The following is a 72,089-nucleotide window of genomic DNA, read 5'->3' as shown; positions in this document are numbered from 1 at the left end:
GTCCCCAGCTGATGACCCGTTTATGCCCACAGAGGTGTTCGGTGAGGTGTCACAGCACACCTGTCAAAAGGCACTGGAGGAGGTGCGTCAGGCAGCAATGCCCAGCAGGAATTCCGTCACCTGTATCTTGATATGTTGTTTAAAAATATATCGATACATCTTACAAACTCGATATATCGCCCAGCCCTATGTGTAAGTGAATACTTCTTCTTTGCTGTGATAATCCATTCACCTCATGTCAAGTGTGGCATATCAAGCGCTGGATTAGACAGCGTTTTAATGCCACACCAAAATGTGCAGTTGTAACAGCATAATGCCACATATTTTGCAGACGTTGAGGGAGTGTTTAATAGGACTGCTGACTGCAGCAATGTCCACTAGAGCTGTTGCCCCTGAATTGAATGTCCAGAGGTGTTTTTAGAGAATTTGGCAGTACATACAGTACATACAACTGCAGAGCATGTTTAACCACACCATCCTAGTACCTCAGCATCCAGCATCTTCACCTTCAAGATCGTCTGAGACAAGTCCCCCAGACAGCGGCCGAAACGATCACTTAACTTTTAAAGAAGTTCTGCACAAATTGTCAGAAATCGTCTCAGGGAAGGTCATCTGCATCATCTGCTAATTGGTCTTAAATTGACTGCAGTTGGTCGTCGTAACCAATGTGACTCTGCAAATACCCACATTCAGTGATGTCTGGCACGTTGGAAAGGTGTTCTATTCATGGATGAATCCCGGTTTTTAATGTTTAGTGGAAATGGCAGACATTCATGTACGATATTGGGAAGTCTGAAGTCAGGGTGGATGAAGTGGTCAATGGTTTGATGGAATGTGCAGGCACATTTTGTGGAGAACCAACACCGATGGATTTTATTGATAGCATTTTGAATGCACAGATTGTGACGAGACCCCCGAGCTCCATTGCTGTGCCGTTCATCTATGACAACCAGCTCATGATAATGCACGGCCCCCGCTCCTGGAAGCTGAAATATCCCATCATCCCAGCATACTCATCAGACATGTTACCCGTTGGGTCTGTTTGGGATGCTGTGAGTCGCCGCATAAGAAAGGGTGTTCCACTTCACACAGCTATTGAAGCTAAGATGCACCCCCCTTATGACTATCTGTTGGTTTTTCGAATAGACTGGACTCACACTTTATCTATCATCTACCCACTTGACATCCATTGCAGCTTGTCACCATGGAAGTGAGGGCCCTACATCTGCGATTCCTTCTCAAGGTTTTTGTTTAGTTTTTCCTTGCCCTGGATTTGTGTTTGGATCAGGAATGTCGTTGTGAGTTTGTGAAGCTCTGTGAAGGCTGTATGAATACAATTTGATTCTTTGATTGGGTGATTGAAAGAGGAGTGGACCAACATTCCACAATCAACAACATTAGATGTGTTGCATTTCTTGAGACAAATCAATCAATCGATCAATGTTTATTTATATAGCCCTAAATCACAAGTGTCTCAAAGGGCTGCACAAGCCACGACGACATCCTCGGTTCAGAGACTTTAAAAGGGCAAGGAAAAACTCACAACCCAGTGGGATGTCAATGTGAATGACTATGAGAAACCTTGGAGAGGACCGTAGATGTGGGTTACCACCCCCCTCTCGGGGAGACCGGATGCAATGGACATCAAGTGGGTCTAGCATAATATTGTGAAAGTCTAGTCCATAGTGGATCTAACATAATAGTGAGAGTCCAGTCCATTGTGGGGCCAGCAGGAGACCATCCCGAGCGGAGACTGCAGAGATGTCCCCAACCGATGCACAGGCGAGTGGTCCACCCCGAGTCCCGACTCTGGACAGCCAGCACTTCATCCATGGCTACCGGACCTGTGCCCCCCCTCCACAAGGGAGAGGGGGGCAGAGGAGAAAAGAAAAGAAACGGCAGATCAACTGGTCTAAAAAGGGGGTCTATTTAAAGGCTAGAGTATACAAATGAGTTTTAAGATGGGACTTAAATGCCTCTACTGAGGTAGCATCTCTAACTGTTACCGGGAGGGCATTCCATAGTACTGGAGCCCGAATAGAATAGAAATGGTGGTTACATCAGCCACCGACTGGTTTTCTGACGTATCCCCCGTCCCCAGCAGTGCCAATACAGTAACACTGCACATCTTATTTGATATAGGCCATTTTATAGTGGCCAACCTAAAGCATGCATGTGCAATATTCATGCTGTTTATTCAGCATCTTGATGTGCTAAATATTTGAAGTGAATGGATATATAAACACAGTTTTGTCAACAATATTTGAGACGAACAGATTTTTTGTGTGCATAGAATATGTTATGTCCAGCTCTTGATAGATGGAATTAAAAACAAATGGGCTGCGTTTATATTTTTGTTGAGTATATTTAATTGCTTAGCATATCTTGGCCAACATTGGATTGATATTAGCATGTTTAGTAAATTAATCCTTTCATTTTCCTTTATGCTGCCCACAGTGGAAAACATTTGGACGCGGTCAAGGGAAAAATAATAACCCTCAAGGAAACACAAGACAGATCAAGCATTTAAAAAAAACCCAATACTATTTAAAAAATGTTTTACAGCAACTTACAACCTAATGGCACTTCTAAGAAGTGTCTAAATCAGGGGTGTCGAACTCATTTTAGATCGGGGGCCACAAGGAGAAAAATCTACCCCCAAGTGGGCCGGACTGGTAAAATCACGGCACGATAACTTAAAAATAAAGACGACTTCAGATTGTTTTCTTTGTTTAAAAATAAAATAAGCACATGCTGAAAATGTACAAATCATAATTATGTTTGTTTTTTTACACTTACATTATGCAGTTAATAATATTCTATCTTTATTTGTTGTTATTTATACTTTAAATAAATTATATGATCATTTTCATCAGTCAACTCACTGGTATTCATTTTTAATCTATCAAGATAAAAACAAAAATCTCAAAATCAAAGTACAGGATGTTATTTATGTAGTTTGCTCATTTTCCTCGACTGGTGCAGTAACATCATGTGGTTTATTTTTTTTATTTTATTTTTTTACATATGTAGCATAATGTACAAAGATACAAATAAGTGCTATTGGGACATCTCGTGGACACATTTAGAACAGCAGTTTCTTTCATTCAAAAATTTCGGCTCCTTTTCATACTTGGCAAACTCAGCCCGCGGGTCGGAACTTTGACACCCCTGGTCTAAATAGTCATCAGAATGCATGGTTGATATAGCTCATGAAAGGACAAGAAGGTTGGACCTGTAACTTTCCACTCTGACATTTGTGCTAGTTCCAGACCCACCCACCCACACACACACACGGCTTTAACAGATTTTAAGAAGGAACAAGCAATTTTTAGTACAACAAATAATATTTTTGCAATGACACTCTTTGATTAATGAGTAACTTTAGAATCTTGGAGACACCAGGACAATGTCTCCATAATTGTCCTTAAGGACAGGTTTGCACTTTTGTTTCTTGTTATTGATGACGATAGAGCTGAACGGGTGTGTTGGATTCGTGCGTCTGTGTCGATGAATAATGTTTCAGTGTTAAACACAAACACATTCGTGCTCATTATACATCAGGGTCAATTATAAATATGTACATAGTATATTCACACTTAATACGATAGGAGATCATTTCAGCCTATTCAAGATGTAATGCACTATTACATATTACATTGTTTTAAATAAGTGCCTGATTCACTTTGAATATTGTCACTGATAAACATGCTGGTGTTGGTCTAATCCATGAAAGGCAGGAAAAGAACACGTCTCCAAAAGGTTATGAAGGCAAATGTTAAGTGACATCGCCGAGCGTCTCTAAAAGTCCAAACCCACATGGGTCTTTTGGGTTGGGGGACTCGATGTACATCTTCTTTCTGATGCTTGTGTTTGCAGTGTGTTACAGAACTGTTGACTTCTTTCTAGATGTTCTGTATAGGAAGAGTTTTATTTTCTAGACTAGCATTGCGGCTTTTAGATTTTAGGCAGGGTAAATGAAGAAAAAGCAACATGATTTCTTTTTTTTTTTTTCTTTTTTTTTGCCAGACATCCCATGTGGGTGTTTATTCTTTTCCTGTTCCTAGCATTAATTCCTGCCTGTTTCTCACCAGTTTCCCGTGGAGCTTTCACGTCACCAATGTTCAACAACACACTCACCTGCCAGAACATTAGGTACACCTGTTCAATCCAACGATGTCCTATCAAAAAGAATAATGACCAGCTTTGATTGACGCTGTAATTAGCTTTATTTGGAATTCAAATATCACAAACAGGCAGTGCATTTGTAAACCAGTGCAATTCCAATTCACAATATATAAAGATATTGATAGATTATTACCTTTTTGAAAGTATTTAACTCTTGTATTGTGTGTATTACTTTAAGATTTTGCAGGTGTACCTCAAAAAGAAAAAGAAAAAAAAAAGCAACAGAAGATGGTTTGCTTTTAAACTGTACTTTAAGATGGCACATATTTGCATTTTTAAAATGTACCTCTTACACTAACAGTTGTGCAGGAAATGAAAATATTGATATTTGTAGCTTGATAAATATCTACAAAATAAGTATTTGATCCCCTGCTGAATTTTGACGTTTACCCCTTTGCAAAAATATGAACAGTCCACACATTTTATTGTAATTTTATTTCAACACAGAGAGACAGAATATACCAAAAATCCAGAAAGATAACATTGAATAATGGTGATTCATTTATTTACATTTGATTGAGGTAAACTCAAGTTTCAACTCATCGGGTGTATACACACATTATTTGTTTGCATTGAATCCCCTACACCACCTTGAGCAAGACCACAGAGCTGACCATAAGGACACGATTGTGGACTTGCTCAAGACTGCAATGGACCACACGTTTGACCATCAACACCTGAATGAGTCGCACAAGGCAAGAAGGAGAACGTGATGAGGTCACGTGACTACAAAATGGAGACGTTTGGCATCAAGTGGACCGGAATGTTTGTTTGCAGAAAAATGTTGAATATGAATCCAACAACACTATCCCTACTGTTAAACATGGAGGTGCAAACAATCGGTTTTGTAATGTATTTCTCGCCAAAATTCCTCCTGACATGTTTGCAACCTTGCTAAACGACTACAAGAATCATTGGATTTCTGTGCTTGCCAACAATACTTTCTACATCAATTACTAACTAACCCCTTGTATTGGGGTAACATACTTATTTCAGTGATATACTGTTCCTATTTTTGTAAGGGGGTGAATGTACTAAATCAGCAGGGTATCGAGTACTTATTACCTCCACCATCTATCCAGAGGTGATTGTAGAGTATCCACTATCCATGTATCCATGTATCTACCAATCTGTAGACCCACATGGCTACCACCCCAACAGAGACCACACGGTTCCGTTCTCCAGCACTTTCCATCAAAAAAAGACACAACGTTTGTCTCTAAACAGAGCTCATTTTCATAAATGTTTGCGAGCCCCTTTTCCAACCTTTAATAAAGGATTGCACATTGACTTTGTAGCCCACTTTTATGAGGGCCTTGATAACACACACTCAAAGAATTGTCTTAGGAGAGTTTAAAAATTAGACTTGCAATGATGGAAGAAACGCATCTTCCGTAATTGTTCTTATTTTGTTCTACGTGTGTGGATGAAGAGATTTATGGCTTTAAAATAACGTGCCTTAAATGCTTTCAGAGAAAACCTGTTAGTAGGTACAAGCCCTGCTTTTAATCTACTCGTATGTGTGTCTTTGAATTCAAGTTTCTGTTTAAGAGCATGTTGATGTAAATGTTCATTTACCTCAGATGTTTAAAAAAGTGTTCTCAATAAACTTATTTTGTACCGTAGCCATTTTCTCTTGCTTCATGCTTTACAGTTGGGGGGTTTCCAAAGTGTTTTTTTGTCTCTTAGCATATTGACAAAATAAAAGGAATTAAAAATGTACTTAAGTTTTCGATTTTGGAAGAAAATAATTGCCCAAATTTTGCCACTGTTTTAGTTTTTGCACGACCAAACTTTGAGCAAATTGTCTATGGCGTGGCCAATACATAGAATACCGCACGTTGGTGACTCAATCTTTGTACTTTTTTACAGAGTATTACTGCAAAGTAATCCGCCATGAGTTCAAAGAAAGACAGTGGCAGCGAAACACAATTGAATTTAATTTAATAATTAGTTTAATCAAACTTGCAAACCACCCGCTCTCTGTGTCACCTCCCCTCTCTCGGCTAACTAACTGCTAAACTAACTAAGCTAAGCTTGGCGTGGCGTTCTGAGGGCATCTGCTCCCTCACGTTGTGACTACTTCTCCGAAGACAGCAAGAAATCGACTCGGTGAATGAAACAACGTGAGTATGGCTCCCTGCTCTTCATGCACCGTTCTCCCTACTAGAGGACCGTGTCCGCAAATTAGAGCAGAGTCATTTCGTAACTTTGGACACTGCGGACACATTTGCTAGCGTTAACTGTAGTGAGCTGACAGGCCAAGTTTGTTGCAGCCCGAAGCGGCCTACAAGCCACGGTGAATTGTTTGAGACGCATAATAGATTTAGTCCTTTAGCTAGTCCTACACCCCAGTCTACCGGGCACCACACCTTAGTCATAGGGGACTCCATCACCCTGAAACATATAACTTAGTAAACCAGCCATAATTAATTGTATTCCTGGGGCCAGAGCGCCTGACATTGAAGCTAATCCTAGGGAGCTAACTCGCAACAGGCCGAGTAAACACGTACGACAGGATAATCGCACCACTAGCTACGCGAACATAGTTGTACACGTTGCCTCCAATGACACTAGGATGAGACAGTCAGAGATTACAATGAGAAACATAGCTAGGACTTACAATCTCGCTAGAAAGATGTCCAGGCATCGAGTACTTATCTCTGGCCCCCTGCTTGCGAGAGGCAATGATGAGAGGTATAGCAGATTAGTCTTGCTTAACAAGTGGCTGGCTAGTTTTTGTAGAGAACAGGGACTAACGTTTATTGATAATTGGCCCTATTTCTGGGGCAAACTTGGCTTCTTGAGGACGGACGGCCTTCACCCTAACCGGGAAGGCGCCATAACTCCCCCTAGGAACATAGATTACTGGTTGAGTCACACTTAACTAACTACACTAGAGCAAGCTCGGACAGAGGCAATTACAGTGTCTGTTAGTCCGGGTGAGGAGTCAGTTAAACTAGAACTAACTAGCTCCAGGCTGGAAAATTCCTGCACATATAGAATAATACATCTATATCTCAATATATCTTGTAGAATAATACACAACTCACATAATGTTTTTTTCTGTAGTGACTGTGCCAGAGGTGAACATGCATTCTACTGAGGTGGCAAATTATTACAGGTTCAATTTATTGCAGCACCAAGCAAATAATCTCAACATCACCATCATATCAAATCCGAGATGTGATCAAAATTATTTAAGGCGCATTACACAAAATATATGTAACGTTATTAATATCAGTACTACGGTTACCATTAACACAAATTCCTCAAACCAGCCCACTACCTATAATATGTTTTTTTTTAACATCAGATCATTGTCTCCCAAAACGCTATTAGTTAATGAGGTCATTAGAGACAACAATCTTAACGTCATTGGTCTCAGCGAAACCTGGCTAAAACCAGATGAATTTTCCCGCTTAACGAGGCGTCTCCTCCTAACTATACTAATACACATATTGCCTGTCCCCAAAAGGGGTGGAGGGGTCGCACTAATATACAATGAAAGCCTTTACCTTACCCCTAACCTAAGTAATAGATATAAATCATTTGAGGTGCTTACTATGAGGTGTCACACCGCTACTTCTCCATCTGGCTGTTATCTACCGCCCCCCTGAGCCCTATTTGGACGTTATCAGTGAATTTTCAGAGTTTGTAGCTGATCTAGTGATGCATGCAGATAATATAATTATAATTTTAATATATTTATCTTAACATAAATATATTTAATATCCATATGAATACCTCGTCAGACCCTCCGTGCGTGGCGCTCCAGACTATAATTGATAGCTGTGGTCTTACACAAATATCAAATGAACCCACGCATTGCAATGTTAATACAATAGATCTTGTCCTTGTCCAGGGTGTCACCACCTCCAAAGTTATGGTACTCCTGTACACTAAAGTAATGTTTGATCATTATCTTACAAAATTTGAATTTCTGACTCCTTGTCAACATGCTACTAATAACCAATGCTTTAGCAGCTGCAACATTACCGCTGTCACAACTATGACTCTTGCTGGCCTACTGACTTCAGTAATGGCACCATTCTCAAATTATGTGGGCTCTATCGATAATCTTACTATTAACTTTAATGATGCCCTGCGCAACACCATTGATAGTATAGGACCGCTTAAGATAAAAAAGGCCCCTAAAAGACGTACCGCCTGGTTTAAAAAATAAACAATAGCTCTTAAACTATCATGTAGAAAGCTGGAATGCAAATGGCGTGCGACTAAACTTGAGGTTTTCTATCAAGCATGGAGGGATAGTTTAATAACTTACTTAGCTAAAACGAATTACTACTCTAATCTCATCCGCCATAATAAAAATGATCCTAAATATTTGTTCAGTACAGTAGCATCGCTAACCCAACAAGGGACTCCCCCAGTAGTTCCACCCAGTCGGCTGATGCCTTTATGAATTTCTTTAATAAGAAAATTGAACTCATGAGAAAGGAGACAACTTGTCCCAGCTAAACTGGGTTCTATTAACACAGATACAAATCTTTATACGACGGATATTGCCCTCCAAAATAATCTCTCTCTTTTTGATGTAATATTATTAGAGGAACTCCGGCGACCTGTAAATGGTACAAAACAAACAACATGTTTACTTGACTCACTTCCTGGGAAATGTATCAAGGAGATGTTTGTAATATTAGGACCATCAGTGCTAAATATTATTAATTCATCACTTTCCTCTGCCACTGTTCCCCTAACATTCAAAAAAGCGGTTATTTATCCTCTGCTCAAAAGACCTAACCTTGATCTTGACCTCATGGTAAACTACCGGCCGGTGTCCCACCTTCCCTTTATCTCAAAAATCCTCCCAAAAATTGTTGCAAAGCAGCTAAATGAACACTTAGCATCTAACACTCTCTGTGAACCCTTTCAGTCCGGTTTCAGGGCAAATCACTCTACTGAGACTGCCCTTGCAAAAGTGACTAATGATCTATTGCTAACAATGGATGCTGATGTGTCATCTATGTTGCTGCTTCTTGATCTTAGCGCTGCTTTCGATACCGTCCATTATAACATTCTATTAGAGCGTATCAAAACACGTATTGGTATGTCAGATCTAGCCTTGTCTTGGTTTAACTCTTATCTTACTGACAGGATTCAGTGTGTTAACAATGTGACCTCGGAGTATGTTAATGTAACGTGCGGAGTTCCACAGGGTTCGGTTCTTGCCCCTGCCATGCTGCCGCTCGGTGACGTCATACGCAAATACGGTTTTAGCTTTCACTGTTATGCTGATGACACCCAACTCTACATGCCCCTAAAGCTGACCAATACGCCAGATTGTAGTCACTTGGAGGTATGTCTAAATGAAATCAAACAATGGATGTCCGCTAACTTTTTGCAACTCAACGCTAAGAAAACGGAAATGCTGATTTTCGGTCCTGCTAAACACCGACACCTATTTAATAATACCACCTTAACATTTGACAACCAAACAATTACACAAAGTGACTCGGTAAAGAACTCGGTATTTTCACCGAACCAACTCTCTCATTTGAGTCACACATTAAGAGTGTTACTAAAACAGTCTTTTTCATCTCCGTAATATCGCTAAAACTCGTCCCATTTCGTCCACCACCGATGCTGAGATCATTATTCATGTGTTCGTTACGTCTCGTCTCGATTACTGTAACGTATTATTTTCGGGTCTCCCTATGTCTAGCATTAAAAGATTGCAGTTGGTAAAAAATGCGGCTGCTCGACTTTTGACAAGAACAAGAAAGTTTGATCATATTATGCCTATACTGGCTCACCTGCACTGGATTCCTGTGCACTTAGTATGTGACTTTAAGATTTTACTACTTATGTATAAAATACTAAACGGTCTAGCTATTGTACCATATGTCCGGGCCAGAAATCTGCATTCTAAGAACTCCGGCTTATTAGTGATTCCCAGAGCCCCCAAAAAGTCTGCAGGCTATAGAGCGTTTTCTATTTGGGCTCCATCCAGTACTCTGGAATGCCCTACCAGTAACAGTTAGAGATACTATCTTAGTAGAAGTATTTAAGTCCCATCTTGAAACTCATTTATACACCCTAGCCTTTAAATAGGCCCCTTTTCTGACCAGTTGATCTGCCGTTTTTTTTTTTTACTCTGCCCCCCTATCCTGCGTGGAGAAGATATCTGGTGACCACGGATGACGGGCTAGCTGTTCAAATTCGGGACCCGGGATTGACCACTCCTTATGCATCAGTTGGTGACGTCTCTGCACCGTGAGATGTCTACATGTAAGAGGTTCCCCTGCTGGCCCCACTATGGACTGAACTCTCACATTATTAACCGTATCCATTCGGCATCCATTGCACCGGTCACCACACATGCGGTCCCCTCCAAGGTTTCTCACTGCGCCCAATGGGTTGAGTTTTTTGTTGCTCTGATGTGGGATCTGAGTCGAGAATGTCATTGTGGCTTGTGCAGCCATTTGAGACACTCGTGATTAAGGGCTATATAAATAAACTTTCATTGATTGACTCTGAAGAAAGAATTGTAAAAATTTATCAACATCACATAGAAGAATCTTCAATAATGTAAATGTAATGTCAAATATTCCTTTATTCATTTCATTATCATTGGTATGAATTTTCCATTGTTTTCTGCATATAACTAATTCATATTTTTGTGTCTGGAACAGATTTATTAGATTTACATTATTCCTCATGGGGAAGATGTTTTCGTACAATCTTCACATTAAATGAAACGAGCTGTGTTTGTGTGTGTGTGTTTGCGTGTGTGTGTGTGTGTGTGTGTGTGTGTGTGTGTGTGTGTGTGTGTCAAACTGTGCTGAGGCTAGCACTCCCTTTTATTGTTTGTGAAAGTCACAGGGATTTTAATTGAACAAAAAGTGTGGAGGGAGTGAACGTGCCTTGAATGCTTGCTAATTCCAACCTGACCTCTGCAGTCTTGCAGGCTGTTTTATACTGACTGTTAAACTCAATATCAGCTTGAAGCAATACAACAATCTCAGGTTGGTTTTATATTTCACGATTATGGAGGAGAACAAAAACAAAGGCTAAAAATCCTATGAGGTCAGAGAAGTTGTAATATTTCAAACAAAATGCTGGCACGCTTTAATGCACTCCTGAAAGGATTCTTCCAGGATTCTCCACAGCTCTGTAGTCTTTGCTATCTCGATGTGTTCTACGTCTTCAGAACATGTTCCTATGACGACCCCTCAAAGCACCCATACCGCCCAGATGACCGAAATTTCACAAACAAGTACTCTTGATGTATTTGCCTTTTTTCCATCACTTGACTCGATATGCCGCCCCCTCTTGGTGTGACCTCATCTGCAGAACTGGAGCCCATTTCCCCGCATAGACAGTGTGGATAAAGAAATGTAAAACTAATATTTTGATCACCTAATTCCATTTTTTTGTCACCCTGGTCCAAGATTACTTAAAAACCGATATACCTTACCATACCAACTTTATTTATAAAGCCCTTTAAAAACAACCAGAGTACGGTTAACGTTATGAGCAACAAATACATATGAAATAATCTCCAGACTTCCCTGGTCTTCCAACTCCTCTTCCATAGACACCATGGTCTCATGCTCTTTCAGCATTTCCTCAAGCATCTTGATGAAAACATCAGCAGAAGAGGACGTAAAATAGAATACTTACCTTAGGCCAGGTGTCAAACTCATTTTAGCTCAGGGGGCCGCATGGACAAAAATCTGTGCATTCAAATCTGACTATTAAAATCAAGGCATTAAAACTAAAAAATAAAGACGACTTCATATTGTTTTCTTTGTCTTACTTTGGCCAAAAATGGAACAAACACATTCTAACAATATTACAATAAATATATAGAAAAAAAATACCGGCAGTGGTAAAGTTTAGACCCATGAAGGAAAGAAGAAAGTGAATGAATGTTTAGAACTGATATACCAGGGTAATGCATACATTTATAATTTGTTTTCATAACGGTTACAAAAAAGTGGGACCCCAAAAATTTACTGTGGGACCCCATTTTTAAGACTTGATGGGGTCCCTGGTACCCCATTTTGAAAATTCCTAGCGCCAACACTGATGGAGTATTGGTGCGTGCAAAACTGCAGCAGGCGGCTGTGGCCTGCGGGCCGGTTCTAATACTAATCAAATATCATCCTGGGGGCCATAGGTTTGGCCCGCGGGCCTTGACTTTGACTTTGAGTTGGTATGCCTTAGGCTTATCTTTTTTTTATTTTGTTTTTGAACGCCGGGTCTGCTCTTATTTCTCCCTCTTTCCGCGGGTTCTGACTCAGTCTGTCCCCCCAAGAGAGTGCTCCCAATTTTCGCGGTCGCATTTAGCTTGAGTCTTTTAAATGTTTTCCATTCAAACTCCAACCTAAACCCATCTTCGTCAAAGTCCGAATCATTTAAATTGATATTTTTAATAATTATTTTCAAAAAATAACCCCGGCCAAAAAACATAACAAACAGAGGAAAAACAACATACACGATACAAAGCAAATAAAACCAAACAAATCTAAACAATCCGTCCCCCCACTCACACACACATTCACACATCCATTGAGAGAAGCTTACATGAACTAGAGAAAATCCAAAATGAAAATAAATTACAATTATCCATCCATCCATCCATTTTCTACCGCTTATTCCCTTTGGGGTCGCGGGGGGCGCTGGAGCCTATCTCAGCTACAATCGGGCGGAAGGCGGGGTACACCCTGGACAAGTCGCCACCTCATCGCAGGGCCAACACAGATAGACAGACAACATTCACACTCACATTCACACACGAGGGCCAATTTTAGTGTTGCCAATCAACTTATCCCCAGGTGCATGTCTTTGGAGGTGGGAGGAAGCCGGAGTACCCGGAGGGAACCCACGCAGTCACGGGGAGGACATGCAAACTCCACACAGAAAGATCCCGAGCCCGGGATTGAACCCAAGACTACTCAGGACCTTCGTATTGTGAGGCAGATGCACTAACCCCTCTGCCACCGTGAAGCCCCACATAATTACAATTATAATAACAAAAAATAAATAATAATAAAAAAATAGATAATAATTATAACAATAATTCATACATTAACCATCTGACGAAACCAGTCTATTGACTTCTGCAGTCAAGATATTTCATCACAGGGCCCCAGGAGTCTTCCCATTTTCTTTTAGTGGATTGTCCGCTGTATCGCAGTTTCTCCATATGTATAATTGAAACAAGTTCATGCAGCCAATTTTGAAAGAATGGAGGAGTTGGTGTCCTCCATTCTGCCAGTATGAGTTTCTTGGCCAGCACTGTACCCATTAAGAGTGCAGATTGGGTGTAGAAGGGAAGAGTTAATGAGTCCACAGAACATCCAAACAGGGCTAAGTCTCTATCAGGTTTAGAATGGGCTTTGGAAAACTTCAGAAAAGAAAAGAGAAAATTCTTGACCAAAATGTACCGATGACTGAACAGTTCTGAAAATAAATGCAACAACGAACCATTATCTACTTTGCATTTGTCACAGGTTGGGGACACAGCAGGATAGAATTTGTGTAACATAACCTTAGAATAATGAAACCTATGTATAACTTTGAACTGAATTAACCAGTGTCTGCTGTTTATTGAACATTTATGAATGTATGAAAGTGCTTTTTTTCCAGACCGCTCGCTAAACATGCATTGCTTGGCTTCGTCTGTCCACAGCGGATTACTAGGTGTAAGACAAACATTTTATCTTCGTGGTTATTGTACCGGTGAGTTTTCTGTGGTTTTCTATGACTCGTATGGTTACAGTGCCACCACCTTTTTTCGCAACTATAACAGCGTTAGGCCAGCGAGAAGGCCTTACTGACAACAACTCTGGTCTGATTGCAATTGTCTATCAACTCTGTGTGTCCTTCACTTACAGTGCATTGATGCCAGCATTGTTGAGTCTGAAGACCTCGGGTAGATTTGGCACAGCATGGCAACATAAGCTAGCTGAATTCTGATTGGATACAAACTCTAAACTAAAAACAACAGCACTGGAAGGAGCATAATATGACATGAAGAGAATATGAATACTTTTACATATTTAGGGAAAGTAAATAAAACAATACTTTTATCTTTAATTATGTTCATGATTTCTGGTTATGTTTAGGCCAGCAGAGAAGGTCTTGCTGGCCCTGACGGCCCACCAGTTGTCCTGCCACAACTCTCGCCGCTTCTCACACACTGAACGAAGCAAAGGTCAACTTAACAATGATAGAGGGATTTCAAGTGCTAGCTTCTCCTTGGCACTATAGCTAGCCATCAGACTCCAGCAAGCCAAAGACTGAACTATACTGTATTTGTTTACCAAGTAGACGTCTGAAACCCTTTCTGTCCCTCAATTCAAAAGCGATTCGGGAACGAGGCAAACTGATTTCCTAGTATCCATTCTGAAAAATCTGATTTCGAATACATCTACCGCTACGCTCTTAAATGTATTTGTAAGGTGCACTGTGATCATGCTGGCTGGGTAAAGCGAGTGCTAACTATGTTTAGCCCCTTTTATATTAGATTGAGGTCAGTTAGTATTTGATTCCAATTCAAACGCTAATTTAGTATTTGGGGTAGAAAATATTGTCGGCAAGCACAGAGATCAAACCTTTGCGTGACGAGCACCTTAATTTTCTATTTCTTTTGTCTCATCACCACATTCCACACTAAGAGCCTCAGAGGCCAGCTTAGTGGCTCTTATTGGGAAAAGTAAGACTACATGGGGTCCTGTATGACGCTTTGTGGTTACGACATAAATGAGTAATATTGTACAAAAAGGAAAACAGAACTAAAGTTATGTGTGAACGGTTGATGAATATGTACGTGGAAAAAAAAAACATAGTATACACTAAGGAAGTCCATCACTTTTGTTCTTTTTAGTTAACTTTTTTCCTTTAATGATGTATCCCAAGTCTTGGGCAGACTCTTATGATGGCAGTGAGTCAGAGAAAAGGAAAGTTAAGATAATTTACACATGGTAAAATCTTCAGAAAGTGAACTTTTTGCAACATGCAAAATGATCTTCTCCTTTGAAAACGACAGTATTAACTAAGAAGAGTAGTGGTTTTATCATTGACATTTCTTACGCCCAATAAGCCTGTCCCTCCCTTCCTCTTTATTACTGTTTTATTTAATTCTCGTATTTAAAATGTGTTTTACTGTGTTCTATGTGAACTTCATGTGTTCTGTGTACAGTGTAACTCACTTAGGTGCTGATTGGACTGTCAACCTTACAGTCAAATTGTCAGACTTAGAACACCTGAGTTGAGATGAGCACCTGCAATGTTTGTACATTCCGTGCACACTCTTTGTAGACATGGAAGGCAACACACAAGTTAATTGGTGAAGTGAATTCTTATGTTAGAAATATATTTTGATCTTATATGCAATTAAAGTGAATGAAGACTATCAATAAAGATACAATTACTGGTGTCTTACATTTATTTGCTTATGCTTTCTTTTGTTTTTATGTGCTGCTTGGATCCTTGCAGTAACCGTCACGTCGTTATTGACGTAAAAAACCTTTGTGGAAAGTCTTGCTGTTGGTAGCGTAACGTAGTAACACAAATCCTGACACATTTTTTAAACATTATTGACAACCTTAATGCGCCAACAGCACCGCTCATAACCCCGCTAGCTAGTCACCACAACAACAACAACACAACACTGCCTCATTATGCACTAATGACGGTTACGGCAACCAAGGTTGCATTCACAGACCCCTGGAATTATAAGCATCAATATTACAACACAAACGTTGCTATTTGCTCGTTTTCCATGATCTGTATTGCTGCAATAATTATGGTAATTTGTTGCAGATTTTATTACTATTATTATTACTAATATTGCATTAGTTAGTTTTCATAATTCAAAGTATTTCATTTACCATATTTCTCGGACCATAAGGCGCACCGGATTATAAGGCACACTGCCAATGAGCGGGTCTATTCAGGTCTTTTTTTTAATACAAAAGGGGCACCAGATTATAAGGCTGTCATGTGTGGGTCGCATCTTACTGCGGGGTTCGTTCTCTCGGGATGCAGACGGACCACTCTGGACAAAGCGTGCAGGTAGGAACATGATTTAATCTTCGTAAATCATAACACATACCAAAAACAGAAATCAAGCAAAAGGAAAACGTTCGATCGCACGGGAAGCTAAGGTAACCACTTAGCACAGGAATCATAAACTAGGAGGAAAGAAATATCGACATGTTGCATACAGCAAACAATGAAGCCAGACAGTGTGGCGGGCAACGTGAATAAATAGCTCTCTGATTAGTGCTCGACAGCAGGTGAGCATACCGACCACTAACCAGAGGCAGGTGAACCCAATTAATACCCATGGAAACCAAAACAAACCCAGAAGTGCACAAAACTGGAACTATGGGAGTCCAAAACTATCCATCCATCCATCCATCCATCTTCTTCCGCTTATCCGAGGTCGGGTCGCGGGGGCAGCAGCCTAAGCAGGGAAGCCCAGACTTCCCTCTCCCCAGCCACTTCGTCCAGCTCTTCCTGTAGGACCCCGAGGCGTTCCCAGGCCAGCCGGGAGACATAGTCTTCCCAACGTGTCCTGGGTCTTCCCCGCGGCCTCCTACCGGTCGGACGTGCCCTAAACACCTCCCTAGGGAGGCGTTCGGGTGGCATCCTGACTAGATGCCCGAACCACCTCATCTGGCTCCTCTCGATGTGGAGGAGCAGCGGCTTTACTTTGAGCTCCTCCCGGATGGCAGAGCTTCTCACCCTATCTCTAAGGGAGAGCCCCGCCACCCGGCGGAGGAAACTAATTTCGGCCGCTTGTACCCGTGATCTTGTCCTTTCGGTCATAACCCAAAGCTCATGACCATAGGTGAGGATGGAAACGTAGATCGACCGGTAAATTGAGAGCTTTGCCTTCCGGCTTAGCTCCTTCTTCACCACAACGGATCGATACAGCGTCCGCATTACTGAAGACGCCGCACCGATCCGCCTGTCGATCTCACGATCCACTCTTCCCTCACTCGTGAACAAGACTCCGAGGTACTTGAACTCCTCCACTTGGGGCAAGATCTCCTCCCCAACCCGGAGATGGCACTCCACCCTTTTCCGGGCGAGAACCATGGACTCGGACTTGGAGTTGCTGATTCTCATCCCAGTCGCTTCACACTCAGCTGCGAACCGATCCAGTGAGAGCTGAAGATCCTGGCCAGATGAAGCCATCAGGACCACATCATCTGCAAAAAGCAGAGACCTAATCCTGCAGCCACCAAACCAGATCCCCTCAACGCCATGACTGCGCCTAGAAATTCTGTCCATAAAAGTTATGAACAGAATCGGTGACAAAGGGCAGCCTTGGCGGAGTCCAACCCTCACTGGAAACGTGTCCGACTTACTACCGGCAATGCGGACCAAGCTCTGGCACTGATCATACAGGGAGCGGACTGCCACAATCAGACAGTCCGATACCCCGTACTCTCTGAGCACTCCCCACAGGACTTCCCGAGGGACACGGTCGAATGCCTTCTCCAAGTCCACAAAACACATGTAGACTGGTTGGGCAAACTCCCATGCACCCTCAAGGACCCTGCCGAGAGTATAGAGCTGGTCCACAGTTCCACGACCAGGACGAAAACCACACTGTTCCTCCTGAATCCGAGGTTCGACTATCCGGCGTAGCCTCCTCTCCAGTACACCTGAATAGACCTTTCCGGGAAGGCTGAGGAGTGTGATCCCACGATAGTTAGAACACACCCTCCGGTTCCCCTTCTTAAAGAGAGGAACCACCACCCCGGTCTGCCAATCCAGTGGTACCGCCCCCGATGTCCACGCGATGCTGCAGAGTCTTGTCAACCAAGACAGCCCCACAGCATCCAGAGCCTTAAGGAACTCCGGGCGGATCTCATCTACCCCCGGGGCCTTGCCACCGAGGAGCTTTTTAACTACCTCAGCAACCTCAGCCCCAGAAATAGGAGAGCCCACCACAGATTCCCCAGGCACTGCTTCCTCATAGGAAGACGTTTCGGTGGGATTGAGGAGGTCTTCGAAGTATTCCCTCCACCGATCCACAACATCCGCAGTCGAGGTCAGCAGAACACCATCCCCGCCATACACGGTGTTGATAGTGCACTGCTTTCCCTTCCTGAGGCGGCGGATGGTGGTCCAGAATTGCTTCGAAGCCGTCCGGAAGTCGTTTTCCATGGCCTCACCGAACTCCTCCCATGTCCGAGTTTTTGCCTCTGCGACCGCTGAAGCCGCACACCGCTTGGCCTGTCGGTACTTGTCCGCTGCCTCAGGAGTCCTATGAGCCAAAAGAACCCGATAGGACTCCTTCTTCAGCTTGACGGCATCCCTCACCGCCGGTGTCCACCAACGGGTTCTAGGATTACCGCCACGACAAGCACCAACTACCTTGCGGCCACAGCTCCAATCAGTCGCCTCGACAATAGAGGCGCGGAACATGGTCCATTCGGACTCAATGTCCAGCACCTCCCTCGTGACATGTTCAAAGTTCTTCCGGAGGTGGGAATTGAAACTCTCTCTGACAGGAGACTCTGCCAGACGTTCCCAGCAAACCCTCACAATGCGTTTGGGCCTGCCAGGTCTGTCCGGCATCCTCCCCCACCATCGCAGCCAACTCACCACCAGGTGGTGATCGGTAGAAAGCTCCGCCCCTCTCTTCACCCGAGTGTCCAAAACATGAGGCCGCAAATCCGATGACACAACTACAAAGTCGATCATGGAACTGCGGCCTAGGGTGTCCTGGTGCCAAGTGCACATATGGACACCCTTATGTTTGAACATGGTGTTCGTTATGGACAATCTGTGACGGGCACAAAAGTCCAATAACATAACACCGCTCGGGTTCAGATCCGGGCAGCCATTCTTCCCAATCACGCCTCTCCAGGTTTCACTGTCGCTGCCAACATGAGCATTGAAGTCCCCCAGTAGAACGAGGGAATCACCCGGGGGAGCACTCTCAAGTACTCCCTCGAGTGAATCCAAAAAGGGTGGGTACTCTGAGCTGCGGTTTGGCGCGTAAGCGCAAACCACAGTCAGGACCCTTTCCCCCACCCGAAGGCGGAGGGAAGCTACCCTCTCGTCCACCGGGTTGAACTCCAACGTACAGGCTCTGAGCCGGGGGGAAACAAGAATTGCCACCCCAGCCCGTCGCCTCTCACTGCCGGCAACGCCAGAGTGGAAGAGAGTCCAGCCCCTCTCGAGAGAACTGGTTCCAGAGCCCTTGCTGTGCGTCGAAGTGAGTCCGACTATATCTAGCCGGAACTTCTCCACCTCGCGCACTAGCTCAGGCTCCTTCCCCCCCAGCGAGGTGACGTTCCACGTCCCAAGAGCTAGCTTCTGTAGCCGAGGATCGGACCGCCAAATGCCCTGCCCTCGGCTGCCGCCCAGCTCACATCGCACCCGACCTCTATGACCCCTACTATGGGTGGTGAGCCCATTGGAGGGGGGACCCACGTTGCCTCTTCGGGCTGTGCCCGGCCGGGCCCCATGGGGACAGGCCTGGCCACCAGGCGCTCGCCATCGTGCCCCACCTCCGGGCCTGGCTCCAGAGGGGGGCCCCGGTGACCCGCGTCCGGGCAAGGGAAATCTGGGTTCCTTGCTTGTTTTCTTCATAGAGGTCTTCGAGCTGCTCTTTGTCTGATCCCTCACCTAGGACCAGTTTGTCTTGGGAGACCCTACCAGGGGGCATAAAGCCCCCGGACAACATAGCTCCTAGGATCATTGGGACACGCAAACTCCTCTACCACGTTAAGGTGGCAGCTCAGAGAGGAAAGTCCAAAACTAACAGAACATAACTAAACAAAACATGATCCGAGCCACGGATCATGACAAAGGCGCATTAAAGCGGTCATATTATGATTTTTTTCTAAATTGAAAACCCTTCCTTGTGGTCTACATAACATGTAATGGTGGTTCTTTGGTCAAAATGTTGCATAGATTATGTTTTACAGATCATCTTCAAGCCGCTTTCTGAGAGTCGCTTCAGGATGCGCCGTTTTGTGGGCGGTCTTATTTAAGTGGCTCACCTTCGACAGCGTCTTCTCCCCGTCATCTTTGTTGTAGCGGTGTAGCGTGCAAGGACGGGTGTGGAAGAAGTGTCAAAAGATGGAGCTAACTGTTTTAATGACATTCAGACTTTACTTCAATCAATAACGGAGCTACATCTCCTCATCCGTGGCTCACTAGTGCAACATCAACGGAAATGTGTCCCGTGAAAAAACGTCTGACCGGAACTCTCTAATAACTAAAGTTCCGTGGGTGAATTATGTAAACCCACTACAGTTGTTAACGCTTTGATAGCTAGTCTACTGACAAATATAAGTAAGAACTTTAGGCTACTTTATATCAGAAATGGCAACTGTCATGTACTGTTTTGTCATGTCAGAGCCACCGTAGCCGGTGTTGAGTGTGTGACGTCACGAGAGCGGGGGAGATGTTTTACTCTCGAGGTTGGTAATAAACGGCAGCGATCCTAGGCATTGAGTTGAAACGTGTTGCCTGACTATTGTTAAATAAAGACACCTAAATAAGTATATAGGTGAAACAGAGGACATTACAGCAACAGCAGAGGATGAATGCCACATAAGAAGGTCGAGAAAAAGAAGAAGTTTATGACTACGGTGTCGGCACGGACTACGATTGCGGACCCGCACACATCTTTAGGACTTATGCAGATCCCAAAGACACATCAGCAGGTACCAGAAGGTAAGAAAAGTTGGTTTTGCATAATATTGCGAAACAAAACGCCAGATGATATGTCTGCTAATGGGTGTCATTTTGCGGTCCTTATACACACACCATAATAATACTGGTATGTTTAATGCGCCGACAATCCATCAAGCAGTGTGGCTTCGTAGCTTACTTAAGTCGTACTAAAAACATTTTGACAGATTTTTGAGCGCCGTGTGTAATGTTCTATATTCTCAATGGAACATTTAAAGTTTTGATGTTGTTTACTGCCATCATATTGCAGTCTACACATATCTCTTATGTGTGACTTGTCACACTTATCATTACACCATGTACCAAATACAATTGCTTTGAGGTCAGTAAACTCAAGCAGAATGATGCCGTACATTAGGCACACCGAGTTATAAGGCGCACTGTGGATTTTTGAGAAAATGAAAGGATTTTAAGTGCGCCTTATAGTCGTAAAAATACGGAACATTTATTGAGTGTCTTATTAACATTTTAGCTATTGCGACAACTGCAATTAAATCACGTCAGACTTGTCATAACAATTTTAAGATTAAAATCCTGATAGTGATCTTTCCCTTGTTTTCAATTAAAAGTATTACAAATAGGGGGTGGGGGGTGGATCGATCTAAATATAATGTAGGTAGGTGATATCCATACTAGCGTGGTGGGATCGATACTTTAGTTGCAGTTTCTTGTCTCTACGTCCGACAAATTACTTACCCCACAAATAACTGCCTGCTGGAATAGAAGTTATTTTTGTTGTTTTGTTGACATTTTCCATCCCCGTTTCCATATGAGTTGGGAAATTGTGTTAGATGTAAATATAAACGGAATACAATGATTTGCAAATCCTTTTCAACCCATATTCAATTGAATGCACTACAAAGACAACATATTTGATGTTCAAACTCATAAACTTTATATTTTTTTTGCAAATAATAATTAACTTAGAATTTCATGGCCAAAGTAGTTGGGAAAAGGCATGTTCACCACTGTGTTACATGGCCTTTCCTTTTAACAACACTCAGTAAACGTTTGGGAACTGAGGAGACACATTTTTTAAGCTTTTCAGGTGGAATTCTTTCCCATTCTTGCTTGATGTACAGCTTAAGTTGTTCAACAGTCCGGGGGTCTCAGTTATGGTATTTTAGGCTTCATAATGCGCCACACATTTTCAATGGGACACAGGTCTGGACTACAGGCAGGCCAATCTAGTACCCGCACTCTTTTACTACCACGTTGATATAACACGTGGCTTGGCATTGTCTTGCTGAAATAAGCAGGGGCATCCATGGTAACGTTTCTTGGATGGCAACATATGTTGCTCCAAAACCTGTATGTACCTTTCAGCATTAATGGCACCTTCACAGATGTGTAAGTTACCCATGTCTTGGGCACTAATACACCCCCATACCATCACAGATGCTGGCTTTTACACTTTGCGCCTATAACAATCCGGATGTTTCTTTTCCTCTTTGGTCCGGAGGACACGACGTCCACAGTTTCCAAAAACAATTTGAAATGTGGACTCGTCAGACCACAGAACACTTTTCCACTTTGTATCAGTCCATCTTAGATGAGCTCAGGCCCAGCGAAGCCGACGGCGTTTCTGGGTGTTGATAAACGGTTTTCGCCTTGCTTGCATAGGAGAGTTTTAACTTGCACTTACAGATGTAGCGACCAACTGTAGTTACTGACAGTGGGTTTCTGAAGTGTTCCTGAGCCCATGTGGTGATATCCTTTACACACTGATGTCGCTTGTTGATGCAGTACAGCCTGAGGGATCAAAGGTCACGGGCTTAGCTGCTTACGTGCAGTGATTTCTCCAGATTCTCTGAACCCTTTAATGATATTACGGACCGTAGATGGTGAAATCCCTAAATTCCTTGCAATAGCTGGTTGAGAAAGGTTTTTCTTAAACTGTTCAACAATTTGCTCACGCATTTGTTGACAAAGTAGTGACCCTCGCCCCATCCTTGTTTATGAATGACTGAGCATTTCATGGAATCTACTTTTATACCCAATCATGGCACCCACCTGTTCCCAATTTGCCTGTTCACCTGTGGGATGTTCCAAATAAGTGTTTGATGAGCATTCCTCAACTTTATCAGTATTTCTTGCCACCTTTCCCAACTACTTTGGCACGTGTTGCCGGCATCAAATTCTAAAGTTAATGATTATTTGCAAAAAAAAAAATGTTTATCAGTTTGAACATCAAACATGTTGTCTTTGTAGCATATTCAACTGAATATGGGTTGAAAATGATTTGCACATCATTGTATTCCGTTTATATTTACATCCAACACAATTTCCCAACTCATATGGAAACGTGGTTTGTATATTACTTTATGCATTTGGTTATATTGCACTAGTTTTGTGTCTCTGGAACGGATTAATTAGATGCACGTTATTTCTTATGGGAAAGACGTGTTCGGTTTTCGTACAGTTTGTACGTTTGAATTGCTTTCAACATTTTTGATTTCGAAAATAAGTTTGAACACTTCTGTTTTACACAGTTGTCTGTGTTTTACATCACATGCACATTAAAAGAAAAGGGCTGTGTGTGGGCGTGTTAATGTGTCAAGTTGTGCTAGTAATTCAATGCAGTTAAATGTAGAGGGAATTATTTTAATGTTTTTTGTACTAACACATTGTTATACATGTACATATATATATATATATATACCTGCCATCATGGAAAGAAAATAAATGTAAAAAGATAAAACATTAATTAAATTGTTATATGTATCCAGTGATTATACTATAAAGTTATTTTCCATTTAACTTCACCAGTTTTAGATTATTTTTATTCAAAATCGCTGAATTTTCACATTTGCCATTCAAATACTGAGAAGAAACGGTGCGGTGAACAGCAGCCAGTTGAGGCACGTCACGCAGTGCCTCAACATGGATTCCGGACTCGGCTAACTGTGGCCTGCTGTGCAGTGAGACCGTATTGCTATATGAATTATATTATACATTTCCATAGTTTAGTTAGCTGAGGTATATAATGTACAGTGTATTTTGTCAACAACTGTATGTGTGTCACGTATTTCTTGTGCTGAGCAATCATAAAACTGCTGTGAAGACGCACTGTGTGAGGCTCGCAGTAATCCGGCTTCCTGGTGCCGGTTAATGCACCTCCGCCGCAGAGTGCACCCCCCGACGGGAGCGCCACACCAACCAAAGCCCACACCCAAACCCTCCACGTGCAAGACCGAATCCACCCAATAAAAGTCACTTAACAAGAAGCCAAAAAGTGCAAAAACAACAATGCTCGCGCCGGAGGAGCCGTGAACGACTGCAGGGACACAACATTAGGTACACCTGCAGACTGCAGCACGGATTTCATATTTCATTCATTCACAACTCCTCCAACACGGACACCACTGTTCCCGCACTTATAAGTAAAGGTAAGACCATAATAACTTTTTTTTTTATTAAATGTGCTTTTTTGTGTGCTACAGTTTGTATGTGTAAAGTTAAAGTTAAGTTAAAGTACCAATGATTGTCACACACACTAGGTGTGGTGAAATTTGTCCTCTGCATTTGACCCATCCCTAGCAGGGAAGAATGCTGGTATGAGCTTTAAAACATAACCCGTTAACTGCTGCCAATCAAATGGTGAATAAGATACTCTTTAGGGTTCATATGTTTGTAAAACTTTAAATATGCATATATATATATATATATATATATATATATATATATATATATATATATATATATATATATATATATATATATATATATATGTATATGTATATATATATATATATATATATATATATATATATATATATATATATATATATATATATAAATATATATATATATATATATATATATATATATATATATATATATATATATATTTAAAGTTATAGAACCATTTGTATTTGAATGAAATATTGTTTCTGTCTTATCAGAGTTATAATTAACTAGAGGCAAATTCACAACATTATTCAATGATTATGACATTTAGAGGTCAAGTATCAGTATTGGCGATACTATCCCTGCATTTACATGGTATCAGATCCATACCAAAATTCCGAGTATCGCTAATTACAGTTAGTAAATAGATTTAAAATACACGTTCATGGTTAAAAAAGGAATACATTTTTGGAAATTAGCTATCCTACCTGACACACTGACATATTGGGTAAGTCATGTCCTGGGATAGTCACATGACTGTCACATGGCAACCACTCATAAATGTTTCCTGTACGTCACTTGGGAACTTAATGAGTTTAAATACAAAACAGTACAGTAAATATTTCAAATAACACAATTAAAGTCTTCCAGTAGGTTCAAATGTTGAATTAATTGTCGGTATTAGCACATTGGATGCTAGATGATTATATGCACGACAACGTGGTGTATTTATCGCATCTATGCACTCACACAAGAATGTACAGACACACACAGTCATCACCCGGGCAACAGTGACAGTACAACTCTCTAAATATAATCAAGCACAGTTTACTCATCCCAACAGAACACACACTTACCTCAGTTACCATGGAGACCTCCAGGAGGAATGTCCTGCTGGTAATGCTATGGTGAGACTCTGTAGAGTCACACCACAAATACAGTAATTTTGTACTTTTGTTGAATCTCTGGCTTTGAATTCCATTAGCTTCATCGTCAAAAAAGTATTTTATTTTAACCATTTGAAATGCCATGACAAATCATTTCAATGATTTTCATTCACAAACCACATTTCTACCTCTGACATCATTTTTGTAGATTGGTATTTGTGAAAGCACAATTTTACCAATCGTCATAAATAAAATATTAAATACATGGAAAGAACTGTAGAAGGAAAATCGGTGTAAAAAATTGTGTGTGAATGGTGATGAGCTGGTGGAGAGAATGTAGAATTAGGGGAAAAAGTGGGATTCTTTTGTTTGCCAGAATGTTTTGATGTTGGAATGTTTGAATGGGTGCATGTGGAAAAATGACATTTCTTACAAAGGGAATTGTTGGGTCAGAAATGGACAATGGGCATCCTGAATGTTTTGAAGGATGTTTTCATTTTTAAATAGTTTAAATTGGTTCCAAAATGTGAGAGCATGCACTGAGAGTTCTCGTGTTCAAAGGGAAAAGGTCTTTGAAAAATGCAAGTTTTTGTTAGTGTGAATGTTTTGAAGGAGTTTAATGGGTTGAATAGGTTGAGAAATAGAGGGTATGTTTTGAAAACTTTAGGAACATTGGGGATAGTTGGGATGTGGACAATAGATTGCAAGAATTTCATGTAAACATTCTTAGGATCCCAAAAAATTCATGTCGTGAAAAAATTGGAATTTGGAGGACAGTGGACATTTTTTGAAGTGTGTACTTGTTGGTGGGGATATCCTTAATCAGCCAAATTTGTTCATGTTGCTTAAATTGTTTAAAGAAAAAGAAACTTTGTAAAAAAATGTCTATTCATTTCTGTGTGGAACATTTTTATGTGTGCAACAAATCAAATCAAATCAACTTTATTTATAAAGCGCATTTAAAATGTACCACAGGGGTAGCCAAGTGTTACTGCTGTGTGTGGGACATGAATGGACATTTGGTTCGACAGCAAATGTAACAGGTTAACACTGAGTTATTTTTGAGTTACTGTGTGAAACATTTATGGGAAATATAGCATTTCACACGTGTTGCTTCATCTGTGTCTGAATGAACAGTACAATACTCTTGGCTTCTGTAACGTTAGCAAAAACAAAAACTCAACATTGTAGTCACCAGTGTTGGGTTAGTTACTGAAAACCAGTAACTAGTTACAGTTACTAGTTACTTTATTTCAAAAGTAACTCAGTTACTAACTCAGTTACTTAAACCAAAAAGTAATGCGTTACTGTGAAAAGTAACTATTTAGTTACTTATATATATTTTTTAATTTTTTTAAGGCCCCATTTAATGCCCTTTTAGCCTTCATTTCAGTACTGTTATTGCAGTGGAGAATAATACAATGTGTTGATCAACTTGACATGCATTTACATCACTGAACTCTGCTAAGCGATGTGGTCTACATACAACACACAAAGACAAAGATATGTTTCAAAGGGCCAATTTGTTTCAGGCCAGAACAAATTGACAAAACTATTTTAAATAGCTGCAACATAACATACATACGTAACAAACAGCATAATAACAACATAGCTGTAAACCAAGGAAGGCACACACTACATACACAAAGCCTAACCAGGCGTTTTTTTTTATCACAAGGAATTGTGAAATAAAATCATGTCTTCAGGAGATCAACACTGTACTTGAGCCAGAACACTCTACACATTTCCCCACTTTTAGTTTAGAGAAAAGGAAAGATTGGCCTGGCCCACTGGGATCCCTCTTTATGTTTGTGAACTTTATAGTCTAAACATTTAGAGTGATGTGATAATCAAACACTCTAGAAGTCTAGAATGAAAGAGCATATAAGAGAATTGACAGTGTGTGTACCTTCAGTGTGCAGTGCCTCGTTAAAATCCAGCCGCTGTTGCTTAGCAGGTGAAGTGTGTGTCTCTTTACTAACTCCGTCGAAGCATGTTGCTTTTGTAGCGGTTTCAGTATATTTGAATTGCTAGGATAGGATCTTTGATCCAAGACACAACTTACATTCAACTAAAATGTTATTTTCTTTGTGGTCGACAAAAGAAAAGTACTGAAAATATCTCCATGTTAAGAAACTCGGCTTCGGGCTTCGCCATGTCTTGTTAGTAAACACAGACACGTCCCCTCCCACACACACACTTGAAGTACAAGGTAGGCACCAGTGAAGTGGTTAATAATCTATCCATCCAGCCATTTTTTTTAACACCCTGGACAAGTCGCCACCTCATTGCAGAGCCAACACAGATAGACAGACAACATTCACACTCACATTCACACACTAGGGCCAATTTAGTGTTGCCAATCAACCTATCTCCAGGTGCATGTCTTTGGAGGTGGGCGGAGGCTGGAGTACCCGGAGGGAACCCACGCAGTCATGGGGAGAACATGTAAATTCCAAACAGAAAAAGCCCAAGCCCGGGAATCAAACCTAGGATCTTCTTATTGTAAGGCACAAGCACTAACAACTGCTGTCTATTAATAAGCTATCCATTTTTTTAATTACATTTTTTATTAATAAGCTATTATTTTGCTTTTTTTTCAATTAAAACTATACTAAAACTAAAAGTTCAACATATAGAAATGTCTAAAATGTGACACAAAATAATAATTGTTTTTGTCCAAAAGACTAAAACTAGGTCTGCCAAAAACAACATTGCTGCCCTGCACACTAAACTCATACAATCATTACAGTAGTTATTTGAACCAAATCCAATGTAATTTTAGAAAATAAAATAATTGTCATGAAGTCTTGGTGGTTTATTTGACAATCGGAGCAATAATGAACTAAAAACATAATGAGTGTAGAAAAATAAAATATCAATCTTTATTGTTGCCAGAAGTTGTTGCTATGTTAGAGAATGCCTTTATTAAACATGGCATACACATAGAAAAACAATGTGCACCTGTCTTCACATAAAACATATGGGAGGGGGATATTAATTGGGAAGGTTTCTTCATGTGCCCGGCCGTGAGCACACATCGTCTTCTTTGATTGGTCACTTTTGTTAATTAACGAGTTGGTTGAAAAGGTCTAAGTCCAAGCTGGCGCCGCCACGGGAGAAGGCCCCAGCCTTCCTGATGCCACAGCGACGTTGCCTAGCACGCAGAGGTCAAACACTTGCCCACGGGAGCAGTATGGAAGCTGGTGGGCACGAAGGATGACAAAAAATAAATGAATCCAAATCCTGGATATGTTCAAATGAGCACTTTGAGAAACACTGCACTGTTTTGTGATGTCTCTAGGATACAGCAAATATCATTACGTGTACAAGCGGATGATGGATGGATGATCGGTGATTAAATGGAGGAAAGCAAAAGGGAGCTCACAAGAAGTGGAGGGGATTATGCTGGGTGACGTCCAGTCAGTTCTGGGAGCAGTACTTCCAGAAACATACTGTTGAAGAACACAATCACTTTAAGCTGAAGATAATACATTCAAACATCAACCCGATGTTCTAAAACAAGTGTGGGAAAACATTTTCACCCACGATGAGTTAGACCAGGGATGTCAAACTGGTTTTCATTGAGGACCACATGGCAGTTATGGCTGCCATCAGAGGGCCGCTTGTAACAGCGAATAATGTATGAATTTGCCTCTGTATTTTATTATTAATTAAATAAATTGTTTAAAGTAAACTGTCGATTTTACAGTAAAAACTTTATATTTACAAAATTTTACTGGAAAATGTATTGTTTTTTTCATTATTTACAACATTTTACAGAAAATATAAAAACTGTTTTGTTTTTTGTTTTTTTAATGTAAAGGCTGGCAGTTTAGTTTACAATGGTTTTTACAACATTGTTAATGGAAAAACAGTACAAGTTATTTTTTTATTCTGCCAGTTTTTCTACCCTAGAAAACAAATGTACAGTCTTTCCATTTACAGTAATACACCATTAAAAACGACAACTGTAGATTTTACAGTCAAAAATTGGCAGCTCAGTCAGCATAATTTTAACACAAAAAACAGTAGTAGTTTTTTTCAATTGACAGTAATATGCTGTAAAGAACAACATAAAATGTATTGTAATTTAAAAAAAAAATTGATGGGTAGTTTGATGTAAAGTTAAGTATTTTTATTTAGACAAAAACATGTTTGGAAAGTATGATAATATACTGTAATATTTGTTGCAATATTGGATACTATTAAAGTTTAAAATGTATGCAATTTCAAGCAGTACCGTATTTTTCGGACTATACGTCGCAGTTTTTTTCATAGTTTGGCCAGGCTCCAGTGTGACTTATATATGTTTTTTTCCTTCTTTATAATGCATTTTTGGCAGGTGGGACTTATACTCCGGTGCGACTTATACTCCGAAAAATACGGTACATATATTTTTTCTGTCAAATTGAAAAAAATCAATTACATTTAATGAGAAAATATTAAGTACTTTATTGACACTTATCATTTCCAGGTGTTTGTGGGCCAGATCTGGCCTCTGGGTGTTGAGTTTGACACCTGTGAGTTACAAAATTTGGCTAAGTGGCCACATGCTTTTGTCCCTTTTTTCAGGTTTACTTTTGTCATGGGATTTTTCATATATTAGCCGCACCGTTTTAAAGGCAGTAGGGTCCAAAGCGTATAAAAAGTATCGGCTTATAGTCCAGCAAATATAGTAATATTACTTTACACAAGCACTCCATCCATTTACCGTATTTTCCGGACTATAAGGCGCACTTAAAATCCTTTTTATTTCTCAAAACTCGACAGTGAGCCTTATAACCCGGTGCGTCTAATGTACGGAATAATTCTAGTTTTGCTTACCGACCTCGAAGCAATTTTATTTGGTACATGGTGTTATGATAATTGTGACCAGTAGATGGCAGTCAATCATAAGAGATATGTATAGACTGCACTATGATGTCAATATGACTCAAATAAACAACACCAACATTTTAAATGTTCTATTGAAATTAGGGATGTCCGATAATGTCTTTTTACCGATATCCGATATTCCGATATTGTCCAACTCTTTAATTACCGATACCGATATCAACCGATATATACAGTCGTGAAATTAACACGTTATTATGCCTAATTTGGACAACCAGGTATGGTGAAGATAAGGTACTTTAAAAAAAATAAAATAAGATAAATAAATTAAAAACATTTTCTTGAATAAAAAAGAAAGTAAAACAATATAAAAACCGTTACATAGGAACTAGTAATTAATGAAAATTAGTAAGATTAACTTTTAAAGGTAGGTACTATTAGTGGACCAGCAGCACGCACAATCATGTGTGCTTACGGACTGTATCCCTTGCAGACTGTATTGATATATGTTGATATATAATGTAGGAACCACAATACTAATAACAGAAAGAAACAACCCTTTTGTGTGAATGAGTGTGAATGGGGGAGGGAGGTTTTTTGGGTTGGTGCACTAATTGTAAGTGTATCTTGGGTTTTTTAAGTTGATTTAATAAAAAAAAAAAAAAAAAAAAAAAAAAAATAAAAAAACGATACCGATAATAGAAAAACCGATACCGATAATTTCTGATATTACATTTTAACGCATTTATCGGTCGATAATATCGGCAGGCCGATATTATCTGACATCTCTAATTGAAATTATAGAACATTACACATGTGCTTCAAAATATGAGTATTATTACGGTGTGTGTATAAGGTAAGACACATTATCTGGCGTTTTTTCTCGCAATATTATGCAAAAGCAACCTTTCTTACCTGCTGGTACCTGCTGATCTGTATTTGGGATCTGCATAAGTCCTGAAAATTTGTGTGCGTCCGCCTCGATTTATTGATTTAAGTAAAGTCTGAATGTCATTAAAACCGTTAGCTCCATCTTTTGACACTTATTCCACTCCGTCATTGCACGCTACACCACTACAACAAAGATGACGAGCAGAAGAAGGTGAGCCACGTAAATAACACCGCCAACAAAACGGCGCATCCGGAAGCGACCGTCAGAAAGCGACTTGGAGATGATCTGTAAAACATAATCCATGCAACATGTTGACCAAAGAACCACCATTACATGTTATGTAGACCACAAGGAAGTGTTTTTCATTTAGAAAAAAATAATAATAATATGACTCCTTTAATGCTCCCTATAATCCGGTGCGCCCTATATATGAAAACAGATAAAAAATAGACCATTCATCCGCAGTGCGCCTTATAATCCGGTGCGCTCTATGGTCCGGAAAATACGGTATTTGTGGCCAAAATTAAAAACTCATAGTGGCCTTTGAGTTACAAGGTTTGTCCACCCTTGGTTTCTGTTTTTTACCTCGTTTGTTTGTCTTCTTGGGTTGTGGCGGGAGGGACTTTCGGAAGTTCCGACCAGTCAGGCTGGGAATAAGGGCATCGGCACTGGCTCGGGATACAGTGCTTTCATTAGCTGCTGGGGTGACGGTGCTGGGAAACACCCCCACCTAAGAACGACAAGAGAAAAAAAAAAGGTTTTCAAAGAGTAAGTTGTGTAAACTTGACTCACTTTCTGCATAGGATGGAAATGTAACACGCACATCTACACATGCATTTAGAATTGAGTATTTTAAGTGTACAAGTGTGTTCACACAGAGTACGTCAAAATTCAATACCCTACCTTTACCAGAATGTTATACTCAACCCGCTCTAAATTATGAGTGAACAGCGACCACCCTTGATCATAGCCATTGATCAGGGTTAGGGTTATAGAGTTAGGCTACGTAGCAGACGGGAAGGGACTAACTTGATTTTAAAGAGAAGAAGTGGATAAATATTGTAATTGTCATTTCCGATAAGTGTACGACAGTTATGGATTTGGTACAACACTACGCTGTCAATATGTAAGCCCCCAGGAACTAAATACAGAGTGTAAACAGTATACTCCTTAAAGTGGAAGCACGGAAGTGCATGAAATGAGACACACACAGGGCCTAATCCATTCGTACTTTGAAGTCGGGATTTTGGAGGTTCTCGCCAAAAGTTTCAACTGGAACACCCCCCGAGATTCGATTTGTCACGCGAAAAGTTGCAGAACTCTCACCACCCCCGAGTTGGGGTCAAAGACGGCTGCTCTGAGTTTCAACAATATTAGAAGCTTCTGTGATATTCGTTACTAAGACTTTTGACTTGTTTTTGTTGCACTAAAAAAAGCTGTGTACGTTGTATTGTTGGATGTATTTACACGTCAACATTACTGTAGTGTAAACATTTGTTTTCCATGTATATGGTTTATGTGTTCTACATCGCTCGCAATGGCATCTTCGTGTTTGAAAGTTGCAGAAGGAGCACATATTTTTCCATAAGTTACTTATATTCAGATAAGGCAAGTTCAAGAATAGCTTTCGTGTCTGTAGCCATCTTGATTTCTGACATTGTGACTGGAACGCTCATACCTCGACTGCGACATCATTCCCACCACCGACTTCTAACTTCTGAGGTAAATGGAACACACTATAATAAACAGCAATATCATGTAGTGGTTCCTATAGCTGTTTTCTATGCAGCTGTTTTTGGTTGGATAATGATAATACGAGCCAGCTCTTTTTAAAATTTTGGCTTAATCTGGCTCGTTTATATGTTGCTTTGTTGAAACCTCTGCTCTGTCACGCATGGCTATGTCGTCATCGTTTGTTTTTTGGTGTGTAAGAAAATGGGCTGCATTACATTTTACAATTTTTCAGAAAGGTAGGTCATGGCTTTTGATGAGTAATACTGTTCAGCCATGGAACAGGTCCATGCCCGACTGCCATTATGTTAGCACTGTACAGCATTTTCACTCTAGAGATAACTGAAACCTTTTTTAAATGTGATTGAAGTCTGTGCTTGAGGTCTGGGTGGCCAAGGGCCTGATAGATGGCTGGATGAGGGGCCTGCTTTCCTTGCTGAGATTTTGCATGATGCGGTCTTCGTTGTCCCTCTCCAGGTTGGACCCCAGTCTGCTCTGCTTGGGTTTGGGTTGGGAGGTTCTGAATTGGGGGTCCAGCCTCTCTGGTGAATAGTTGGCTGCCCAACAGGGGTTTGTCTTGTGTCTCTGGCTACTGGGTTATGAGCCCATGGATCTGTTCGGTGGTGCATATCTGTTGATTTTCTGTACCCCTTGCCTCTTGTGGTCTAGGCTGGTCCCGCTAGGTCCTTTGGCCGCTGAGTTTGTTGCGCTTTCCTTGAGTTATCTAGTATGTAGTCTTGCAAGTGTGTTTAGTCCAAGTATTATTACTATCAATCATTGAGTTCTCTATTTCCTCTTAGTCTGTCCCTTCTCAAACCGTGTTAGGTGTATTACAAATAAACTACAGTACGATTACAACAGATAGAGTATACAGTATATTTAGGCAGTGTACTCTACTGTATGTTCATCCAAAGTTAACTGGTACAAAAATGTCTCACTGGGAAATAAGCTATAGCGAGATTGAAAGTAAATAGTAAAAGGAACCTACCACTTTATTTTTCCGTCCAGAATTTCTGCCATTTGCTGTAATCAAAAAAAACAAAACATGAATTAGAAAGTTACATTATGGTATCATTATGTAATTAATTTATTTTCATTGTCATCCAAAACTGGACAATTAGGAATTATTTTAGGGACTCAGTTTACAGTAAAAAGCAGAGGTGGGACCAAGTCATTGTTTTGCAAGTCACAAGTAAGTCTCAAGTCTTTGCCCTCAAGTCCGAGTCAAGTCCCGAGTCAAGACAGGCAAGCCCCGAGTCAAGTCCAAAGTCAAGACTGGAAAGTCTCAAGTCAAGTCCTAAGTCCTGCATTTTGAGTTTCGAGTCCTTTCAAGTCCTTTTAACCACAGACTAATATATTAACACAGATTGTGTATGCTTTTCAAACACTGTATTTATTTATTAAAACAAGTGCATTTTAAATTGCAGGAAAGAAAATTGTGCTGGCATTGCACTTTATAATAGCACTATTAACCAGTCATTTTAAACATTAACTCATTCCTTTACAGAACAAACACATTGAAAAATAAAGTGCAAATGTACTTATTTGTACAAAAGTGTTAACATTGAAAAAACATGACATATACGTGAACATAACAAAAAAGTTGTACTTTTTATATGTCAGGGCCCTATGCTGCATTGCATTTGCAAAAGACCAAATTAGCCAAGAGTCTGTCAGTCATTTGTGCACGATGGGGGCGTAGTATGATGCCACCATGGCTGAAAACTCGCTCCACTGGAGCACTGGAGGCAGGCACTGCCAAGACTCTCATGGCCACTCGGAACAGTGAAGGAAGAGTCTTCATGTTCAATGCCCAGAACAAAAGGGGGGGAGAGTTTTTTTGGGTTGGTGCACTACTTGTAAGTGTATCTTGTGTTTTTTATGTTGATTTAATTTAAAAAAAAAAAAAAAAAAAAAAAAAAATTCTTGTGCGGCCCGATACCAATCGAACCACGGACCAGTACCGGGCCGCGGCCCGGTGGTTGGGGACCACTGAGGTAAACAACCAACAGTATGTCAGAAAGCTAGCTAAAACGGTACACATATTCATAATATAGTATACATTTTAACTGACCTTTATTTTACTATTTTTGTCTTTTTTTTAGGTGGCTAAAATACGCGGTGCTGCTGACCGCCGTCTAACGTTACGTGTGATATATTGACTAACGTAACCCTGCTTAAAAAAAAATCACTGAACAAAAAGTATGAATAAGGTAGTGAACTGCAACAGATTCCCGTGTTTGCAATAACGTTATAACGTTAGCAGTGAGTTTACAGCCTCACTGATTTAACTACACAGCAAATAAAAGTCACGTTACTTAGCCAATAAACGTTATCTTACATTCAAAACTTACCGTTCTTTGTGCAACTTCAAATGCCGGACGAAGTTGGAAGTTGTTGCCTCTCCATCAGTCATTTTCGAACCGCATGTGTTGCATACTGCAAACCGTTTTGTGTTGACCACCTCGTAATTTTTATACCCAAACAAAATTATTTTAGGTATCATTTTTTTGTTCACTGGCGTGTGGTTTGGACATGTCTTCTTCGTTGGTTGTCCTGCAATTTGATTGGATGAATGCTGTGTGATGAAAACAAAGTAGATCTAATTTGATTGGCTGTTGTACTGACAGCACACCAGCTGACACACGCAACGCTGATAGACAAGTACACGATGAAAAATACGGAGCGCTCCCGAATAACTTTTTCATCTTTGGGTTTTGGGGAAAGTAGCAAGTCATGTCAATTCAAAAGGCTCAAGTCCAAGTGAAGTCACAAGTCATTGATGTTAAAGTCTAAGTCGAGTTGCAAGTCTTTTTACATTTTGTCAAGTCGAGTCTAAAGTCATCAAATTCATGACTCGAGTCTGACTCGAGTCCAAGTCATGTGACTCGAGTCCACACCTCTGGTAAAAAGTGTACATGAAATCACAAAAAAGTCACATCTTCCATCTCTGTACCGGTGACAGTGCTGTATGGGCTGGATTTAAATCAAAATTAATATTTTACACATTTTTGAATTGTGCTCTATTGTCAACTAAATGAAGTACCACACCCATAATGGTTTGTTGTTATCTAAGGGAATTATCTCACCTGTATAACCTATATATGTTTTGACGAATGCTGATGATTTATTGCCCAAACTGCAGTCCAGGAGACCTTCGGTCTATTTTTTACTTAACATGAAGAATTATAAAGAAAGAAAAGGGTCAAATTGAAAATAGAAAACCATTGAAATATTGTGTATCACACTAATCAGTCCCTCCAGAATTTTGCTGGCTTTTTTGTGATTGTTGCGGCCTCATTGCCTGTTTTCGTAAAAAAAAGTTGCACAAAAGTTGCAATCTTTTGAGGCTCATTTTGTTTAATGACATTGCATCAGCTTGTGATTTTATGAATCAGTTGGTAAAGTAGACATTCTGCTCTCTGCTACAGTCAGACTGAAGCCAGACCTGAACCTGTTTTCCGCCTTATCATTGTGCCTTTCACAGGAACACAACAAAATCTGTCTTTGGGCCTCACATACTGTATGTCCAGGACCTGTTACATGTTTTATTTGCTGCCATTTCTACCGATTGGACTGTGTTGCAACTGTAATGGAGGCCAGTCAGTGTGGCTGCACCAGAGTAGGTTGGTAAACCTCTCCTGAAGAGTTTGTGCTGGACACTGAGTTGACAGCTTGGGCTTTTAACTCAATGCATAGCTCATTTGGTGACGGTGTACCCAGTTTTTAGTTAGGGGCAAAGAATCAGGGGCTGGACCAGGATCAGCGTCATTTCACTGGCATGATTTTATTTTGAAGGCTACAGGACGTGTTACACCTGTGTTGCCAGGTTGATAAGTGTTCTTCGATCATAAACTTCCAACACTTTGCAGGTAGTTTTCAGCCGGTTCTGTTGAGAACATTGTGCCAACATTTTCTTGGTAAATAAGAGATGATGAGATTATCCCTGTCAATGTAAACAAGGAAGTGGTGAGTGGGTGATCGCTACTGAGGGACAAATTCTATTGGTTAAAATGACATTGACTGGCAACGTGTAAGGTTGTTGCCAGGATTGAACAAAATTGTGAGGCAATGCTTAATTCACAGGGATTAATACATTAGAGCAGGGGTCGGCAACCCGCGGCTCTAGAGCATGCGGCTCTTTAGCGCCGCCCTAGTGGCTCTCTGGAGCTTTTTCAAAAATTTATGAAAAATGGAAAAAGATGAGGGGGAAAAAATATATTTTTTGTTTTAATATGGTTTCTGTAGGAGGACAAACATGACACAAACTTCCCTAATTGTTATAAAGCACACTGTTTATATTAAACATGCGTCACTGATTTCGAGTATTTGGCGAGCGCCGTTTTGTCCTGCTAATTATGGCGGTCCTTGAACTCACCGTAGTTTGTTTACATGTATAACTTTCTCCGACTTTCTAGGACGTGTTTTATGCCACTTCTTTTTCTGTCTCATTTTGTCCACCAAACTTTTAAGGTTGTGCATGAATGCACAAAGGTGAGTTTTGTTGATGTTATTGACTTGTGTGGAGTGCTAATCAGACATATTTGGTCACTGCATGACTGCAAGCTAATCGATGCTAACATGCTATTTAGGCTAGCTATATGTACATATTGTATCATTATGCCTCGTTTGTAGGTATATTTGAGGTCATTTAGTTTATTTTAAGTCCTTAATTCAATTTATATCTCATGACACACTATCTCTATGTAATATGGCTTTTAATTTTTTGCGGCTCCAGACAGATTTGTTTTTGTATTTTTGGTCCAATATGGCTCTTTCAACATTTTGGGTTGCCGACCCCTGCATTAGAGAGACAAACGGTAGAAAAATGGATGGATGCCGACCACCATTGATCATTGCCATTGACTAGGGTTAAGGTTATAGAGTTAGGCTACGTAGCGGAAGGGAAGGGACTAACTTGATTTTAAAGAGAAGAAGAAGTGGATAAATATTGTAATTTTCATTAGTGATAAGTGTACGGCAGTTATGGATTTGGTACAACACTACGCTGTCAATATTCAAGCCCTCAGGAACTAAATACAGAGTGTAAACAGTATACTCCTTAAAGTGTAAGTACGGAAGTGCGTGAAATGAGACACACACAGGGCCTAATCCATTTGTACTTTGAAGTCAGGATTTTGGAAGTTCTTGCCGAGAGTTTCAATCGGAACACCGAGATTCGATTTCTTACTCGAAAAGCGGTAGAAAAATGGATGGATGGTTGGCATGCTTGCGACATTGTAAAATTCTGGAGGGCCTGACTAACACCAATAATTGGTGAAATATATTTCGCATACCATGACCTACATTAGAGTATTTACTAATAAAAACTAAAATAAAGAAAAGTGAATTATAGGAATGTGGCCCCCACATAATCATTGTTTTCTGTATGTGGCCTCAGGCAGACAAAGTTGGGACACCCTTTGTTTCTGCTTTAATAGAAACTGAAACCCAGGCCCCCGTTGCCTACTTTTTGACTGCACTATGCTACATGATGATACAGGCCATATATACATCAGCCTATGTAAAAACAAGTTGTAAATATGAATAAGACTGTTGAAAGAACAATGGTCCACTTGGAGATACAATGTGGACCAATGAGTGTCAATTGTGAGAATATTAACCTCTTGGAAGGAAGGTAATTCGTGTGCTGAGTGTACTGTTAAAGGTTCGGTGCATCTCCTCCAGGAGTGACATCATCTTCAGCATCTGGGTCCGCTTTTCTAAGCCGTCTTGCCCGGGGTGAGTTCGCATGGCAGCAGTAAATGTCCTCGAAGTGGTTCTGTCTGCTCTTCTCATCCTGCTACTAGAATGCCATTGTCTGAGGAGCTGGCTATGACCCAGCGCTGAAGACCTTGGGGGTACAGCTGACAAATGGGTAAGGCTGGGATGAAGATCCGGGGCTTTCACCAGTTCTAAGGAAACAGAGTGAGGCAAATACAGATGGCAGGTTGTTTATGTAGCTTACCAAAAAATGCACACAAAAAACACCCCAAAAAACTCAAAACAATTAAAATGTCTGATTATTCGGTCCATTAGTTGCCATTAGTTGTCTATTCATCGTCTTCTATGCTTCTTGTTACCATACCCAGAACTGTGAACTTCTTTTAAGTATTTTTCGACCTATTTTTGTAGCTTAAATGCTGCTCCCTGACTGCTTGTTTTCTAAATTATTACACTTAAGTGATTATGATTTGATTCGTCTTTTTTTAAAAATAAATTGGCTTAGCTGAGTTTTTAGCTGATGTTCTTCCAGTTACATGGATGCATATCACGTGGAAAGCATATAGCTACGCGTGTCGTGTAGCAGTTACAAACCCCGTTTCCATATGAGTTGGGCAATTGTGTTAGATGTAAATATAAACGGAATACAATGATTTGCAAATCATTTTCAACCCATATTCAGTTGAATGCACTACAAAGACAAGATATTTGATGTTCAAACTCATTTTTTATTTTTTTTTTGCAAATAATAATTAACTTAGAATTTCATGGCTGCAACACGTGCCAAAGTAGTTGGGAAAGGGCATGTTCACCACTGTGTTACATAGCCTTTCCTTTTAACAACACTCAGTAAACGTTTGGGAACTGAGGAGACACATTTTTTAAGCTTCTCAGGCGGAATTCTTTCCCATTCTTGCTTGATGTACAGCTTAAGTTGTTCAACAGTCCGGGGGTCTCTGTTGTGGTATTTTAGGCTTCATAATGCGCCACACATTTTCAATGGGAGACAGGTCTGGACTACAGGCAGGCCAGTCTAGTACCCGCACTCTTTTACTATTAAGCCACGTTGATGTAACACGTGGCTTGGCATTGTCTTGCTGAAATAAGCAGGGGCGTCTATGGTAATGTTGCTTGGATGGCAACATATGTTGCTCCAAAACCTGTATGTACCTTTCAGCATTAATGGCGCCTTCACAGATGTGTAAGTTACCCATGTCTTGTGCACTAATACACCCCCATACCATCACAGATGCTGGCTTTTCAACTTTGCGCCTATATTTTTTTTCCCAAGATGGCGGCGCGCACAGACGCAGCGGCTTACGGCTCTCCATTTCAGTGCTCTTTCTTCCTTCTTTTCTTCATGTTTTTTTTCCTTTTGTGCACCACCTGTACTGCAAACAACCGGTACACCCGCCAGTCACTCTTGGATATTGGTAACTCGCACCAGATATCTGTTTTGAGCGACTTTCACCACGAGCACAACATCCCAGATGACATAGCGAGAGCACAGCGCTCTCCGTGGTTTGTTGTCGGGTCTGGGAGACGGCGCAGACGGAGGAGGGAGAGGAAGCAGAAGCGTGGCCGCAGGTCCGGCGTCTTGCTCAGGCTTAGGAAACAACCCCACAAGCCACCTCTACCGAGCCTGTTCCTCTCTAATGCCAGATCCCTTGTACAGAAGATGGACGACCTGGAGTTACAACTTGCTGGAAACCGCTATGTTCGGGACTGTTGTGCTATGATTATCACCGAAACCTGGCTTCATCCGGAAATACCCGATGCTAGCATGCAGCTAGCCGGACGCACTCTGCTCCGCCGGGACAGAACTAAGGACTCCGGTAAGAGCAGAGGAGGGGGGCTCTGTATCTACGTGCATGAGAACTGGTGCAACAACGGGACAATCACTGAACAGCACTGTTGCCCGGACGTGGAGTACATGTCTGTTAGATGTCGGCCTTTTTTTCTCCCGAGAGAGCTGTCTGTTGTTATCATCACGGCTGTGTATATTCCACCGGACGCCAAAGTAAACACAGCGCTCTCTCTTCTGCTGAACACCGTCAACGAACAGCAGCGGTGTTCATATCATAGCAGGGGATTTTAATAAGGCCAATCTGAAGACTGTACTCCCTAAGTTCTACCAGCACGTGAAGTGTTCTACAAGGGGCAAGAACACCCTGGACCACGTGTATACCAACATAAAGCACGCGTACAGAGCTACACCCCTCCCCCAGCTTGGACAGTCAGACCATCTTTCCCTCCTGCTCTCTCCTACCTACACCCCCATCAGACGCCAGGCCAGGCCTATCACAAAGAGTGTTATGACCTGGCCTGACGATGCACTCCCCAAACTTCAGGACTGCTTCCAACACACAGACTGGGACCTCTTCCAACAACAGGAGCTGGAGACAGCCACAGGAACGGTGCTGGACTACATAAAGTTCTGCATCGGGAATGTGACTGTGGAAAAAACCATCCGGGTTTACCCCAACAAGAAACCCTGGATGACCAGCCAGGTCCGCACACTCCTCAGGGCCCGCGACGCAGCCTTCAGGTCAGGGGACAGGGCACTGTACAGTGTTGCTAGAGCCGACCTGAAGAGAGGGATTAAAAAAGCAAAGGCGGACCACAGGAGGTGCATAGAGTCCCATCTGTCCAGCAAAAACTCACGGGAGGTGTGGCGGGGCATTCATGACATCACGAACTTCAGAGGCTGCAATATGACAACTGCGGATCAGAGTGCGACACTGGCAGAGGAGCTTAACTGTTTCTTTGCCCGTTTCGAAACCCCCCAGCGACACTCATCTGCTCCAGCCCTGCCCCCGCCCCCACCGGGCTCCGGCGCCACTCCACTCACTGTACAGGAGCACAGTGTCAGATGAGTGCTCCTGGCTGTGAACCCCAGGAAGGCTACCGGACCAGACGGAGTACCTGGAAAGGTGCTCAGGACGTGCGCCCACCAGCTCGCTCCCCCCCTCACCAGGATCTTCAACCTCTCCCTGGCTCAGGCAGTCATCCCATCCTGCCTGAAGTCATCTACAATAATCCCGGTGCCGAAGAAGTCTCCCATCACCAGCCTGAATGATTACCGACCAGTGGCCCTCACTCCGGTAATCATGAAGTGCTTCGAGCGACTTGTTCTCCAGCACATCAAGGACCATATCCCTCCAGACTTTGACCCCCACCAGTTCGCATACCGGGCGAACAGGTCCACAGAGGACGCCATCGCTGTTGCTCTCCACTCTGCTCTGAACCACCTGGAGCAGCAGCAGAGCTACGTCCGGATGCTCTCTGTGGACTATAGCTCTGCCTTCAATACAATAATCCCGGACAGACTCTGCAATAAACTGGACACTCTTGGCCTCCCCCCTCTCACAAACGCCTGGATAAGGGACTTCCTAACGGACCGACCCCAGAATGTGAGACTTGGCCCGCACCTCTCATCCTCCCGCACGCTGAGCATCGGCTCCCCACAGGGCTGTGTGCTGAGCCCCCTCCTCTACTGCCTTTACACCCATGACTGCTGTCCGGCCCACAGTGACAACCTTACCGTCAAGTTTGCCGACGATACCACAGTGGTCGGGCTCATCTCCAGGGGTGACGAGGCTGCCTACAGAGAGGAGGTCCTGAAGCTGACGGCCTGGTCTTCGGAGAACAACCTCGCTCTCAACACCAGCAAGACCAGAGAGATCATCGTCGACTTCAGGAGGAGCAGCACCGACCCTGCCCCCCTCTACATCAACGGCGAGCGTGTAGAGAGGGTCCACACCTTCAGGTACCTTGGAGTCCACATCTCTAATGACTTCTCCTGGACAGTCAACACCACATCAATCATCAAGAAGGCTCAGCAGCGGCTACACTTCCTTAGAGTCCTCGGGAAGTACAACCTGAAGCCTGACCTGCTGCTGACCTTCTACCGCTCGTCCATCGAGAGCCTGCTGACCTACTGTATTACGGTATGGTACGGCAGATGCACTGCAGCAGACAGGGAGAGGCTGCAAAGAGTGGTCAAGACGGCTCAGAAGATCATCGGCCGCCCTCTCCCCTCTCTGACGGACATCTACACCTCCCGCTGCCTCAACAGAGCCAGTGCCATCATCAAAGACAGCACCCACCCTGGCTCTGACCTGTTCCACCTGCTGCCCTCTGGGAAGCGCTACAGGTGCATTAAAACCAAAACAAACAGGCTAAAGAACAGCTTCTTCCCCAGGGCCATAACCATCCTGAACGGACTGCCCCATTGTCCCTCATAACTGCCTTCTCTTCGGTGCAATAACCCATTCCACCAACCACCCTGTTTTTGTTTTGTTTTTTCATGTATATATTCATTTCACACCATATTCATTGCACTTCTACATTTTTTAAATTTTTATATATTTGCACATTGTTTTTCTAGCATGCACACATCGCACTGTATGGAATGGCCTCAATCTCGTTACCTTGCGTAATGACAATAAAGCTGATTCTGATTCTGATTCTGATTCTGATAACAATCCGGATGTTTCTTTTCCTCTTTGGTCCGGAGGACACGACGTCCACAGTTTCCAAAAACAATTTGAAATGTGGACTCGTCAGACCACAGAACACTTTTCCACTTTGTATCAGTCCATCTTAGATGAACTCAGGCCCAGCGAAGCAGACAGCGTTTCTGGGTGTTGTTGATAAACGGTTTTCGCCTTGCATAGGAGAGTTTTAACTTGCACTTACAGATGTAGCGACAAACTGTAGTTACTGACAGTGGGTTTTTGAAGTGTTCCTGAGCCCCTGTGGTGATATCCTTTACATACTGATGTCGCTTGTTGATGCAGTACAGCCTGAGGGATCGAAGGTCACGGGCTTAGCTGCTTACGTGCAGTGATTTCTCCAGATTCTCAGAACCCTTTGATGATATTACGGACCGTAGATGGTGAAATCCCTAAATTCCTTGCAATAGCTGGTTGAGAAAGGTTTTTCTTAAACTGTCCAACAATTTGCTCATGCATTTATTGACAATGTGGTGACCCTGGCCCCATCCTTGTTTGTGAATGACTGAGCATTTCATGGAATCTACTTTTATACCCAATCATCAATCAATCAATCAATCAATCAATGTTTATTTATATAGCCCTAAATCACAAGTGTCTCAAAGGGCTGCACAAGCCACAACGACATCCTCGGTATAGCCCACATAAGGGCAAGGAAAAACTCACCCCAGTGGGACGTCGATGTGAATGACTATGAGAAACCTTGGAGAGGACCGCATATGTGGGTAACCCCCCCCCTCTAGGGAGACCGAATGCAATGGATGTCGAGTGGGTCTAACATAATATTGTGAGAGTCCAGTCCATAGTGGATCCAGCATAACAGTAAGAGTCCAGTCCACAGTGGGGTCAGCAGGAAACCATCCCGAGCGGAGACGGGTCAGCAGCGCAGAGATGTTCCCAACCAATATACAGGCGAGCGGTCCACCCCGGGTCCCGACCCCGGACAGCCAGCACCCCATCCATGGCCACCGGATCTGTGTGTCTTCCCCTCCACAAGGGATAGGGGGCAGCAGAGGAGAAAAGAAAAGAAACGGCAGATCAACTGGTCTAAAAAAGGGGGGCTATTCAAAGGCTAGAGTATACAAATGAGTTTTAAGATGGGACTTAAATGTTTCTACTGAGGTAGCATCTCTAATTGTTACCGGGAGGGCATTCCATAGTGCTGGAGCCCGAATAGAAAACGCTCTACAGCCCGCAGACTTTTTTTGGGCTCTGGGAATCACTAATAAGCCGGAGTTCTTTGAACGCAGATTATGGCACCAACCTGTTCCCAATTCGCCTGTTCACCTGTGGGATGTTCCAAATAAGTGTTTGATGAGCATTCCTCAACTTTATCAGTATTTATTGCCACCTTTCCCAACTTCTTTGTCACGTGTTGCTGGCATCAAATTCTAAAGTTAATGATTATTTGCAAAAAAAAAAGAAAGTTTATCAGTCTGAACATCAAATATGTTGTCTTTGTAGCATATTCAACTGAATATGGGTTGAAAATGATTTGCAAATCAATTATATTCCGTTTATATTTACATCTAACACAATTTCCCAACTCATATGGAAACGGGGTTTGCATATCAACACAAATGCAACCACGCTGTACTGGGATACGTAACATGTATGATCGTCACATGATTACACTTGCCCAATTGAACATGTTTGACAGGGAGTAGAAACAAAATCAGATTTTTTTTTATCCCAAGCATTCTACTGCCCATGCCTGAGCAGTTACTGAAATGGCATGTGCATCATGTCCAACATGTTGACACACACCTACAATGTTTTCATTTTGTCTAGAAAATAGAGAATGTGTAATATGCGCAAGTTTGCAGCCATGTTTCTGTCAGTGTATCTCAGGGCAGCCATGGCTACATATGTAGTGGAACACTTGTGAATAATGTAGTAAGGATTGGCGTGTTGGTCCTCGACGGATATTGGCGCAGAGATAATGCAAGAGAAAACTGGTTTCTAATCTTATAATCTAAGTGTGTTTATCCAATTTTTTATAAGCCGAACACAATCAGATTAGGTTGTTTCCATGTATTTAAGGAAGCCAATTTTGAGCCGAAATGTTTGAGAAAAAACAGACTAATTTAGTGCATGGAAACGTACTGACTCACTAGGGTCTCACCGTAAAGCGTTTTGGATGTCTAGTATGGTGCTATATACAATTGAATCCATGATTATTAATAATAATAGACATGTAGTAACAAAGAAAACATGTAAAAAAAATAAACAAATATTAAACAATGAGGAAATATATACATTTGATAAAAACGTGAATAACAATGCATTAGTGAATAATAACATCAAATGATGAGAATAAATAAAATATCATAAATATCTAATGATCAATTACAATAAGTAAAGTTTACAATAAAGAATTGAAGGGTAAAGAAATGACAGAATATAATGTGTGTCGTGAAAGAAAAAGAAAAGGAAAAAGTGTTACATATCGAGATTAAACGAATTAAAAACAAAAGTGTAACACTTTTCCAACACAAAGCTAATAGAGAAATGAACAATGACACAAATGCATCGTTGAGAGATTGCTCTGACGTCATTTGCATTTTATCTGCTGGTTGCTCAGATGTGACGTGTGTGAACGCCACAGTGGTTAAGATACGCTAGAATGCTGTTCGAAAAATGTGGAATTACGGGAAAAATGGGGATTTTGGGGAATTCTCCTCAACGTTTTGATGCTGGAGAATTTTGAATTGAAGATTACGTTCATTTCAATGGGGATTTTTTGGTAAAATAAGAATTTTAGGAAGGTTGAAACTATAGATAGCTTGAATGTTTTAAATGTTGGGATGATTGAATGGTTGAAAAATGTGCAAGTATTGATATATTTTGTCATGAAAATTGTGGAATTTTTAGGAAAAGTAAAAATTTGGGCAAAATTAGTTTGGAATGACCTTCTTCATAAAGCCGGTGAAAAAATTTGGAACTTGGGTTCCATTCATTTTTTTGTGAGAATGTTGCAATCTCTTGGAATGTGTCAATATGGGGAACATTTTGATACTGAAAAGGTTGAAATCATTAGTAAAATGTGGAAGTTGTTTGAGTGTTAAATAATGATGGAATTGGTATAACGTATGTGTTAGCATGTAGTGATTATTTAGATAATAAAATATAATAGAAAACAATCGGAAAAAATGGGATAAAATAGCTTCATTTTATACCTACTCAGTGGCCTAGTGGTTAGAGTGTCCGCCCTGAGATCGGTAGGTTGTGAGTTCAAACCCCGGCCGAGTCATACCAAAGACTATAAAAATGGGACCCATTACCTCCCTGCTTGGCACTCAGCATCAAGGGTTGGAATTGGGAGTTAAATCACCAAAAATTATTCCCGGGCGCGGGCACCGCTGCCGCCAACTGCTCCCCTCACCTCCCAGGGGGTGATCAAGGGTAATGGGTTAAATACAGAGAATAATTTCGCCACACCTAGTGTGTGTGTGACAATCATTGGTACTTTAACTTTAACTTTAACTTTAAATGAGCTGTTAAATGTGTCTATTTTTATAATAATAAAGGCCATATTCACTAGATTGTAGATCCTGATTGATACACAAGTCCAAAGTATGCAAAAGTTGTTAGCAACCGAGGAAACGCATTCTTACCTCGGTCAGTGGGTGCCGCCTGGACTCGAAGGGTTGCAAAGGTCGTTATCGTCATGACGATGTTCAGCAATGATATAGCCCTACAAAGCATCTTGGGTGTCATTGATCAATTAAAAAAACTTAAAAAACTCAAGTTTGACCACCAAATGTTTGATTTTTGTTTCTTGTGATTCTTTGGTTTTGTCTTATTGGGAAGATGGTCCATTGGTCGTCATCATTTTTACAACGTTTTGAATCCTTTTTACGTTGAATTTGAAAGCTCTATAGAACAACACAAAAAAAGCTTTTAAAAAGAAAGTATTTCAACCTGGCTAAGGTGTTCGTCTTGGTAACGATTTATTTAAATAGTTTTCAGATCTCGGTCCTTATTGCTGGTTGAAATTTCAAGGATGCGCCTCTTAAAGAAGAAGGCTTGTCAAGAGTGTGTCGGACGCTGCTGTTTTCTCGGCGATGTCGCCTTTTTAAAAATCCGTGTTGGAACAAACCAAGCAATAAACCTGCTTCGACCAATCCGGCCGCACAGCTCCGCCCCTTACTTCTCAATGGACTGCTGACATTTGAGGACTGTGGCGGCCAGCTTTGAGCACCAAAATCGTTTTGTAAATGTGTGTTTAGGCTTTAAAGTGTGTGTGTTTTAGCAGTGATAAGGTGGTTCTTAATATGTTTGCCCCAGGCCACAGTCACAGAAAGACCCTCTGACGCATGAGGACTCGCACACACAGAGGAACACACACAAGGCAAACACAAATACAACAATTACAACGCAACTTGTACACAGACACACACCATTCTGGGATCGGTTTGAACTTGGACGAAAGGTTGCCGCACACTCAGATGCACGCACACACACACACACACGCACGCACGCAAACAACAAACAAGAAGTGTGATGCACATTAGAAGGCGACTTGTCCAAAGTACACAAAAGATAGTCAATACCCCAGACAGGAGCTTGAAGAGAGTGACGATGTTGGAGGCAAAACGAAGCATCCTTTGGGAAGGGAATAAAAATAAATGATATTTACAAGTATTCAGCACACGCAGGTGTGTGCGTGTGTGTGTGTTGGTGTGCGCATGTCAGTTGCTGGGAGAATAGAATTTAGTTTGTGAACATCCACTCATTCATTCCTTTACTGTGAAAAGAAAGGGGAAAAGGGGGTTGGGAGTGTGTGTGTGTGGGGGTGACGGCTACGGGTCAACAGGAAGTGAAGGGCCAAGAACAAATACAGGTTGTCCCTCAAGTACATGAATCATTGACATTAGAGATGTCCGATAATGACTTTTTTACCGATAACCGATATTCCGATATTGTCCAACTCTTAATTACCGATTCCGATATCAACCGATACCGATATATGCAGTCGTGGAATTAACACATTATTATGCCTAATTTTTGTTGCGATGCCCTGCTGGATGCATTAAACAATGTAACTTTACCATGAATTGATTAACGTGGACCCCGACTTAAACAAGTTGAAAAACTTATTCGGGTGTTAGCATTTAGTGGTCAATTGTACGGAATATGTTCTGTACTGTGCAATCTACTCATACAAGTTTCAATCAATCAATCAAAAACAAGGTTTTCCTAAATAAGAGAACAATGTCAACTCCAGTTATGGAAAAAAGTGCCAACATGGCACTGCCATATTTATTATTGAAGTCACAAAGTACATTATTTTTTTAAACATGCCTCAAAACAGCAGCTTGGAATTTGGGACTTGCTCTCCCTGAGATAATCCTAATACCCACTACAACTATGGGAAATACTATACTTTGACTTTCACAAAGTGCATTATTTTAAATTGTTTTTAAACATGCCTCAAAACAACAGCTACAAAAACAATGAAGGCACACAGCTTCAGTCCAGAGTATACTAGAGCATACTTGCCAAGCTTGAGACCTCCGAATTCGGGAAATGGGAGGGTGGCGGGGTCGAGGTATATTGTAGCGTCCCGGAAGAGTTAGTGCAGCAAAGGGGTTCTGGGTATTTGTTCTGTTGTGTTTATGTTGTGTTACGGTGCGGAGGTTCTCCCGAAATGTGTTTGTCATTCTTGTTTGGTGTGGGTTCACAGTGTGGCGCATATTTGTAACAGTGTTAAAGTTGTTTATACGGCCACCCTCAGAGTGACCTGTATGGCTGTTGATCAAGTATGCGTTGCATTCACTCATGTGTGTGTAAAAGCCGCATATATTATGTGACTGGGCCGGCACGCTGTTTGTATGGAGGAAAAGCGGACATGACGACAGGTTGTAGAGGACGCTACAGGCAGTGCCAATAATGTTGTCTGGGTGGAATTTTCGGGAGGAGCACTGAAATTCAAAAATCTCCCGGGAATATCGGGAGGTTGAAACCGATACCGATTTTAACACTTCAGAAACCCACTGTCAGTAACTACAGTTGGTTGCTACATCTGTAAGTGCAAGTTAAAACTCTCCTATGCAAGGCAAAAAACGTTTATCAACAACACCCAGAAACGCCGTCGGCTTTGCTGGGCCTGAGCTCATCTAAGATGGACTGATACAAAGTGGAAAAGTGTTCTGTGGTCTGACGAGTCCACATTTCAAATTGTTTTTGGAAACTGTGGACATCGTGTCCTCCGGACCAAAGAAGCAAAGAACCATCCGGATTGTTATAGGCGCAAAGTTGAAAAGCCAGCATCTGAAGTCCAGACCTGTCTCCCATTGAAAATGTGTGGCGCATTATGACGCCTAAAATACCACAACGGAGACCCCCGGACTGTTGAACAACTTAAGCTGTACATCAAGCAAGAATGGGAAAGAATTCCACCTGAGAAGCTTAAAAAATGTGTCTCCTCAGTTCCCAAATGTTTACTGAGTGTTGTTAAAAGGAAAGGCCATGTAACACAGTGGTGAACATGCCCTTTCCCAACTACTTTGGCACTTGTTGCAGCCATGAAATTCTAAGTTAATTATTATTTGCAAAAAAAAAATAAAGTTAAGTTGAGTTTGAACATCAAATATCTCGTCTTTGTAGTGCATTCAATTGAATATGGGTTGAAAAGGATTTGCAAATCATTGTGTTCCGTTTATATTTACATCTAACACAATTTCCCAACTCTTATGGAAACGGGTTTATACTTGTACAGCATTTTTCTACCTTCAAGGTACTCAAAGCGCTTTTACACTATTTCCACATTCATACACAGTTGGCAGGAGTGCCATGCAAGGCCCTGACCACCATCAGGAGCAAGGGTGAAGTGTGGCTCTCCCAATCGAGACACGCCGTCCCCCTCAGTGACAATGTCTGTTGACAAGGTTGTTTGCTTTGGGTCATGCAAGTAATTGCTGCACATAGTTTCATTTAAGACATGATTAAAGGTCACTGATCTGGAAAAACTTGTGTTGTTCACTAGATGGCGACAGAATAGCAGGAACTAGGTTGTCAAACTATTAAAATGAATGTAATCTCCTGGCGGGTAAGATTCCTTATTCATTTCATGACGTCTCGCGTGCCAATTTGAAGACGTCCGCGAGCCGCGTTTAGTTTGGACACCTCTGGCGTAGATGGTCTACTCTAATCGACATCTCAATATTTCCCATATGAAAACCAGTGTCAAAGAGCTTCTACTGTACCTGAATCCAGCAATACAATATGCAAGATCAGCCATGTTGAATAAGACAATGGTCTGGATTCACTTTAACACGACTATTTCTTCACTGGATTTGAGCGTTTTTCGTCTTTAAATTAATCCTTTGTCTTCAGGACTTCACATTTTACTCATTTGTAGTCAATTAATTTCTTCAGGAGAGTCTGTGACAGGATTAGCTTAAGCCTATCCGTTTAAAATGAACATTTTCTACACTTCAGACCACATTGAAAGTCTGCTACCATTCAGTCCCTAATAAATATGTTTGTTGTATTGATCAACTGTCTGAGGCTCGTATTGTGTTTTTCAAAGGCTTTTATGAGTATTTTTAAATACGAGCTGTCTTTTTGTGAAGTATAGTGCTGCAAAGGTCGTGTTCTCAAGATGCAGGATGAACGGCAGAAGGCAGCATGGAGGTGAGAATGGTATTTTGATTGCAAAACTATGGCAAAACAACAGGGTAAGTCGCTAGTTAGTTTTACCTTTTTAAAAGATGTTACATGTTAGAATTGTGGTCTTTTCGGGGGGCCTAGCAGAGATTAAATTGATTTAAATTTGATTTAATTTCAATAAGCAGTGTTGATTTGAGTTCCAAGCTTGGTCATGGAACTATCAAGCTCTTAAGTACATTGAATGTATTTTTGTTTATTAATTTTTTGGCAGTCTTATGCAGGTCTATAATCTTATCGCTGAGGTCCGTGAACAGGTCCTTGATTGGCTTGTTTGACAGGGGTATTTCATACACATAATGAGTTGAATACTTATTTCCTTTCATCGAATACTCATTTATTTATAACCTATAGTTAATGTTATTTTTCTGGATATTCTTTGCGTTTATCACTTTATCAAAAATAACCTATACAAAAATGATTCATACAATGATGTTCGTATCTTTCTAATGGTAAACTTACAAATCATTAGGGATCAAATGTTTTACAATAACAATAGATAAAATGAAATAGTATTTTCCACACTGTTAGTAAGGAACCTTGATGCTACCTGTCCTTGAGTATGAACCAGAATGATCTTTCTTGTACTATCTTAAATTGTATCATGTAACATATAATCCTTCTGCCCTGCTACAAAGCAGGACTTTTAAGAGCTTTGGTAATTGGTTGTGACTTTATTCTGCACTGTCTGCCTTCTGTTGTTATTTCTCTATTTTTTTTCCTTGCAGTGCCTTTTCCTTTGTGTTCTGGTATTCGGCTCTTTTCAGCATTTGCTACAGCTTCTTTTATGACTTTCGTCTCTGTTAAACTTTGAACGTTTTGTGAGTATAGTGTATTTTGACTTTGGTGTAAGGTCCAGTATTGTACACTATTGTCAAATCTAGCTCTATTCCCTTGATTTTACTTTGTTTTAATTCTTGTGTAGTCTTTCACAGCAACCTTATTGTCACTGTCATTATTTGTTATTTTCCACTTAGGTATTTGCCTTTTCACTCCTGTGCATGTGTTCCTATTATCTCAATAAATTATCTCAATAAATTATCTAGACTTAGGTTTTTCTGAGTCTCTTCTTTAGGGTCTAATTTCTCTGTCATGCCGGCTTGTAACAGAACATTGTGGCCATTTCACACCACAAAGACTGAGCAATTGCATCATGGCATATATCTAGCAATGGAAATATGCTTAGCCAATACTAAATCATTGAGGCTCTCAATAGAACATATACAAATATTGCTACTCTGAGCACAAAGGTGCAACATGTACCTTAACTTAACTTAGTTGTTGCTACTCATGTGATATTGACATCCTCCTGTTTGATATCGTTAATCACTGCCAAATACTGGCGGACTTGAGACAGCAGGAGTGACAGAAAACGCTCCAGTTTGTAATGGAGAGATTATTCAAGTCTGTATGAGTGTTTATGAATGGGAAAACAGGTAAGCCTGAGAACTATAGATATAAGATCCACCTAAAATCCACCTGAGCGTCCATCTGCTCCAATCTCCCCAGGAGATGACTTTACTTCACTGTGAAGTTATTTAAAAGAGCTATATTGTAAATAGTTTGCTGTGCATTTTACATTTGTTTGCTGTGTTTTGTGTGCAAGTGTTTAAATTAAAATGTATCTCCTTTGAACAATATCCAGTGTTGTGGAATTTCAATTAACTAGAATCCAGTGTGCTGTGGGGCCCTATTGTAGTGAATCACACCTGAGCCATCATAAATTAATAACATCTTTAATCGACATGAGAAAGTAGACAATGCGATAAAGAACATTTTACAACAATTAATCTAGGGATCTAAATATCTGGTCAGGACACCCCTCACTCTTTTGCTTTCACCTTCATTTTCCATTTTTGCAATCCAGCCTGTGCTTGGAGGCTGAAAATGGCGGTCGTACTACAAGGCGGCAACCACGGACTGCTCGTTAAGTGGCTCCTTCATGGCTTCACAGTAGTTATAGAGTACAAAACACGCATACACAACGAATGGTAGGTCAGTCTGGTTAATGTCCATGGGACGGCGCAGTGAACCAAAGCGTGCCTTCAGTCGTCCAAACTTGCACAGAGAATACCCAAAGTATTGTTGTTGTGGGTTGACTCCGCCGTTGGGGTATTCTTTCGTGAGATATGGCTTCAGGGGATAGGCTGGGTCACTCAAAATGAAAAAAGGGACCAGATCTTAATCTTCCAGCAGTTGTTTAGGACACAAGGTGATGGTTCCATTTCACAGTCACATCCATAAAGCAATATTTGTAGACACACACTGCCTGTATCACATCCACGGGAGGAATGGACAAAGTTTTTCGGTAAATAGACTCACTGACTTGGACATTAGAAAATTGTCTTGCCGTCTGAGAAGTGTTGTATCCGAAATAGCTGCAATCGCTTTCTCTTAAGGTATTCATGTGTGATTTCCACAAGTGTCTGTACATGTAAAAGAAGCAGAAACACGGGCATGTCTGGATGACTTGCCTCCATCTTTCCAGTGGTTAGTTCAGGTGTTGTGCCGGAAAACGCACCCCTGCCATAATATGCACCCCCTGACGCGGGAGCGCGCTTACGTCACTCGGTTGCATCACTCGTCTCGAAAAGTATATCTAACTCGGCTGTTGGCTGAAATCGCCTCTTTTAAATCGCCTCTTTCGGCATAAAAAAGTTCATAAAGTGAAATAATCCAAGTTTTCTTTACTTGTGCTTTACTTGTGGATGAATTAAAAATTGTGAGCCTTTAATGATTTCGCCGTCATTCAAGTGGCTGAAATCGCCTCTTTCGGCATAATAAAGTACATAAAGTGAAATTATCCTTACGTGTGGATGGATTCCAAATTGTGAGCATTTAATGATTTCGCCGTCATTAGATCAAATAAGGCGAAAACAATAACCAATTAATATTGGAATATTTGCTGTCCCGAAAATGTAGTATTGTCTACCTTGACAGCTATACTGTAAAGAATATGGACACCAAAGTAAACCTCTGTTGAGTAAATGTGATCTCATTGTTATTAATGCTGTTGCTGTGTATCATGAGAAGAAAGGCTTGCTGTTGTTGTTATGCGCCTCCAATAGGTTATATACGGTAGTGCAGGTTCATCCGCGCTATCGTCACGTGATCTCTTCCGGTTCACTTCGCGCGAGAGAATGTGAGACATACACAGAAAAGTTCGATGGAGTTGTCTTCCATTTTCCACAGTTACCGATGTTTTGTTTCCCGGTGCTGTGAGGCATTGTACTGAACCATCCTTAAAATAAACCATCATCTTTCATATATATACAACTGGAGTATTCATTGAAGATGAATGAAGAAAGAGGAAACCCAACAGGTTATGGGCCCAGACGTGCAACGGGAGGAAGATGGCAGCGCCTGATCTTCGATGGAGACGAGGACAACTACGAACTTTGGGAAGTAAAATTTCTTGGTCACATGAGACTTGAACGTTTAAAGGACACAATACTTTCCTCTGGTGAGGTTGACCCAGAGAAGAATGCAGAATGCTTTGCAGAGCTAATCCAGTTCCTAGACGACACAAGTCTGTCGTTGGTAATGAGAGACGCTGCTGACGATGGTCGCAAAGCACTACAAATTTTACGGCGCCATTATGCCAGTGATGGTAAGCCAAGAATTATTTCCCTGTACAACGAATTGTGTTCCCTGAAGAAAGACTCAGAAGAAACTATTACAGACTACATCATTAGAGCCGAAAAGATAGTGACTTCTTTAAGAAATACAAAGCAAGTAATAAGCGATGAGTTGAGCATTGCTATGGTTCTGCGGGGCCTACCGGAACCATACAAACCATTCGTCATTCACATGACACAGAGCAATGATGAAGTGACTTTTGTGGAGTTCAAGAGCAAACTACGAAGCTACGAAGAGACAGAGAAATTTGAACACAAACCAAAATCAGACAACGTAATGAAAGTGGACATAGTGTCAGCGACCTGTTATGGATGTGGGAATCGTGGACATTTCGCAAAAAAATTGTCCCCACAAAACAACACCAAAGTGGTGCAACTACCACCGAAGCACAACACATACAGACGCGACGTGCAGAAGAAAAACCAAGCCTGACTCTGCTAAACAAACTATGGAGAAAGAAGAAGATTCAAAGGAAATTGGCACCTCCTTTGTGCTCCAAGCCAGTCATTTGGTGCTTCCAGACGGCATCAAACAAAATGAACTGATGGTGGACTGTGGGGCGACGTCACACATAATCACTGAGAAGAGCAAATTCACACGATTTGATGAGACTTTTAACCCAAACAAACACTACATGGAGTTGGCCGATGGAACAAGGAAGAACAACGTGGCGCTGAAGAGAGGCGATGCAGTGGTTCTTCTACGCAACACAGAGGGGAGAAGCGTCCCCGTCACACTGAATAACGCCTTGTTCATCCCAACCTACCCACAAGACTTCATGTCGGTGAAAGCAGCCACAACTAATGGAGCTCAAGTGATCTTCGGAGAAGGACAAAACCGGCTCATCACGAAAGAAGGAAACACCTTCAAGATAGAAGTACACGAGAGACTGTACTACCTCAAAACGGTAAACCATCAAAAACTGTATGATGACTCTGTGCATGACATTATGTCAAAAGACAAAGTGAATCTATGTTGTGATGTGAAAACATGGCACGAGATCTTGGGGCACTGCAATGTGAATGATGTGTTGAAGCTTCAAAATGTTGTGACAGGCATGACAGTTACAGGAGATGCAAAGATAGAATGTGACATTTGTACACAAGGAAAATTCACTAACACTAGGAACAAATTACCTGATGTCAAAGCTAGTGCACCCCTAGAGCTGGTGCACACTGACCTGGCCAGTCCCATTGACCCCATTGGATTACATGGGCATAAATATTCAGTCTCATTTACTGATGATTATTCAGGGGCAGTATTTGTTTACTTCTTGAAAAATAAGAGTGAAACTACCCTTGCGACAGAGAAGTTCATTGCAGACGTTTCCCCATATGGCAACGTAAAATGTATGCGCTCAGATAATGGAACTGAGTTCACTGGAAACGATTTTCAAACACTTTTGAGAGAGAAAGGTATCAGACATGAAACCTCGTCACCTTATTCTCCTCATCAAAACGGTACAGCTGAAAGACAGTGGCGAACACTGTTTGAAATGGCAAGGTGTATGCTACTAGAAAAAGAGTTACCAAAAACATTATGGCCTTATGCTGTTCAAAGTGCCGCCCACATTCGGAACAGATGTTACAATGACAGAACAAAGAACACACCTTATTTCATGCTAACTGGAAAGAAGCCCAACATTTCAAAAATGTGGGTGTTTGGCTCGGAGTGTTACGCATACACTCACAGTCACAAGAAACTTGAACCAAGGTGTGAGAAAGGAGTATTTGTGGGCTATAGTAAAAATAGTCCAGCATACTTGGTCTATGATCCACAGTCAAGAAAGGTGTCAAAACACAGACTGGTAAAATTCACCAAAAAGAACACTGCAGAAAAAGAGACACAAACAAATGCGTATGACTTGGAAATCCCAGATTGCGAAAGCAATGAAACCAAACTACCTGACACTGTATCAGAAAAATTAGTGAGCATCGAAAATCAAACTGTAGCTCAAAATGATGTTGATAACCAAACACAAACTCTAGAAGTAGAAGAGGATGTGGTGTTAGATGATGCCACAACTAACACAGAGACTAGAACAGAACAAAGAGGTCGTTACCCAAAGAGAGAGAGAATTGTTCCTCCAAAATACTTAGAGGAATATGTAACAAACATTGATGATATCAATGAAAGCCATGACGTTATTGATCACTGTTGCAGGGCAATGTGTGGAGTCCCACAGACGTATAAAGACACCCTGATGTCATCAGAGGCAGCCAGCTGGGAAAAAGCCATGAAAGACGAGTTGGCATCTCTCAAAGAAAATGACACATTTGAACTAACAACATTACCAAAAGGGAAAAATACAGTAGGTGGAAAGTGGGTTTATGCCCTCAAAGAAAACACAGAGAAAGGACAGCTTTTCAAAGCTAGATATGTTGCCAAAGGATACAGTCAAACTGAAGGTATAGATTATCAAGAAACATTTGCACCAACCGCAGACATTACTTCTGTGCGTGCAATTTATTTTAATACAAACAAATAACAAAATCCACCAATAGTTAAATAATTTATATATACAATATTCAAAGTCAAACGTCAAATAAAGTGAACACAAAGACAATCAATCAATCAATCAATCAATCAATCAATGTTTATTTATATAGCCCTAAATCACAAGTGTCTCAAAGGGCTGCACAAGCCACAACGACATCCTCGGTACAGAGCCCACATAAGGGCAAGGAAAACTCACCCCAGTGGGACGTCGATGTGAATGACTATGAGAAACCTTGGAGAGGACCGCATATGTAGGTAACCCCCCCCCCCCCTCTAGGGGAGACCGAAAGCAATGGATGTCGAGTGGGTCTGACATAATATTGTGAGAGTCCAGTCCATAGTGGATCCAGCATAATAGTAAGAGTCCAGTCCATAGTGGGGTCAGCAGGAGACCATCCCGAGTGGAGACGAGTCAGCAGCGCAGAGATGTTCCCAACCGATGCACAGGCGAGCGGTCCACCCCAGGTCCCGACTCTGGACAGCCAGCACTTCATCCATGGCCACCGGACCTGTGCCCCCCGCCCCCTCCACAAGGGAGAGGGGAGCAGAGGAGAAAAGAAAAGAAACGGCAGATCAACTGGTCTAAAAAGGGGGTCTATTTAAAGGCTAGAGTATACAAATGAGTTTTAAGATGGGACTTAAATGCTTCTACTGAGGTAGCATCTCTAACTGTTACTGCTAGAACATTCCATAGTACTGGAGCCCAAATAGAAAACGCTCTATAGCCCGCAGACTATCGCTGGCTAGTTCTAGCTTAACTGACTCAAAATAGAACACTTTTTTGTAATAAAATGTAACTCCTCATAAAAAACTATACATCTATTAACAGAAATATTATTATATATTGGGCAGAAGGGGATAACATAAATATAGTTTAATACTTCCAACACTCCCCTCATCATGAACACGCAGGGCACAGGTAATCCCCATCCACATCTGGCCTCAGGACACACTCGTGGTGAAACCACCTATCACAGATGTCACAGCAGATCTAAGGTGGGGGAGGAGGATGGAGGTGAGGAGGCAGATAAGTTGGGCCATTAAATGTATATAAATTCCGAATTTAAATAATTCATCATTATCACTGTTACAGCTCCATATCGAGACTTCACAGCCACAGAATCCACTTGCTCATACTACACATGAAATGGACTGAGACCTTTTTCCAGCTTCTGAATGAAATGAGGGAGTAGGTCATGGAAGAGTTCAGTAAACTGTTCTGTATTTGTTGGTTTCACTAACATTTGTAGGGCTTATTACAATTTTTTATTTTTTTACCTCTTTATCATTCAACCAATTTGTACACAAACACATTAAAACAGAAAGTACACTGTTTGAACTCATACGCATTATGCATTGTCACCAAAATACATTTTCCATTTTACTACAATAATGATGTTATCTACACCCTGCTATTTCACAGCCTGACTGTATTGCACAGTGAAAATGTACCCATTGAGGGTTATCGCTCTCCTCCATCCCACAGCTGTGACAGACCTTGCTGAGATCATCTGTTCCGAAAAAGAGTATGCATCAATATTCAGTCTCGAATTTCTTCAAATATCTTGCTGAAATTAAAATAAACTCCAGTAATATGTAATTGTATTAAGCTGTGCTGATTATTTGATTTAATCTGTGCCATCAATATTTTTTATGGTTTAAAAATGTTAGTGGCAAACCTCATTTGAAATACGTCATCATTTACCGAGAAAAAAATCTGTTTTTAAATGTGTTAAAGTAAAGCAATATGTTAAGCAGTCAACCAATTTTCAAATTCTTAAAATCAAGACTGTCTTGTATTACCTGGAGCAGGGGTCCCCAAACTACGGCCCACGGGCTGGATCCGGCCCCCCAGCATCCAAAATCCGTCCCACAGGAAGTCCCAAGTTAAACAAAAAGTTTTAATTTTTAATTTTTTAATTTTATTTTTTTTAAATCTTTCTTTTCTAATCCATTTTCTACCGCTTGTTACTCTTGGTGTCTCCTAGCTGCTCAGGCAAATCATATTGTCTAAAAATGAATTTTCCCATAGATAACGTGACAATGTTAAATGTTGATGAACATCAATGTTAATTGATGTTAAATGACAAAACAGATTATAAAGACAATGTATATATGTATATATACTTACATATATATACATATACATATATATATATATATATATATATATATATATATATATATATATATATATATATATATATATATATATATATATATATATATATATATATATGTGTATACACACATATATAGACATTTTTAGAACAGCAATATCCCCCCCACTGCAAGGAAAGGGCTACGATGAGTAACCAGGGTGAGTTTCATGTCTCTATGACCTTCCTAGCCAGAGATAGATGGGGGGTGCATTTTATGGCAGGTGGGAAATGCACCCCCCCCATAACTCCACTTCTGGTAGTCCAATTTTCACATGGTTTTCAGTGTATACCGGGGGGGCTATGATGAGTAACCAGGGTGAGTTTCATGTCTCTATGACCTTCCTAACCAGAGATAGATGGGGGGTGCATTTTATGGCAGGTGGGAAATGCACCCCCCCCATAACTCCACTTCTGGTAGTCCAATTTTCACATGGTTTTCAGTGTATACCGGGGGGGCTATGATGAGTAACCAGGGTGAGTTTCATGTCTCTATGACCTTCCTAACCAGAGATAGATGGGGGGTGCATTTTATGGCAGGTGGGAAATGCACCCCCCCCATAACTCCACTTCTGGTAGTCCAATTTTCACATGGTTTTCAGTGTATACCGGGGGGGCTATGATGAGTAACCAGGGTGAGTTTCATGTCTCTATGACCTTCCTAACCAGAGATAGATGGGGGGTGCATTTTATGGCAGGTGGGAAATGCACCCCCCCATAACTCCACTTCTGGTAGTCCGATCATCACATGGCTTTCAGTGTATACCCGGGGGGCTATGATGAGTAACCAGGGTGAGTTTCATGTCTCTATGACCTTCCTAGCCAGAGATAGATGGGGGGTGCATTTTATGGCAGGTGGGAAATGCACCCCCCCCATAGCTCCACTTCTGGTAGTCCAATTTTCACATGGTTTTCAGTGTATACCGGGGGGGCTATGATGAGTAACCAGGGTGAGTTTCATGTCTCTATGACCTTCCTAACCAGAGATAGATGGGGGGTGCATTTTATGGCAGGTGGGAAATGCACCCCCCCCATAACTCCACTTCTGGTAGTCCAATTTTCACATGGTTTTCAGTGTATACCCGGGGGTTATTATGAGTAACCAGGGTGAGTTTCATGTCTCTATGACCTTCCTAACCAGAGATAGATGGGGGGTGCATTTCATGGCAGGTGGGAAATGCACCCCCCCTTAACTCCACTTCTGGTAGTCCGATCATCACATGGCTTTCAGTGTATACCCGGGGGGCTATGATGAGTAACCAGGGTGAGTTTCATGTCTCTAGGACCTTCCTAGCCAGAGATAGATGGGGGGTGCATTTTATGGCAGGTGGGAAATGCACCCCCCCCATAACTCCACTTCTGGTAGTCCAATTTTCACATGGTTTTCAGTGTATACCGGGGGGGCTATGATGAGTAACCAGGGTGAGTTTCATGTCTCTATGACCTTCCTAACCAGAGATAGATGGGGGGTGCATTTTATGGCAGGTGGGAAATGCACCCCCCCCCATAACTCCACTTCTGGTAGTCCAATTTTCACATGGTTTTCAGTGTATACCCGGGGGTTATTATGAGTAACCAGGGTGAGTTTCATGTCTCTATGACCTTTCTAACCAGAGATAGATGGGGGGTGCATTTTATGGCAGGTGGGAAATGCACCCCCCCCATAACTCCACTTCTGGTAGTCCAATTTTCACATGGTTTTCAGTGTATACCCGGGGGGCTATTATGAGTAACCAGGGTGAGTTTCATGTCTCTATGACCTTCCTAACCAGAGATAGATGGGGGGTGCATTTTATGGCAGGTGGGAAATGCACCCCCCCATAACTCCACTTCTGGTAGTCCGATCATCACATGGTTTTCAGTGTATACCGGGGGGGCTATGATGAGTAACCAGGGTGAGTTTCATGTCTCTATAGGACCTTCCTAACCAGAGATAGATGGGGGGTGCATTTTATGGCAGGTGGGAAATGCACCCCCCCCCCCCCCCCCATAACTCCGCCTCTGGTACTTCGGGTACTTTTGGTAACGTTATTTGTGAATGTTCAATTTGAAACTTCTTAAAACCAAATCAAAGGTAGACATCAGATGCATTCATTTATTTATTCATCCACCCACCCATGAGCTCCTTAAAGTTAAAGAAAATGTCATATTTTTAAAATACGAGTATTGGATCACGACAACACGTCGAATGAAGCAGCAAACATTCGTTCTTCTTGATGTCTCTAAAAAAGTACATATAGAGGTTTACTTTGGTATCCATATTCTTTACAGTATAGCTGTCAAGGTAGACAATACTACATTTTCGGGACAGCAAATATTCCAATATTAATTGGTTATTGTTTTCGCCTTATCTGATCTAATGACGGCGAAATCATTAAATGCTCACAATTTGGAATCCATCCACACGTTAGGATAATTTCACTTTATGTACTTTATTATGCCGAAAGAGGCGATTTCAGCCACTTGAATGACGGCGAAATCATTAAAGGCTCACAATTTTTAATTCATCCACAAGTAAAGCACAAGTAAAGAAAACTTGGATTATTTCACTTTATGTACTTTTTTATGCCGCAAGAGGCGATTTAAAAGAGGCGATTTCAGCCAACAGCCGAGTTATAGATATACTTTTCGAGACGAGTGACGCAACCGAGTGACGTAAGCGCGCTCCCGCGTCAGGGGGTGCATATTATGGCAGGGGTGCGTTTTGCGGCACAACACCTGCACCTCCGCTGACAGCGCGCTCAGACACGTCCCTGCACGTGCTGTGCGCAACACGCCCACGCAGCAACAAGCCTGCGGACATTCAGTAATCAACACACCTGGACTTGATGAAGGGGAGCGGCACAAAGACCAGCTGACCCGAGGAACCTTTGCCAGAACGTCGCTAACCTTCCTGTAAGCATCACGTCTGGCATTCCCTTTTCCCAGTGATTTTCTTGCCCTTGTTTTGCTCTATCTCTCCGTGTTTTCCCTTGGTTCATGTCCTTTTGTATTTCCACAGTGACTCCCATGTCCTCCGTGATCGTGCCTTGTCACTCGACACCCATCAGGATTCCTGACTGCTCTCCCCGATCCACGACCTCCCTGCTCGGACCCAGACCACGCTGCCCTGCTCTTGCCCACGACCTCTTGCCTGTCCACGGACTGCCTCTTTGCCTTGCCCCCTTGGATAACGACGAAAGATACAACCAACATTTGCTGACAACAACCCTTGGTAACATTTACATTATTAATATTACACATAGTCAACACTCATTCACTTTGAGTAGCATACACACGCCACGTATTCATCAAAGGTGTAAAATAAACCTTGTAAACCGCAGTCCTGCCCTGGTTGTCGCCTCCTTCCCTTCTCTGATACATAACAAAGGGACCTTAAATGCTGGTTTAGTGTGGCTGAAACAGGGCTTAGGCTAAATAATTATTTGTTTAAGGGGTTATCTGGCTTAGTGTAGACATAGCCTAAGGCCATGTCTAACGTTGCAGCCACACTAAACCAGGGTTTAAGGTCCCCCTCCTCGGATAATTTTTTACACGGGTAAGTGCGCCGTGTATTTCTTGAATCTCCGGCTCTTAGCTTTGTATGGACTCATTGATCGTTTACAAACTGAGTTCGGAGAGGAAGTGAAGTCAGAAAGACTGCGCCCCACACAGGAAGTGACGTCAGAAAGAACGCGCAACCGGAGCTAATCACTGGAAATATGAAGGCGGATCATCCAGACATGCCCGTGTTTCTCATTCTTCTACATGTACAGACGTTTGTGGAAATCACACATGAATACCTTAAGAGAAAGCGATTGCAGCTATTTCGGATACAACACTTCTCAGACGGCAAGATAATTTTCTAATGTCGAGGTCAGCTGTGATTCTACTTACCGAAAAACGTTGTCCTTTTGTCGAAGGAGAGTCAACGAGAATACGGGCTTCGGTGGATGTAGTAAAAAAAGGTAGCGCATGCTTTGTATTGCCTGGCGTTGAGGTAAGACTACGGAAAACGGCGAATGCTTTTGGACTGGCAAGCAGACTGTATTAGTTATTGTCCGCCATGTCGCCGACTCAATGTCTAGGTCCAGAGTATATAAAGTCACCAAAAAGGAATGGACAATGAAGGTGAAGGCAAAAGAGTGAGGACTGTCCTGACCAGATATCTCGATCCCAATATAGATTGCTGCAAAATGTTCTTTGTCATATTGTGTAATTTTACATGTTTATTAAAGTGATTCACTACAATAGGGCCCCACAGCACACTGGACTCCAGTTAATTGAAATACCACAACACTAGATATTGTTCAGATAAGTTACATTTAAGAACTTGCACACAAAGCAACTATGACGTGCGCATTTTCCGCGCATTCGTATTAGGTCGCGTTGCGCCGGCGGACGGAGAGGGGAGGGGGTCTTAAATGGTGGCATTGTTGTGTGTGGACACGGATAAGGTTAGGTGGGATTTACCCTGGATAACCTTATCCGGCTTAGTGTAAACGGGGCCCCTCAAGGGACTAACAATAACCTAATTGCTTGCACATTATTACCTGAAAGGCAAAGAGTTGGCGATTTGGTTTGAGAAAACACATGATCACATCCGCCAGATGGTCTAACACGGGGGTCAGCAAACCACGGCTCTAAAGCCGCCTGCGGCTCTTTAGCGCCGCCCTAGTGTCTCCCTGGACCTCTTTCAGAGATTTGTGAAAAAAAGATGAAGAAAAAAATTTTTTTTTTAAAATATATTTTCTGTAGGAGAATAAACATGACACAAAACTTCCTAATTGATAGAAATCCCACTGTTTATGTTATACATGGTTCACTGATGAGAGTATTTGGCAAGCACCGTTTTGTCCTACTAATTTCAGCGATCCTTGAACTCATCGTAGTTCGTTTACATGTACATATTTCTCCGATGTTGCCACAGAAAGACGTGTTTTATGGCACTCCTTCTTTGTCTAATTTTGTCCACCAAATGTTTTATGCTGTACGTGGCTGCTCAAAGGTGAGCTTTGTTGAATTTATTGATTTGCTGGAGTGCTTATCGGGCATATTTGGTCAATACCATGACTGCAAGCTAATCGATGCTAACGTGCTATTTAGGCTAGCTGTATGTGCATATTGCATCATTATGCCTTGTTTGTAGGTATATTTGAGCTCATTAAACCTTTACTTATGTCCTCTGTGTGTTTAATTTATATTTGCATGTCTCGTGACACAATATCTGTATGTATTATTGGCTGCATTTCTCATAGTTGTTTGTGTGCCATGTTGTTCCAGACCACAGCAAACGTTACCCAGCTTGCCAAGACTGTAATAAATCCATTAGAAGAAGACAGCCTGCCGTTTCCTTAAACTTGGACACACATCTTTACCTTTGGCCATTCTGAGCCAGTAATTTCCAGAAGTTATCTCATCCTGTGAGAAGCCTCCATTTTACTAATGATTTCCAATGTTGCAAAAATGTGTAGAATAAAAATCCTGTCATGATCCGTGGTCCGGATCATGTTTTGTTTAGTTATGTTCTGTTAGTTTTGGACTTCTTTAGTTCCCGTTTAGGCATCCTTGTTTGTCTTTGTCACCATGGCGACTTATTGTGTTCACCTGTCTCTGATTAGTGCTCGCCCGCTCACCTGCTTCCCGAGCACTAATCAGAGGCATTATTTAAGTTACCTTTGCCAGTCAGTCGGCCTGCTTCATTGTTTATGTAGCACTTTTTGTGTCACGCCTGTACCAAGTAAGTTTCCTGTTCCATGCCATAGCTTCTGTTTAGTTTTAGCTTCACGTATTTTAGGCACGCCTTTCTTTTTGTTGTGTTGTTTGTGTTTTTGGTAGTTGAGTGATTTATGTTAATAAATCCAATCCTACCTTTACACCTTCGTCCGGAGCCGTCTTTTTGCATTGAGAGAACGAACCGCAGCAAGCTGCATAACCCCCATGTGACAAATACAACATTTCTGTCAAGAAAGAATTTGATAGTAGGCTAATATAGCTCATGTACAAACCCCGTTTCCATATGAGTTGGGAAATTGTGTTAGATGTAAATATAAACGGAATACAATGATTTGCAAATCATTTTCAACCCATATACAGTTGAATATGCTACAAAGACAACATATTTGATGTTCAAACTGATAAACATTTTTTTTTTTGCAAATAATCATTAACTTTAGAATTTGATGCCATCAACATGTGTCAAAGAAGTTGGGAAAGCTGGCAATAAATACTGATAAAGTTGAGGAATGCTAATCAAACACTTATTTGGAACATCCCACAGGTGAACAGGCAAATTGGGAACAGGTGGGTGCCATGATTGGGTATAAAAGTAGATTCCATGAAATGCTCAGTCATTCACAAACAAGGATGGGGTGAGGGTCACCACTTTGTCAACAACTGCGTGAGCAAATTGTTGAACAGTTTAAGAAAAACCTTTCTCAACCAGCTATTGCAAGGAATTTAGGGATTTCACCATCTACGGTCCGTAATATCATTAAAGGGTTCAGAGAATCTGGAGAAATCACTGCACGTAAGCAGCTAAGCCTGTGACCTTCGATCCCTCAGGCTGTACTGCATCAACAAGCGACATCAGTGTGTAAAGGATATCCCCACATGGGCTCAGGAACACTTCAGAAACCCACTGTCAGTAACTACAGTTGGTTGCTACATCTGTAAGTGCAAGTTAAAACTCTCCTATGCAAGGCGAAAACCGTTTATCAACAACACCCAGAAACGCCGTCGGCGTCACTGGGACTGAGCTCATCTAAGATGGACTGATACAAAGTGGAAAAGTGTTCTGTGGTCTGACGAGTCCACATTTCAAATTGTTTTTGGAAACTGTGGACGTCGTGTCCTCCGGACCAAAGAGGAAAAGAACCATCTGGATTGTTATAGGCGCAAAGTGTAAAAGCCAGCATGTGTGATGGTATGGGGGTGTATTAGTGCTCAAGACATGGGTAACTTACACATCTGTGAAGGCACCATTAATGCTGAAAGGTACATACAGGTTTTGGAGCAACATATGTTGCCATCCAAGCAACGTTACCATGGACGCCCCTGCTTTTTTCAGCAAGACAATGCCAAGCCACGTGTTGTATCAACGTGGCTTCATAGTAAAAGAGTGCGGGTACTAGACTGGCCTGCTTGTAGTCCAGACCTGTCTCCCATTGAAAATGTGTGGCGCATTATGAAGCCTAAAATACCACAACGGAGAACCCCGGACTGTTGAACAACTTAAGCTGAACATCAAGCAAAAATGGGAAAGAATTCCACAGAGAAGCTTAAAAAATGTGTCTCCTCAGTTCCAAAACGTTTACTGAGTGTTGTTAAAAGGAAAGGCCATGTAACACAGTGGTGAACATGCCCTTTCCCAACTACTTTGGCATGTGTTGCAGCCATGAAATTCTAAGTTAATTATTATTTGCAAAACAAAAAAAGTTTATGAGTTTGAACATCAAATATCTTGTCTTTGTAATGCATTCAATTGAATATGGGTTGAAAATGATTTGCAAATCATTGTGTTCCGTTTATATTTACATCTAACACAATTTCCCAACTCATATGGAAACGGGGTTTGTACATCATGTGTTGCCTTCATTATAACACTTATATAAGGCTTTTCATTTTTTGTGGCTCCAGACAGATTTTTGTTTTGTATTCTTGGTCCAATATGGCTCTTTCAACATTTTTGGTTGCCGACCCCTGGTCTAACATATAGTTGTATTCTGAGCTTTAAGAAAATCATCATCCAAAAACATAATCTGCCCTAGAGTCAGTAAATTCAGAGAAATCAACCTTATGATATTAACAGGAGAGAGTACCTGGGAGCTGGAGCTGATGCAGTTCTGGAGTTGGAGTCAGTATTGGTTGGGTCGCAGTACCGGTGGTCTTGCTGGAAGTACTGTGGGTAAAGTTCAATTCGACCCGCAGGACGAATGGGACACCAGGAGACCTGCCTTCCCACAGTAGAAGCAGATGTTGTGACTAGGGATGTCCGATAATGGCTTTTTGCCGACGTCCGATATTCCGATATTGTCCAACTCTTTAATTACTGACACCGATATCAACTGATATATACAGTCGTGGAATTAACACATTATTTTGTCTAATTTGGACAACCAGGTATGGTGAAGATAAGGTACTTTTAAAAAAATAAATAAAAATAAAATAAGATAAATAAATTAAAAACATTTTCTTGAATAAAAAAGAAAGTAAAACAATATAAAAACAGTTACATAGAAACTAGTAATTAATGATAATGAGTAAAATTAACTGTTAAAAGTTAGTACTATTAGTGGACCAGCAGCACGCACAATCATGTGTGCTTATGGACTGTATCCCTTGCAGACTGTATTGATATATATTGATATATAATGTAGGAACCAGAATATTAATAACAGAAAGAAACAACCCTTTTGTGTGAATGAGTGTGAATGAGTGTAAATGGGGGAGGGAGGTTTTTGGGATTGGTGCACTAATTGTAAGTGTATCTTGTGTTTTTTATGTTGATTTAATAAAAAACAAAACAAAAAAACAAAAAAAACAAAAAAACGATACCGATAATAAAAAAAACAATACCGATTCTAACGCATTTATCGGCCGATAATATCGACAGGCCGATATTATCGGACATCTCGAGTTGTGACGCTTATGACGAAGCCTCTCGTTCATGAGCTTGTTGCCACCCAGCTGCAGGGGTTCCTCCAGATTCAGCATAGAAGGTGGTCCCACGATGACTGATGGAGAATTGTGGACAGTGCAGGTGGATGGATTCTGGGATCCAACACCAAGCGCAGCCTGGTCCTTCCTGCCCTCACCAAACAGCTTATCAATTTCTATCATCAAGAAAATTAGATATCAAGGTCCTGCGATATCTCAATAGAGATCAAATTGTCCTTGACGCAATCTCTAAGGCCTAAACAAAAATGTCCGAATAGACCATTGGGTTCCAGCAACTCTTAACTGCCAGAGTGCGGAATTCGATAGCATAAGTCTGAAACGCTGCGGTCCCCCCGACGCAGATGAAGGAGAGAGTCTGTTGACATGCATTCTCATTGGCCTTGGAGAAAGCCGAGAAGGAGCTCCACTGCCATGTCAGGTGGTAGGTGGGGAATGCCAACAGCTGGATCTCGAAGTGCTTCCTTGCGGGCGTTTTGGCAGTGTGTCTTCATCTTAAATTGTACAATCTTTAAATATACAGTATATCTGTAATAACAAATATCACTGCTTTTTCTTTTTCAAACATGGTCGAAAATAAACTTCAGCATAAAGATGAATGGTCACAGATGTCCCACGAAGATAATAAAACACAAACACAGCGATCAGAGGCAGACGAAACTGTGTGTAACCTTAGGATTTGACACTTAGGCATTATTTAACACGCATATCCAACATTTTAACAAGATGTTGAATTTATTATAGATCACATTTAACATTTTTCCCTCCAAGATGGACTATTTTAGAACCTCTCAAATAACCTTCACCAAAATCCCTGTTGAAACCATTTCCACAGGCGAGAACAGTACACGTATGCATCATTTTCACTCTGATTTGACTTGACTTGACTTCCTGCTAACCATACTCTTGTTTGACCCCCATTGCTTGAGGCCGAGGAGACAGCAATCTGCAGTAAGTGTTGTCATGTGAAACTCAGCAATACAGTCATTGCATGGGAATATATTTCCCTACAATAGAAAGTTGCAAAAGTAATACATAGCTATTTATTTTGCAATAGTAGTAGCTAGAATGTTAATGGATTTATTTTAGTATTAGAACATAACCAAGCAAGTAAAAAAAAGCTGCAGGCTGAAATTGGCCCTTGGGTCGCACTTTGGACACCCCACCTCATATATATATATATATATATATATATATATATATATATATATATATATATATACAGTACAGGCCAAAAGTTTGGACACACCTTCTCATTCAATGAGTTTTCTTTATTTTCATGACTATTTACATTGCAGATTGTTACTGAAGGCATCAAAACTATGAATGAACACGTGGAGTTATGTACTTAACAAAAAAAGGTGAAATAACTGAAAACATGTTTTACATTCTAGTTTCTTCAAAATAGCCACCCTTTGCTCTGATTACTGCTCTGCACACTCTTGGCATTCTCTCGATGAGCTGTGAAGTGAAAACCATTTCAGGTGACTACCTCTTGAAGCTCATTGAAATAATGCCAAGAGTGTGCGAAAAACTAATCAGAGCAAAGGGTGGCTATTTTGAAGAAACTAGAACATAACGGCGACGGCGTGGCGAAGTTGGGAGAGTGGCTGTGCCTGCAATCTGAGGGTTACTGGTTCAATCCCCACCTTCTACCATCCTAGTCACGTTCGTTGTGTCCTTGAGCAAGACACTTCACCCTTGCTCCTGATGGGACTGGTTAGCACCGTGCATGGCAGCTCCCGCCATCAGTGTGTGCATGTGTGTGTGCGAATGGGTGAATGTGGAAAATAGTGTCAAAGCGCTTTGAGTTCCTTAAAAAAAGGTAGAAAAGCGCTATACAAGTACGACCCATTTACCATTTACCATAAAACATGTTTTCAGTTATTTCACCATTTTTTGTTAAGTAGCCTACATAACTCCACATGTGGAGTTCATAGTTCATTCATAGTTTTGATGCCTTCAGTGACAATCTACAATGTAAATAGTCATGAAAATAAAGAAAACGCATTGAATGAGAATAAATATGAACTGTATTTATTACGCTCTTGTGCCCCAGTCTATTCTGGTGTGAAGTAGTATTTATGTTTTTGGTGCTTTTTCAAAATGTAAGCACCAAGATACTCAGAGACCACTTGGGGTTTCTCAAGGACATCAAGTGGACCAGACTTTGAGGGACCCTTTCCATCAGTGCAATAAAGAACCACATAGTGGATCAGGACTTTAACTTCCACATGGACAATGTACAACCATTTTCATTGACTCACATTTCAAAAATGTTTGCGTTTGTATGTTTTTTTTTGTCCATGGCCTCCCGTGTCAATGAAACAAAATGTCCTATAGAGGGCAATGTTCTTCTTTCAAGACCCCAATGCTGCAGAACCACCACCAACCTAGGAGATCCAAGCATGAACATTTTTGTTGACTTACTTTACAGACTAAACTCCTGTTCTCACGTTTGTGCGTCTGAAATGTGTCAAATTTGCAGCAGATCAGATGTTGTCTTTCCATGTTTGCATTTACTGAGGGTAAGCTTTGTTTCTTTGTTAGGAAACCACAATAAATGTACCTAAAGCAGAACTAGGAACGCAAATGTGTTGTTCTTTAGTTTTTTGCTTTTTGCCAAAATGAGCACATATATGTGACTTTTAACACAGCAACACAGGAGTCAGTCAGGTACCAAGATACTGTTAACATCCATTAAATGTGTTATCCTCAAGGTGCTAGCACTAACCCTGCACTTAATCAATAGATTTTAATTTGTTATTGTTATTAATTTATTATCAATTTATTATATTTATGGTGCGTGTCAAGCTAACATCTGCCTATTATTCCCTCTATTTATAACACACACACACACGCACACACACACACACACACACACACACACACACACACACACACACACACACACACACACACACACACACACACACACACACACACACGTACATATACACAAACACACACACACACACACAGTATATATACTTTGTAACAATAATTAAGAAGTATTCTTATTGTGCAGGAAATTAGGTAACAGGACTGTGGAGAGATTTTAACTTCCTATTGTTGAAATATTGTGAAAATGCAGACAAATAAATGAGTGAATTTAATTGTGTTCTTCCCATGGCTGAGGATGTGAATGATGAGTAATCCTGTGGACCATGTGATTTGTGGAATATTCTACATTTTTCAGCTTGGGGGTAACCAGACTGAGTAAAAACCTAGGTACATAGCTGAATTTTAGCGAAACTTTTTGTTTTTTAAACAAATAATGTACCAAAATATAGTTGTCATAAGGAGTAGCACAAATATGTGAAAATATAACATTTCTTAGATTTAAAAGTTCATGGTACAATTTACAAATTTTCCAGTGTTCAAGGTAAATTAGATACAATTCATAAATTTAAATTGTATTATTAAATATGCAATCAACAATGGACATGAAACTTTGCTTACTAAAAGTTAAGTTAATATTATCAAGCATTTCTACTAGAGATGTCCGATAATATCGGCCTGCCGATATTATCGACCGATAAATGCTTTAAATGTAAAAAAATGAAATGTAATATCGGAAATTATCGGTATCGTCTTTTTTTTATTATTGGTATTGTTTATTTTTTTTAATTTATTTTTAATTTTTTAATTAAATCAACATAAAAACACAAGATACACTTATAATTAGTGCACCAACCCAAAAAACCTCCCTCCCCCCTCATTCACACTCATTCACACAAAAGGGTTGTTTTTTTCTGTTATTAATATTCTGGTTCCTACATTATATATCAATATATATCAATACAGTCTGCAAGGGATACAGTCCGTAAGCACACATGATTGTGCGTGCTGCTGGTCCACTAATAGTACTAACCTTTAACAGTTAATTTTACTCATTTTCATTAATTACTAGTTTCTATGTAACTGTTTTTATATTGTTTTACTTTCTTTTTTATTCAAGAAAATGTTTTTAATTTATTTATCTTTTTTTTTTTTAAATTTTTTTTTAAAGAGGACCTTATCTTCACCAAGGTTCAAGGGTTCAAGGGTTTTTATTCATCACATGCAGAATACACCACAGTGAAATGCTTTTTTCCATGCTCTTCAGATATTGCGTACAGTGGGATCCAAACACTAGTTGCTGAATCTAATACACTAAAAACAAAAAATACAATAATTTGTATAGCTCTGATGTACATTAATTACAAGACAATAAGTTGCACAATAAGTCCCAGTAGTTATGGTAGAAGTATCAGTACAAGTAAAAGTACAGTAGTCACATACAGTACCAGTGCAATATGAAATAGTATAACAGTATATACAGTATACACAGTATATACAGTATATGAAGTAA

The 72,089-nt window shown here is 41.1% G+C and overlaps 1 protein-coding gene across 1 annotated transcript; it reads right to left on the bottom strand.

The window, feature by feature from the left end:
• Positions 1 to 28,299: 28,299 nt before the first annotated feature.
• On the bottom strand, positions 28,300 to 47,146 carry urp2 (urotensin II-related peptide). Its single transcript, XM_061970676.1, has 6 exons — positions 46,727 to 47,146; positions 38,493 to 38,783; positions 33,857 to 33,891; positions 31,723 to 31,867; positions 28,798 to 28,864; positions 28,300 to 28,612 (listed from the first exon to the last, which is right to left on the bottom strand). The coding sequence occupies exons 1-5, from the start codon at positions 46,827 to 46,829 to the stop codon at positions 28,833 to 28,835; spliced, it is 606 nt and encodes a 201-aa protein (XP_061826660.1). The 5' UTR covers positions 46,830 to 47,146; the 3' UTR covers positions 28,300 to 28,612; positions 28,798 to 28,832.
• Between the last annotated feature and the right edge of the window lie 24,943 nt (positions 47,147 to 72,089).

The sequence above is a fragment of the Nerophis lumbriciformis genome, linkage group LG01, assembly GCF_033978685.3.
Source record: "Nerophis lumbriciformis linkage group LG01, RoL_Nlum_v2.1, whole genome shotgun sequence".
In the NCBI taxonomy this organism is placed as follows: domain Eukaryota; kingdom Metazoa; phylum Chordata; class Actinopteri; order Syngnathiformes; family Syngnathidae; genus Nerophis; species Nerophis lumbriciformis.
This window is presented reverse-complemented; position numbering and strand designations above follow the sequence as displayed.

Excerpts from the sequence above, each read along its gene's own strand:
- urp2 (XM_061970676.1), bottom strand. The coding sequence starts at position 46,829 with ATGACACCCAAGATGCTTTGTAGGGCTATATCATTGCTGAACATCGTC. Across the intron at positions 38,784-46,726 it reads GGCGGCACCCACTGACCGAG|AACTGGTGAAAGCCCCGGAT; the intron begins GTAAGAATGCGT and ends CTGTTTCCTTAG. Across the intron at positions 28,865-31,722 it reads CAAGAAGACAAACAAACGAG|TATGTTTCTGGAAGTACTGC; the intron begins GTAAAAAACAGA and ends GTTCTTCAACAG.